The sequence below is a fragment of the Parasteatoda tepidariorum genome, chromosome 11, assembly GCF_982258835.1.
Source record: "Parasteatoda tepidariorum strain Cologne lab strain chromosome 11, Ptep-v5.0, whole genome shotgun sequence".
NCBI classification, from domain to species: Eukaryota; Metazoa; Arthropoda; class Arachnida; order Araneae; family Theridiidae; genus Parasteatoda; species Parasteatoda tepidariorum.
The window spans coordinates 61,802,744-61,863,612 of record NC_141765.1 but is presented as its reverse complement, the minus strand read 5'-3'; the positions used below and the strand labels follow the sequence as shown (position 1 = coordinate 61,863,612).

At 28.0% G+C, this 60,869-nt stretch overlaps 2 protein-coding genes and 1 long non-coding RNA gene across 4 annotated transcripts in view; 2 read left to right on the top strand and 1 right to left on the bottom strand.

The window, feature by feature from the left end:
- Positions 1-14,639, top strand: part of LOC107446670 (uncharacterized) — an 18,569-nt gene extending 3,930 nt beyond the window's left edge. For both annotated transcript variants that reach the window (XM_016061381.4, XM_016061380.4), the window contains exons 2-4: positions 4,712-4,812; positions 5,154-5,254; positions 12,942-14,639. In XM_016061381.4, the coding sequence (XP_015916867.3) occupies positions 4,712-4,812; positions 5,154-5,254; positions 12,942-13,099 (360 nt within the window). In that variant the 3' untranslated portion in view covers positions 13,100-14,639. The remainder of the gene's footprint in view (positions 1-4,711; positions 4,813-5,153; positions 5,255-12,941) is intronic.
- A 7,846-nt stretch (positions 14,640-22,485) lies between these two features.
- Positions 22,486-45,659, top strand: LOC107446659 (pituitary tumor-transforming gene 1 protein-interacting protein). Its single transcript, XM_016061356.4, has 7 exons — positions 22,486-22,886; positions 25,043-25,092; positions 29,350-29,452; positions 38,463-38,634; positions 41,524-41,570; positions 42,541-42,587; positions 44,073-45,659. The coding sequence occupies exons 1-6, from the start codon at positions 22,736-22,738 to the stop codon at positions 42,582-42,584; spliced, it is 567 nt and encodes a 188-aa protein (XP_015916842.3). The 5' UTR covers positions 22,486-22,735; the 3' UTR covers positions 42,585-42,587; positions 44,073-45,659.
- Positions 45,660-47,652: 1,993 nt separating this feature from the next.
- Positions 47,653-47,994, bottom strand: LOC147801817 (uncharacterized). Its single transcript, XR_015430450.1, has 2 exons — positions 47,855-47,994; positions 47,653-47,797 (listed from the first exon to the last, which is right to left on the bottom strand). It is a non-coding gene; the product is annotated as an uncharacterized LOC147801817 (long non-coding RNA).
- Between the last annotated feature and the right edge of the window lie 12,875 nt (positions 47,995-60,869).

Sequence of the window (60,869 nt, the reverse complement as noted above, 5' to 3'; positions counted from 1 at the left end):
GAAATAAGTTAATTTTGTCTAGGAGTATTATGAAATTCTATTCTAAAACCCTCATAAGTTGACCAGAAAAAAAAAATTCAGAAAATTTTCTGTCATTTTGCAATGTATGTTAATATTTCACTTGTTCGGTGAAATAGTGTAAAAAGCTAATCTAAACCCTTTTGTGAGTTGACCATCTGGGGAAACTGTAGGGAGTCAGCTTTTGACCATTTCGTTCATTCATTCTTTGAAAACAGGTGTGTTAGTTGAAAAGTTGCTCTTCCAGTTGCAATAGTGAGCAAATAGGCTTATATGTGTAGTAATAACAGAATAAATTTTGAAGTATTAAAATTTTGTTTTGTTAAAGTTTTCAATGTTTTCGTGTTCTGATATTTTAAGAAATTATTTTTATTAAACACTTCACATGCATAACTAACAAAATAATTTTTTTTAAAAAGTTAGTTAAATATTAAAATTATTTCTGTGTAACAAATTGAAGTTCGTTTAGGTTTAAACACATTTCTTGAGATATTCATTTGGCCATTTGCTAAATCAAATTTTTAAGTCAAGTAAAAAAAAAATTTAAATGTATAGCAACATGTAGGAAACGAAAAAGTAAACAATGTCCCACCCCTTCTATAAGTTGACCACTTGTCTACGTTGGCCACTAAAACAATGCACGTGAAGTGCTCAACTAACACAAGTTTTACTGTAATTGTTTCATTGAACCAGAGTAGTTAATTGTTTTCGTAATAATCGGCCTTACAACTATTTAACTTAGATTCTTTGGACTAGGCGTCACTTCATGCATGTCTTTCGAGATTGAAATTTCAAAGATAAAATGTAAAAATTACAAGAATGCGTAAGCTGGTTTCAACAAACAAAAAAAAAGGGACAAAATCGTTGGCAAAAGAAGTTATCTCATGAAAAGAGTGTCAGAGTTGAAAAAGTATTGTAAAAACTGTAACAATTGTTACTCTTGTTTAATTAAGGGTATTATAAACCTAATTTTCTTTTAATCATGTTTTTTAAAGAACTAACGAAAGGAGTGTGTAAATAACATCAACTCGTAATTTTCTTCTTGTTTTTTTTTTGTTTTTATTTATATTTACAACTATTTAATTTCTATAAAATTTTGCGATTATGCATCAGAATAGCTATCTTTTTTCAGGTCCACCTTTGCTTGATCACTTTTTTTTTCCTTTCCTGAGAAGCTCTTCATAAATTTATGATAACTTATGAATTAAAGTAACTAAAGAACCATTTAGTTACTTGAACTAGATCTGAAAATAACCACTCGCCATGTGGAGAGTAAAAAAGAAGTGGCGGTTTAAATAAACAACTGGTCACTTTTTCCCATGTTTTTTTTTTTTTTTAAACTCGTTAATCGATAAAAGTACATTAACATAGAAAGATACTGGAAAGCAGAATTTTCATTAAAATGTCAGTCTCCATTCAAAATTTTGATCCTTCAGAATCCAGCAATTAGTGATGGAAAGATTCGTGTGGAAGAGTTTTTTAACAATTAATGCATTTCAAAGTTCTAATGTGTACATTAAATGTATTGCGTCCCAAACTATTTTTACATGAAGTTTTTTTTAAGTCAGTATGTTTAATAAATTATGTAACATATTTTTATTTTTGAATTAACTTTTTATAACTGTTGATTATTTCTAATATGAATTTTTTTTTTAATTTAATCCAAGCAGGAAAAATATTGGATATTAAATGAAAAATACCTATTAAATGGAAGAGACCTATCGGTATTGGTCACTGACTTTTTAAGTTTGAGTAAAAAGTGGCTACTAAGTTGTTAAAGTCTACCAGCTACTGGCAACAAACTGAAAATTTAAATTTTCAGGTTTAATTGAACATTTAAAAGATTTTTGGTGGCAGTGAAGTTAAAAAAGAGACTGACTGAATGCAATTGGTCGACAGTTTTGCCTACCAGATTCATTAGTTAAAATTTCATTATTTTTTAAAAATTGAATTTTTATTGTTAAAACTATCCTTATATAAAATGTGGTATTGTAAATTAAAGTGCCTTTTCTTGATTTTTTTTCTTCTGTTTTTCTTTTCAAATTCCCTTTGAAGCATTGATGCCTTTAGTTTTTGTGATTTGAAATTTATAGTCATTGTTATATACTTATATTTTTCAAAATAAATAAAGCTACTCTACAATTAATTTTAAAGCTCCAGATTAATGAAAAGTGATTTTATTTTTTCATGATTTTATAGGATCCTATGATGTAGAGGTATTTTGCAAAAGAGCTGATTCATGTAACTAATTATTTTTTTATTGTGTATAATCAAGCCCATTGTTATTGTTGTTAAGATTCAGATTGGGAAAAAGATAATGTTTTTTAATGTCTCTACAAAACTGTCCTTTATCAAGAAAATATGTCCTATATTAGAAATGTTCTATTAATGTAGGCAAGTTCTAATTCACCAGTCTGCCAGTGATTTCAAAGAAGTTAAAGCAAGTGTCATTCAACGATCACTATACTTTTTGCAAAGACAAGAAAACTACGTAGATTGAAGAAATAATATTCTGTAGTATTTGTTGCTGTTAAATATTAAAAAATGTTTGTAGACTGTTTTCTTGAGGCTTTTCGAAATGGAAAAACTTGACCAATGTTATTCAAATTTTGTCATTGATAGTTACATAATTTAAGAAGATATAAAAATTTTATTACGTAAGTAAATTAAATTTGTAGTGAAATTACATTTTGGTACTCAATTTTTATTAATGTATACAAAGAAAAAACTTTTGATGCATTTTTATTTCTAACGATGTCTAAAGCAAAAAAATAATATTAAGTCTCTAAAACTTACTGTCCCTTATCTTCTCAAAGCAGTAGCATGTTCCAAGATTTATTGGTTACTAGTATTTTACTCTCCAACCAAACTAATTTTAAAGTTTTTTTTACTTTTTAGGAACATTTGTTATATCTCTGGAACTAATAAGGTTAATGAAAATTATTTTTTTCCCCATTTATAAAATTCATTTCCTAGTGATTTGCAGAAAGTAATTTTATATAATTTTTTTGATTATTATTTTTGAGTATTTGTTTTTTTTATTTAATAGTATTTTTCAGTGATAAAATATATTGCAAAACGAAAAGTGCGAAAAAGCAAGATTATTTGAGTATAGAAAAATTAAAGTGATTCTTTTATATATATATATATACAGTACAGAACCCGTTATCCGGAAATCAGAAAACCAAAAAACCGGAACGAAATTCCATAAATTTTCCCGCCATTTTTTTTAAAAAGAAATTTTTTTTCCTTATAAGATTTCAAGATTTTTCTTTCTTTTTTGAAAGATGTTTACCTTACCATCATTTTGGAAACAATCATTAGTGCATTACTTCATCATTTTTTCTTTTTAAGATTATTTCCAAATATATTTTTTTTTAGTTGAGTTTGACAATAAAAAAACTGCTTTTTGTAGCGATTCAGAAAACCGGAAAAATCAGTTCCCTACAGTATATATATATTTATATATATATATATATGTACAGTATACAGTACAGAACCTGTTATCCTGAAACCAAAAAACCGGAATGAAATTCTATTAGTTTTCCCGCCATTTAAAAAAAAATAATTTTTTTTTTCCTCATGAGATTTTAGGATTTTTCGTTCTTTTTTGAAAGATGTTTACCTTACCATCATTTTAGTAATAATCATTAGTGTATTACTTAATCGTTTGTTCTTTTTAAGATTATTTCCAAAAAAAAACAATTTTTTTTTAGTTGGGTTTAACAATAAAAAAACGCCTTTTTGTAGCGATTCAGATAACCGGACAAATCAGTTATCCGGAATAGCAATGGTCCCTATCGTTCCGGATAATCGGTTCCCTACTGTATATATATATATATATATATATATAGTCCCTGCCCAAATTATTAGACACACTATAAGATTCTATGTAAATTCTTAATTATCTAGTGCTACTATACAGCTTTGTTTTTTCACGGCTGAAACCGTTTTGCACTTGTTTGCATTCGTGTATCAATTGGTTGACATTGTAATGCAATAAGTTAAAATTAAATACAAATAGGAAGTATATAAAAAATCTCCTATATAAAAACCCATTACATGTATGCCTAAATATGAAAGTATTGCATATTAACACATGCAAAACACGTAAAGCATAAAAGAAAACAGGGTATATCTATAACTCTTTTTATATCTTCATCCCTTCTAAATCTATGCTGATATGTATATAGTGTATATATATCTGTATAGTTTTTATAATTCAAATACCTTTAAAAGTTATTTTTGAACAAATTTTTAGCAACAGTAGATGGCAAGGAAAAAGTTTCAACTAGTCACTAAATTGCTTGCAGAAATTTATTTAATTGAGATTTTGTGATTGCTGAAAATTTTTCCTTTTATCTGAGTCTGGTGTGTATGTAGCATGCTTTCTGTTGATATGCTGCAATATCTTTAAGAGATATGTGATGTAGTGTATGTTTTTTGTTAAATCTTGACTATAAATCCTTAGCCATTAATTGATTTGCATTTAACATTATTTAAACGTAAAATTTGAATTTACAAACTTTACCATTTATGGAAATATATACTATGAAAAATTTTCTCTCTTAATTCAAACTTAAAAATAATTTATACTTATACTCTAATGCTAAAGATATGTTTTTTTTTTATGTATAAAAATAACTTTTCAAGTACTCTTTAATTATCTTTGTTGACTTTTCTTTAATTGTAGGAGGAAATAACTAAGATTGTTTTGCCTCTTCGCTTAGTAGAAGAAAATGGTAAATTAACTGTTCGTCATATTGAAGATGAGCAGATATTAACACAAAACAGGTAATTCTGAAGTACAAAGGAAATATATACAGTAGAACCCACTTATAACGAGCTCACTTTCAATAAGTTTTCGGATTTAATGAGTGAGATAGAATATCTTTATGTCTTCTAAAGAATCTGGGAGGAATTCACATACATTGTTTATTTGAAATGTTTTTTTACTAAATTTGGATTTATCAAGCATTTCTCTACTTCCTAAGTAACACGTTATGTACTGGTCCTTCTGTATATATATTTAGTATAATGCCAGTTAGAACTAAGCATTATTGTTAAATAACCATGTATTATTTAAGCAAGTATTCATTGAATTTATTTTAATAGAATGCTCTTCTTATATCTAGATTATACAAAGCATTTGTTCCTTGTGTTGTGTTTCTAGTCATGGAACTAATTTCATTTTTTGCTGGATTTTCTCTCTTTGTAAAAGCTCAGCAACAATTGTGTATCCTTTATTTTTGCTTCAATTTCTTTTCTTTCCAGGCAAATTTTTTTTTCCAGACTTCTCAACCATTAATTAATTTTTGATTATACCAAAATACTTGATATGATGCTTGATACACACCACACTACTTGATACTTGATACACACTACCCTACAATTATGGAGGACACACTTTCAGTTTGACATTTTTTTAAAAATTTCACTATAAATACTTAGAGGAATACTTAAAATTTTTGTAACTCTAGAGTTTAGTGCATGCGATTTTTCATAGTTAGCAAAAAGGTTTAAAGTTTTCGGAGGTGTGAGGAACCCAGGGGACCCACAATAGATTATGAAACAAAACAAGGATTTTTGAACACCCTATGCCAGAAAATCATGCAATAAGTTTGTAACTTGTATCGATTACTTTGGTTGTTAATTGCAATAACTTGTCGTGAATTCTGTAAAGGTAGCTTAAATATTTATGGATATGTTGACATTTTTATGGAAAAAAAAACTAATTTTATTGTCATACTTATTTTGCTGTAACTTTAAAAATATTGAATAGAATTAAACAAAATTTTTGGTACAATTTGAAATTGATTACAAAATTATTGTTTTGAAATTTTTTTCTTCTTAAAACTACATAACATTTGAGTATTTACAGTTGTTCTATCATACTGCACCTGTGCAAAAAGTATTTGAAAAACTTTTTTTCGTGATTTTGTAGTTAATTGTATTTGGAAACTAAGAAAAAAGGCTTGATTTGAATATGTTATTAATTTAAAAATTTCCAAGCAATTTTTTAAGTAGTTTTTGTACCATTTAAAAGAAAGCTTAAACTGATCAGGGGTTTTCCACGTATTTCACTTTGTAGTATTGCTAATTCCCTATAATAACTGGAAGCTATAGTCGTGAGATGTGATTGTATAAGGAAAGAAACCATTTGAAATATAATGTAATTTAGTAAAGAGTTAGTCTTCTATGTGCTGCAATGACACTATTAACTCTTCTAAGCATGTGTGTTGCAAGATTTTGATATATAGCTTAAGGTATTTGCATCTATTCCTGCTGCAAGAATGTGACCAGCTAGGCTGTAAATTTTGGATGCAATTCTTTGTCTTGTCAACAGCAATCGAATTCGTCCGACAAATGTTCTTTAAGGCTTAATTCAAGATTCCGAACAGACCAGAGAAATACATTTCACATATATATATCGGGATGCCACTCCTTGATAGAGGCTGTGACAAGGCACAAAGCATTGTTGTCTCGGAAGTAACTTTCCCCATTTCCGTAAAATTGCCAGGGTGAAGGTAGGATCTGATTGTCCAGAATATTCCTGTAGACCTCTGCATTCAGTCTGCCAGAAGCAACATGTAAAGGTCCGAGACCATACCATGAAAATATCCTCCAAATAAGTACATCACCGCCACCCAACTTGACAGTTGGAATAATACATGCAAGTAAGAGAGGTTCACTTGGCGCTTCGCCATATCCAAATTATTTCAGTTGACTGGTTGAGCATATTGCAAAACTCATCGCTCCATAAAAAGTTTTCCAGTAATCTACCGTTCAGTGTTGTATGCCCCAAGCAAGTCTAGCAGCTTTGTTGGATGGTGTTATATTGAATTTGCTTGTTGATAACGTGGAGTGGTTTCGTGAACTTCCCTGCTTCAGGACATGCCGATCTCTTTCACTAAGTTTACAGGGATGACCAACGTGCACATTTCCTATCCCAACTCCTGTAGTTTTCCGCAATTTTGCCAATATGCTTGCCACTAATGTGACAACAAATTATCATACCCCTTTCAAAGTCACTGAGTTCCTGTTACTGCAGCATATTGTCACAACTTCAAATAGAACTAATGACTTGACTATTTCACATATCGTATTTGTCTTTAATAGAGATAATGTGTGAACACTGGATCTGTATAAATATTGAAATGAAGACTGATTTTATGCATACCCAATTCAGTTTTCTTTTAACTTTTCCCCCCAGATGTGCAGTGCAAGAGCTACTTTTAATACTCATCTTGCACAGTTTTTAACAAATTTTTTTGAATTAGAAATTTTAAAAAAATATTTAAAACTGAAAGTGCCTCTTCCATTATTTTTGGTCAGTGTATCTTAATAATGCTTCAAATTTTATGCTTTTTATTTTTTGTTTGTTTTATTTTTATTGTTTCAATCAAAAAGTATTTAATCTTAAATTTTTATTCATATTATTAAAAGTGTTAAATTTTTGTTAATTAGAACTTTCTGAGGAACTGCAGTTTTTTTTTATTTTTACATAGTTTGACCGTATCTGCATTGAAAATGCCCCGTGGCAGAAACACGGCGACACAGCGACATTGTCGCAGAAAGCGACTGAGTTCTTGCAGAAAGATTTTTTTTATTTGGGAAATAAAAATTTTTGGTTTGCCACAAACAAAAGTTCTCAAAATAAATTCTGCAGAAACAGAAGCTGTTTTACCAACAAAAAAAAAAAACATTTTCTTCAGAAACAAAAAATTTCTGCAGAAGCAATAATGGTTCTGCAAAATTTTTTTCTTACAGAATTGTTTTAAATAATTTTTTTTCTAGCGTACCGCGGAAGGAGAAAGCGCTCGTAATTCTCCGTTAATCTCCAACACAAACAGTTACTGGATAAAAAGGGGAGAATTTTTTTCCCCTTTATTAAGCTATTTTTGGAAATTTGCCAACTTCGGCCTCTATCGCTGGCGCAGTAATTTGCTTTGTGTTTTTTTATGAGAACAGAGCATTTTATATTTTTTGCACTTATGTGGAAAATTTCATGCGTAAAAAGATTCTTTTTTAAAAAAAATCATGTCTAGCGAAAAGGTTATTTGTTGCAATTGTGAAGCCACAATAGTTAAAACAAATTTGAAAACTGATTTATCAAGGCGGCATTCCGAAAAAGAAATAAGATGGAAGTCGACAACATCTAAAAATGCCTATATGCTTTGAATTAAATCGTCGATAAAAAAAAAAACGCAATCTAACGATAAATGAAATAAAGCCTGAAAGATATTTCACAATCTACGATTTTTTAGCATGCGAATGAAAACCAGATTGGTGAAAAATATTTACTGGTCACTTTCAAACAGGTTTCCATACGCATGCGAAAAAAAATCGCATCCAATGAATATGGCTCTAATACCGATGTTTCAGTACTGATAAAGACTATTTCGTTTCGGGATGTTGAATAGACTTGAGCATATTGAGTCGGAAACTGCTTCTGCATACTTCGTGTGGAATCAGTGCTATATATTTACACAATACAGTGCGAAATCACAAGCGCTGTGTATTTTTTTCGTTCTGAACTTAATCTGATCACGAAAAAAGTTTTATTTACCTCCTTTTTTTAAAAAAAAAAATCTTTCAATAAGTCAGTACAATATTAATCGAATCTAATTAATTAGATAAAATTAATTAGATGTAGAAAAAATTGAAACAAACATTGCTTTAATTTTTTTGCTTTTAGAATTCGGTTATAGTCAATACTATTTTATTATTTTGATTACTCAACTTCAATATTAATTTTTTTACCTGATTTGTTTCTGTACCTGATATAACTACTATAGTGAAACATTAAATCATACTGTTTTAAACTGATACTTCAAATTCAGTTATCTTGTTTTATAAATTTAATCTTTTTGTCCATTCTTAGCTATTTCTATAAGTTCTATCTTATTACAGGTTCTGGGTAATCTTTATTTATGCTCTAGTAAGCATTTTTGTCTGCAGATCTATACATTTATAACTTTCCGTTATTATCGAAGATTATACAAATTTATACTTAAACAATTTAAACTTATTAAGAAATGTAAACTTATATTATGAAATTAAGAAAAAAAATCTACACAGTTTTATTCTATGCATGTAGACTTATTTTATAAACACGAATTTCATCTATTATTATAAATTCATTACACATACATTTATAACGATAAAAATATCTTGCAGAAAGATATTGGTTCTAATTAGGTTTGTTGCAGAAAGTCAGAAAAAATTCTGCCACAGGGTGAAAATGTTAAAAAGTTATGGGTTGAAATTTATACAAATGGGAAAGATGAGCAAATTTTGTAATGCCATGTGTATAAATGAAATAAGCTTTTGTTAACTTCAAATGGCTTTTTTTCTAAACAATAATTTTACTGTCAGAAACTCTCTAACTCATTCAATTTGCTAACTGAAACTTACTGAATAAACTAAAACATCTTGTATACAGCAAAAGCAACTTCTGAGATATATCGAATTTTTTTCATTAATTTTTTTTTTTAATGAATTGTTTTTCTCTGCTTTTTAATGTAATTCCAAAGATATAGTTTCTCTCTAGCTCCTCCAAAGACTGATTAAAAAATTATAAAAGTATTAAAAATTTTTAGTCGCATTAGAAGCAACAACATTATTTTAATCCATGCTATTAAATTTAAAATCAAATTTAATAAAAGTTAAAGAGTTTAAATGTCTGCATGTTTGAGAAATGTTATTTTAAGAAAAGGTAATTAGAAGTTAGTAAAAGTTTATTTATGCAAATATCCTCCGCATAATTTTAATAGTGTGGTATCTTTATTCATATGAGTTTCAAATTTTATTTTAAGAAAAAAGAAGCATTAGCATAATATACTTTGTGGGGCCCACTGTTTTAAATATAAAAATTAAATTACTTATTTTTCTGTTATTAATAATAGGAAGATCTCGAAAAGTGTCTGTTCCACCGTGATAATACCATTGCATTGGCACATCTAGAATTTTTTGCATTAAGGGGAGGGGACACTATATTAAATTTTCCATAGTAAAATGCACAAAGCTTAAAAATTTTACATTATATATATATATATATATAATCTTTATCTCTAAAATTGCAAATCATCCATCTGAAAAAAAAACTGCACAGTTTTGCGGGTTTATAAACGTTATTTAGCAGGAGCTGTAGCCTCTAATATGATTAGAATGAAGTTAAAAAATATTAAATCTATGATAGTAAACAAGACCATGTTGAAAAGAGCAAATGAAGCTTTCTCTGATCTTCAAGCGATATCTGAAGTGAACAAGACTGAATGAACGTAAGCAGTTCCAGAAGTTTGCTAGTGATACCAAGCAGATCAGAGTCCCTGATTTAAAACAGCGTAAATCCATATATTATATATATTACATTTTTTTGGAAATTACATTATTAACAGTAAAATCAAATCAATATATTACTAAAGTTATTTTCATCATTTATTTTTATTCTATTACATTTTCATTAATTTATGCAAATTTTAATTATTTTATTATTTTTATACAAAATTTTTGATGGAATTTTAAATAAAAAATATTGTGATTGTGTTAATGTAATACGGTCAAAAGTGAGTGGTGGATACTCAGGGAAAGAAGTGTAAAGGGCGAGCGTAACAAGTTCAGATCACAGAACGATCTAATAAGAACAGGGGTTAGGATGCAATAACAAGCTGAAGTGGATTTTCTTAGTAAGCGCAGGGCTGCTTGACCGAAATTGATGGTTGTCTACTTTTATTGGCGAATCTAAAACAATCATATATTAACTTAGGTAAATATCTGGAATATATGCTAGATCTGATTTGATAATTACACTTGCCCCGTATTTCATACACTAATGTTTTTTTTTTTAAGATCAAGTGGCACTGTACACATTTGCTTGGTATTCTGAGCACTGATGTTTTACCTAATTGAATACTAAATATCGAATATTTATTAAAATATTAACAAATATATTAATGTCAAATTGGACGTAATAAATATTTCGGACATTCACCAAGTGACTGTGATTGTTGACATTCAATAGTGCAAGTCAATGTTCTTCAGATTTCGAGCATCAGTAATAGATATAAAGATAAAAAACCTATATAAAAAGATTGTGGAGTGCAGCGCTTATGTTGTATTAATATCAAATGGCACATCATTTATGGCTGCTGGCACAAATACGGTAGCACATCCAATTTGCTTATACAGAAATGGAAACCAGGACCTTTGCAGTTCAACAATTGTGTACAATGGATGGTGGGGCTGTTGAAGAATTGTATGATAAAAGGAATCTCTTAGATACAAATTTATGCCATAAAATGCATAGACCACTGGAACAGAGCAAATATATGTTAAAAAAAAAAGTCGGGGTACATTGTAAAAAGCAACTGGCCCTCTATCGGATTGTGACTGGCTTTTTACCTATTAACACAGCAAACTTTCGTATGATTTCATCATATAGAGACTCTTATTCTTTCTTTTTTTCTCTTCTTACTCTAAGAGGTATTCTTTTACAGCCAAGTTTTATCGTGCCTTATTTAAAAAAAAGACTTTATAAATTTTTACGAGATATGTGATATACCCAGAATGTGTGGTTCTTACAAAATAATTTTTTCTCTCCAATTGACGTGGATGTGTCTATTCACTTGCAAGTGCCAATTTGAAAATTGCACTGGAACATGAAAAGAGAGGGAGAAGTATTCTACGAATTGGAATGCAAGTGCGCATTCCACTTGTCTTGCTTTAGGAGTTTTCTTTTTTTTGTACAAAGTTCGATTACTACATCATCTCAAAACTCGATGAAGAAATTCCAGACTAATCTGGTTGAAAATGGACTAAGGAAGACTGTTATAAAGGTTTTGAAAATAAACAGAAATTCGAGAGATTGTTAATATTTCCTATATTGTAAAATATTTTATTTAATTTTTATTTGTAACATTGTATATTTATTTTGTAATAAATTTTTGAATACAATTTTTCACCTTGATTTAAATTGCACAAATAAAAAAATGGGACAGATCCTATTTGAGACCATTTTTAATGACATACTGGGTGCTAAGTTTGGAAAATTGCTCTCTCAGCAGATGGAGAAAATATTGAAAAAAATTACTGTTTAAATTTGTGTGGGAGAGTGAATTGCTTATTCAGCGATATCCAATAATTTACATGTGTCAATATTTCTTTTAAAAAGTGTATTTTAAATTAGACCGATGTTGAGTTTCTTACTCGTGAATTATGTCAAAATAATCAAAAAAGAGTTTTATTTATTTTTTATTTCTGTACAGTCCAAAAAAAGTAATTAATTTGCCTTGAATGGTCAAATTCTTTGCTGTGTTATTGTTTTTCAGACAAGACTCATATCCTGAAATAAATCGTTGACATTAAAAATGTATATTTCCAATAAGACTGAACAGGAGAAGTGGAATGAAGTAAAAATTTTATGAATTGTATAAATACTGTTTGCTAAAGCCGAGGTTTGCTTGTCAAAAGCAAGCTATGCTTTAATAGACTCTGTAGCAACCAAATATTTCCGATTTATTCTTTAAATTCGATATCTCGTAAAATCAGAGCTATTATAAAGCTAGTTTACCTCTACTTATGTAACTTAAAAAAATTACAAAAATTTGTTATTTTTTTAAACATATGGGCTTATTTTCAGGAGCATGTTTTTTTTTTTTACGCATTAAATGCTTGCTTAAGAAGAATTACTGCTTAGGTAGTGAGGTGTACCTTAAGCTGCTTATTTGAAAAATAATTTGGTCGTGAGTCAACCAATAGTTACCTGTTACGCAGAAGGCGTGTAATTGTTCAAATACCTTGCTAAATTGGAACAATTCATATTTCTGGTGTGATTCTCAAACAATGAGGATTGCACAGCAGTTTTCATGCTATACAATAAATATACTATTAGTTGTTTTTGTATATTTCTTAACAATTGCTAGCTTTATTTTGTCACATTGTTGGAATATTACTCTTATATGGTTTCATTTACCATGCATATGTCAAAAGTTTTCTTCTTCTTGTTGTTTTGAGCCCAGCAGTATTGCCTTTTATATCAGAACTTGTTATCATCATCAAACATTATTTCATTATGTTTTAATTTTGATTAATGTCACAATCATAATTTTTTACTTATCATGTTATAACATATTTAATTGCATTCTTCGTGCATTTTTATCATTGTATAGTTTTCATTAAGTTATCATAAAGAAACTTTTTTTTTTATTCACATTAAGTTTTAACCTAGTTTGACAAGTTAGCTGAACATACTGCGCGATAAATGTATTGAAGTATAAAAATTTCGTTTATTAAAAAAATTATGTATGTTTTTGTATAAATTGAAAAAGTAATATAAGATTTCCAAATTATTCACTTTACCTACAGATTTCTTAAATTAAAAATGTTTTTCATCGATTCTCAATTATTATGCATACACTATAATATACATTCACTGCACTGCATCCCACAATCAAATTAAACATACTTCATTAAAAGCTCGAAACTCATTGCCGGATCTAAACTGACAAAGGTAATACCAAATTATTGCAAGGTCCCGCAGTAGATGGATCATTAAGACACCATTATTGGCAGATCACCTAAGTCACACATCACTAGCTGTGGTCATTTTCATCAGCCTGCGAAGGGATTGAGGGTGTGAGGTATTGGTCTCCATTTAACTGTTTATCATAAGTGCTCGATTTTCCTCACAGGTTGTCCAGGTACCAAAGCAGGGGTGCCATCCCTTCTGCAGATGATCAAAATTGTGCTGGCATGTCTTCAAATCATCCTCAGGGATATTTCCCAGACTGTCGCCAATAACCCATTGTGCAGCTCTAGTGCAAAGTAAATAAATTATTTCTACGACAATTGTGACACTAAATCTGCACCAAATTTGTATAATTTTGATGACCTGCTGAAATCATTGAAATTTATCTATTTTTCACTAACCTGCAACGAGAATGTTTGTAAGCCAAAAATTTCATTTTTGAAAAGTCACTAAAAGTGCGCTTATAATAGGTTAAGTATTACTAGGTTTGCCAGATGTGTATTTTGCGTTGTGACAACCTACTCAATGCATGATAGAGTTTGGTAATTGTAAACTTTTTCAATATTGGGTACAAATGGGTGTGAATGGGTACTCCTAACTGTTTAGATTTAACTGTTTGTTGGCCTCATAAGTGAGGGGATCTCTGAAGCAGGGAAAGGTATTCAACGTAACAATATTTGCTTTGTGTATTTATGAGGAAGGGAGAACCACTTTGCATGCTTCAGAACAGGTCTTTGTTTATATTTAGTGCGAAAGACTAGCTTTTATGCGAAAAATATCAACGAGCTGGGTCGAAGCTCAGGTATTATCGTTGTAACTTCGTCACAAAATGAAAATTTGACCAGTTATCCATTGCATGAATCTGATACTTTTTTATTAAATATCTGTCCACAAAAATTCCAACATATCTTATTTTTATGTTTTTTTGAGCATTGTGTTTGAGATTAAAGCTATTTGAAATTGTATATAACTCCATGCTGCATACTTATAAAGTTTTATTTTTATTTATGCATTTATCTAGAAAATGGGACATATAATTAATAAGGAATGAAAGAAAATTAAACATATCATAAAAAAGAAACTTATAAGAAAATAATACAGAATATAAATCCTTTTTAAACAACATTTTACAAAAGGAATTGTATTACTAAAATTAGAAAAAACAGATAAAATGAGATTTTGCAAAGCCTTTAAATTTTATTGTTCCTATGTTCCCGATTTCAAAATAAAACTTTTACATAAATCATGAAAAGTTTATTTTACATATCATATGAAAAAATAAATAAAAACATGAAAAAAAAACTGATATAATTGTAATTTAATTACTGTATTCTCATTTGAAATAAATGCTTCTAATGAAAAATCTGTTTTCACTTGCTTTGTTTAATAGTATTGATCAAAAGTATAAAAATGCTGCTAACATTTGAAACTCCTTCTATGAAGTCTCAACTCTTCCAGTTTTCATTTTTTCACATAAATTTATCTTCCCCCGATTCAATAAGGCCTGGTTTGGGGCCTTAGCATAACACTATACAGTAGGTATCTTACACTTACTGTATAGTGTTATGCTTCTTTTGCTATATGATAGTTCATTATTTTTTAAATCACTTTTTGTTAAATATATATTTGAAGAATGAATGCTCACAAAATTTCAGTACAGTCCGCAAAAAAAAAAAAGATATCACCCTGAATAACTTTCGTTCTAATGATCGGATTTTCACGAACTAAGTATCAATCTTAATGGTTCCTGGGGGTGACCTCAAATATGCTAATTAATTAGTGCTAACTATTAATTAAGTTACGAAATCAGACACAAAAACGTACTTTTTCTGAATAAACATATAATTTTTTTTACATATTTGGAATCTAGACACTTGAATTAGGGGGGGTAGACAAAATTTTAAAAAAATTGGGTGGTAAATTGGGCCGCAATAAAGGTTTATATATTTGGCGATAGTCCAGAAAACCGCCAAAAAAAGTCGCCTGCGCAAATAAATATTTTAAGATAACCCATTGACTAATTCAAAAGAGGAGTGCTTAATTTTACTAGGTTGCCACGCAACCAATCTCTGATTGTAAAAAAATTGAAATAATGTTTTGTGATTGCTCAGCGAGATTTAATTAATAGTTAATAGAAAACATTTCGAAGTTTCTAGGCAGTAGACAATTTTTAAGTTGATTTATGTTCAAAAAACAAAAAAATTATTTTAATCTTCTTTGAAAAGAAAATTTGAATCGATTTACAAATTATTTATGATTTTCTAAGTTTTTAAAATTTAAATACATGAACTTTTTATCTGCTATTATTTAGATTATGTTATTTTTGCTATTGGCGATCGAAATGGGCTGCAGGTGGCGTAGAGCAGAACTCTTTTCCTATGGCAACACTTCACATGCTTTCCCCATTAGCGTGTGGAAAGTCATAGGGGAAGGAAGCACGTTAGTTTCTCTCTTGATTTTCATATAGATTGAAATCTCTTAACTTGAAAAACTATATGGAACTGAAAACTACATTAAACATAGTTCTAAAGAAAACTATTATGGAAATTTTAAAAAATATTCTTATTAAGTAAAAAGGAGAAATATTAAGAAAAGGGAAAATATCGTAGTACATTCCTATACAACTGAAAAGAGGAGGAGAGGGAAGGGAGAAGGGCTAAAGGCATGAAACCGGTCTCTCCCCAGATGGCGTATTCGAGTGTTGCGATCGCGAATGTTTATTCGACGATTTCATACTAAAATCAAATTAACATAAGGCATTAAAGTTTGAAGAAAAAAAAAAGTGCTTGAAAAATAAAATGTAGATTGTATAGTAATTCTAATGCACGTTCACAAGGTTTTCTATAATTTGCGATATTTCTTTTTTCTATAACTCAAGGAATTGCTGAATGTTTAGTGGCATTTTAAAAACATTGAAATATGTTACGTTTAAGAATAAGATATTGAAATAATATGTTGCATATTGTAGTATTCATTGTTTAAAAAATCGCTTCATTATGCTAGATATTTACGTTACATGGTTTTCTTTGGATAAAGACGATTAGCAAATAGTATCCTCATGTTTCGATACATTCTGAATCTTACGTTCGCAAATTCATAATAAAATGTCGCACAGCATATTCTTCAATTACGATAAGCTACATTTACCATCAAATACTGCTACTCTGATTATTTTTGTTTTCTTAAATATACATATCTGATATAATACTTTCTTTTTAAACAGAGCTCGTAAAGCCCTTAAGATACTGAAATGGGGGCACGAAAACTTAAAAGATTTTTTTTTCCTAATGCCCGCCTGTGTTAACATCCGTCAATTCAGGTATCTACAGGGCGACAGACATCTGTGTGGCCTAAGGATTCCTAACGAGCATCAAACATTCTCAAAATTAAGTGTTCATTCACTGTTTATTCAATGTAAGAACTGTTCCTTCACTTGGTTATCTTACTACTTATTATTTAAACCACCAAAAGCTTGAAACAATATAATGTAAGTTATCTAATTTTTTTTTACATAATTTGCATTTAATAACAAATATGTCGGCACCATCATTTAGCTGAAATTACAAAATTTGAAATTTTTATGATTTTTTTTAAAGGCAAGCTAAGCTTAAGTATTCCTTCACTAGTTAGTTTACCCTATAAGATGTTGAGAAAGATGCTTAAAAATGTTATTTTTATTAATATTTATGAAATATATATCCAAGAAATTGATGAATATTTTATTCCAAATTTATTCATACATATGTATATTATTGAAATTGTATCAGTTATTGAGGGAAAAAAAAATAATCACATTAAAGAAGCACAATCTGTTGTATAATCATATTCTATAAGAAGCATGCTTTTATAAAACTCCACATTCGCTGAATAAAATGTTTTTTATTCAATGAAATGTTTTATTCAAATTTCTTTACTAAATTGCAAATAGATTTTTAGACGTCTAAAAAGGAAACATCGTATTTTATAGCTTAAAAAAAATAAAAATGAAAAGATTAGCAAACGATTATTAGCGAAAAAAATATGAATGAAATTTTACGCTACGTGCGCGAAGTCAAGTTCCTCGCACGTTTATCACATTTTAATCTTCTCTACACATCAGCTTCTAATAAATAAAAACAGTTGAAACTTTGGATTTTTCAATTGAAAAATATGTAGATTAATATGGTATAAAAAAATTCATACCTTATAATTCAAAAATTTTTCATCCTCAATTTAATTAAATGATATAAATTTATTAACAATTATTAAAAATTATTTTTTTCATGAAATTATCTTTGGGTAAATAAGTTTTATGACTGGGGGAAATTTTCTTTGAATTGCTTTATTAGTTTTAAAAATATGACTAGAAACGTAAAATTAACATTAAGGGGTACGAACTTTGGATCGCTCTCCTGACCAAACTATGGGGACCATATTTCCTAGATTGCGGCTACCCCCTATATTTTGAAGGTTAAAAATCCAAATATGTAAAAAAAAATATATGTTTATTCGGAGAAAGTACGTTTTTGTGTCTGATTTCGTAACTTAATTAATAGTTAGCACTAATTAATTAGCATATTCGAGGTCACCCCCAGGAACAATTAAGATGGACACTTAGATCGTAGTTCGTGATCATTAGAACGAAAGTTATTCAGGGTGATATCTTTTTTTTTTTTGCGGACTGTACATGGAATTATTTTATGTGAATGATGATGTTTTGAAATCTATGCTAAATGAAATTTGTTTGTTTCAAAGACATTCTGCTGTTTAATTTCCAAAGTCTGGAATAAACAACTGTTTTCTTCATATTCCCAAAAAGATGATGCAGCAATTATTAGTTAAACTGGAAATGAAGAATAGGTGACTGACGATGACATTACTCATGTGACCAAAAAGTTAGTATGTTCCCACAAGTAAGCAGCAGTCAACAACTTCTACATCAAAATTTGGTTCAGAATTCTGAACATGAGTAATTATTTGATTAAAAAAAAATATCCTCATATCAGTAAAAAGATTACTATCTTCTAGATCTGTATGTGAAAGCTTTTTAACATTATTCTGTAGTAGAAAATGAGGCAATCTTAATCCAGGTTACCTGCTGCAGTATTTCTACATGAAAGACTTATTAGGAGATCCTTTGATTCCTCTGGGCTAAAGAGATTAGAAGGGCTGGTTCACTCCTTTGAAGTATCTCTCGCCACGCCGATCCTGCGACGTCACTCTAGTGACGTCACTTTGGCGCAAAGCTCGCACTTTTACTTCAAGAACGGAGCGTTTGGCCTTACTAGCTCTAACTAATATTGGATCATTTCTTTTTGCGAGATATTCTAAGACATTTGTTATTTTCTATAATGACTTTCCTCAGTTTTTGCAGTGAATTTACAAGAATTTAAAACTATTATCGAAATGCCAGTTTGCGCGATTGCAACTTGCAAAAATTCTGATATAAAAACAAAAGGAAAAAGTATTTTCGCGTGTTCCCTAAAGTAAATGAACAACTATGTAAAGAATGGATTCCGAAATGACACAGTTAATATAAAACAGCAATACGTTTATTCTGTCGTAAAGAACTTTTATAAAAATTCATTATCTAAATAGAAACCGCCTCGTTACTTCATAAAGAAAGGCAGGTGAAAAGAATTAAAAAATAGATAAAGTCAAAGAAAATTAAAATGTAAGTAAAAAGTATAAATAAAATATATAGTATATAGTTGAAATTCTCCTAATTTCATAACATATTTTTTAATGTAGTTATTCTAAATATTTATGATTTTTTTTAAAAATTATATTCTCTTCAATTTAACTATCTATAAATTATATCATCGTAAATTTAAATGTCTATAAGCAATTGTAAAATTTCTAATGTCATAATGAACCTAAATTATTATTTTGTTTCAGTAATTAGCGTTTAAGGTTGATGTTTCCTAATGATTAAGTATGAACAAATTGCGATTAACGACATATTTTAAAATCAGGGATTCTAAATTTAACTTATCTTTATAAAAGAATATGTAGATAAAAAAAGTGTCGATATATGCTTTCATTTTTCTTAATAGTTAAAGTTAAAACTGAACTTTTTAAAATAAAGTATTTATCGTGTCATTTTCACCAACTAGCAAAACATTTTTATAAGTTTACAATGGTATTTTTTTAATATAATAACCAAGAAAGTTTTTTTTGAACTATGTTTATGAACGGAAATAATGTGTTAATTACGTAAAGTTTGAAGGCTAATAACCAGAAGAAGTCTAACTTATTTTTACAAAGAGAAAGATGCAAAGTTATCATATCTTTGCTTGCGATCTCCGAGATCTGTGGACACAGTGTCGTCATGAGGAGGGAAATCGTAGCTTCAGCTCTAAGAGCGGAGTGAACTAGCCCTTGTATTCTCTTTAGCCCTGTTGATTCCTGCAGTGAATGAAACTGGATGTTTCCCAGACCGTTACCAATAGCCCATTTTGCAACTGTAGTAAGACGTAAATAAAATACTACTACGGCTTTTGATAGAAAAAGTTAAATTAGTATACCTACATTGGAAAAAAACAAGCTATAATAGTGTTAAATAAACAATAATAAAGCTCTTTTTAAATTGAGAGTGAGTTTCATTTTAAAATTTATAAACAAACTATACTAATAATTAAGATATACAAGTAAATATAACTCCTAGTACTAAACTGAAATGTGTTTTCAGTATGGAAAGCATAAATCCCCCCCCCCAAAAAAAAATATAACTCGTTTAAAAGATAAAGCGCAATGTAATCTACATTGCATAACGCGTATTTGAAAAGTTTGCAAATTTTGTATTTTTCAAACTCGATTATTGAATTTTCATTCGATTTGATTACGTGGGTTTGATTTCGTTTAATTCAATTAACATAGTTTACGGTGTTTGTGTGATATTTTTCAGTTTATACTTGTACTTATTTAAATAATATTTTAAAGATATTTTGTATTTAATGTGTCGCCATTTTGTTAATTATTTAAGCAAAATTGTCAACTGTCTCAGCGCAATTTAGTGGTTTTATAAACAGCTTTATGCATTAATAAACTAATTCACTGATTCGGCCATTCGCTAAAATGATTAAAGATTTAGATTGCTTGTAATCAAGATAACAATTAATTGATTACTATGTACAATAATTAATGTCTGCAATTAATTACATTTGTAATTGGTGAGCAATTTTCATTTAAAATGACGTAACATTTGCCTTTTGCACCCGTTATTTAAAAAATTATTAAAGATGCATGAATTTTTCATCAATTATTATTATTCAAAAATTTGCATAATGAAAGATAAATAACGACAAAATTTACATATGAATAATCTTCGAATAAATTTATTCTGACTAAAATTTCCGGGAATGATGCCCTGCATTGTGAGTTTCGTATGTATGGCTATAATTTAATATTTCATAGCTGAAAGATCGGATATAGCATTTTTACATGCACCACCTCTAAATTGTAAAAGTGTTTTCAAATAAAATATTTTTAAGCAATAAAAGTTTTCCAAACTTTAAAGAAACGCATTTCAATTAATTTCCAATAGAAAAGGATATTTTATGAATCAAATAAAAATTAAAGTAGACATGTACTTCTTTACATCCTTGAGCCATAAAGCAGCTTGAAAAGATAAATTATTTAACGACATATTCATGATTACAGCAAAATAATGCCCATTAAACTTTTTAAAAAATCAAAAAATTTTCCGGATTGAAAAAATATACATTTAGGCGGGATTCGAACTAGCTACGTAGCGGACTGTACTGATTGGGCGGAGAGGCCCCAATTGGTGTGACTAATTCACTGTTGAGCGTATGCAAAAAGCCGCTAGCCTGCATGTTCACCTGCTGATTGGTGAAATATTTCCCCCCCGCGAAATGGACTGCTCACTCTGTATGAGATAAATCGCGTATGCGAATTCGGAGATGCGACCTTGAATTTGATTGGTGAAATGTATTCATTCAAGTAAAACTCGCCAATCAGGTTCTCGTCCGCATCTCCGAATTCGCAAATGTGACTTTTTCACTTATAGTGAGAATTACTGCCTCCCTGTAAAGCGAGATGTGACGTAAGTATGTCGTCTCTGGTTATTCCCCAATAGATATAATTGATTCCCCGTTCTGTTTTCTTTGCTGCCAATTTACGTACTTCCGATCATTACAGAGATGGTTGTTGTAGTTCATTTACGTCGCACTAGAACTGCACAATGGGCTATTGGCGACGGTTTGGGAAACATCCCTGAGGATGATCCGAAGACATTCCATCACAATTTTGATCCTCTGCAGAGGGGATTGGACCCCCGCTTCGGTAGCCCGATGACCTGCACGCGAAGTCGGGCACTTTACGGTAGAACAGTTTAACGAGGACCAATACCGCACACCCTCGGTCCTACTCAGACTGATCCAAGTGGTCACCCACCCGCACACTGACCGCAGCCAATGATGCTTGACTTCGGTGATCTGCTGGGAACCGTGTCTTAACTATCAGTCCACTGCGGAACCGTTAATAACAATAATAAATGTCGTAAATAATAAAAAATTCTTCATGAGATAGAGAGTCTGATTTGGAAAGTTTTTCTAGTCTGAATATTAGCAATCGCAATGTTCGAATATGCCCAGGAGAGACCAATTTAATGCTTTTGGCCCTTCTCCCTTCCCTCTCCTCCTCTTTTCAGTTATACAGGAATGCTCTACGATATTTTCTATTTTCTTTATATATTTCCTTTTATTTAATAAAAATATTTTTTAACATTTCCATGATGCTTTTCTTTAGATCTATGTTTAATGAAGTTTTCAGTTCCATATATCTTTCCAACGTAAAAGATTTTAATCTATATGAAAATCAAGAGAGAAACTAGCGTACTTCCTTTGCGCATGCCACGCTAATGGGGAAAGCTTGGCCACCACTAAGCCAAGGGGGAAAGCATGAGAAGTGTTGCCATAGGTAGAGAGTTCTGCTTTACGCCACCTGCAGCCCATTTCGATCGCCAATTTCAGTGATCGTCGTCACTCGCCTACTTTTAATGCTGGAAATAATCGTTGTACGGAAGTGAATGCAACTGCTTAAACAATCATATGATTGCATTGCATATTTTGTTTTTATTTGTGTTCTGTTTTTGTTTTGTTTCTTGCGAAAGTGGAGCACATTGAGAACAGTGTTTGGCCTAGACATTTCATAATTTTTTTTCCAGATACATAACATATTTTCAAAATGAATAAGTATCCTCAAATTTTCTCTCTTATTTGTAACATTTGCCTTCTTGCATCCTTTGCTTATGGTGAAACGACTGAACCTGAAGTAAACGCTACTTCTGTCACAGAAGAACCATTTCCGTCTACAACAACAATAGCGAGCAATATTAGTAAGTGTGTCATTTTTAACACAGAAATATTCTACTACACTAGTCCAGGGGCAAGAATTTTAATCAGTGGTGTAAAGTACCAGAGATGACTAATAAAAACGTTTCACTTGTCCGTGAAAATTTTTTATTAGTTCATTCACCTGTCTATTAGCCTTTTCAAAAATAAATTAATAAACTCAATTATTATGATAAATACAATATTTAAATCGTAGTCCATTTGTGTAGCTCTAGTGTGGCGTTAACAACCTAACTAGGACAGTTTAGGCTGAGTACACCCCACTATTACAACAATTCTTTCATTATAACGACCAGCTTGTGAATTCTAGTTAACTGTTCAAAATACGCAATGTTATTTTACCGTCTATAAGAATGTCTTAACTTCCCCCCATTTTGATATTCTGACAGAAATTTTGTTAATATTTTTAATTCCAAGATAAAAACTCAGTAGTTAAGTCTTGCATTTTTTTTCTATTTATAATGAATAAGTGGACAGCATAAGTATCCAGGATTCTAGATCATACTCTGTAATCCTAAAGATGATGAAGCATTGTTTACTTTTCTGTGGATAATTAGAAAGTGTGCATTGCATCCTCATGTAGAAATCGGAGTAATCAGTATGCATTTGTAACCTTTTTTTTTTTTTTTTTTTTTTTTTTTTACAAAGGGTTCAATAAATTCGTCAATTATATTTTTCTTCATTGAAAACTATTTATTCTTCTTGATTGTATTTGTACCTTGACACTGTTCTCTGAATATATATAGTCCAGTAAAATGGCTGTTTGTTAACCAGCATAATGCCATATCCTTAGAGTAGAAATCAAACTTTTGGAAAGATGTTGATTGACGAATAATGTCTTTGTCAAAGCAATACAGTCTTTATGAGTTGTGAATAAATATTTGGTATAATTTTATGCACTCACGACATAGCAACTTCGTGTAATAATATCCATTTTTGTTTAGACTACAAGGATCCTTATATTGAGCATTGACTGTATTTAAATTTTTGAAAACTAATTAAAAATGCAAATGTTAATCGAAATCTTATCAATGTGTTTAAAGATTGGGGTTAAATCTGACATGATTAGATCAATATATAAATATTAAATGTTAAAACAAAATGTTATTAAAGTAAATTACAGAATATGCAATACTTGTACAGACAACAATATTACAGAAAATGCAAAATTGTCACAATTATGATGAAGTATGCTATTTTGTGATCAGCAAAATGTAAAACCAAATTAGACTTATGCAATCAACAGTGATCAGTTACTGGTCTGGGAGAAGCACTGTTAATTATTTCATGATTGTCCTATTCAAATTTTAGTGTCACTGGACCTTTTGGCCACCAATAATCAAGAACTGTTAGTCAGATTGGATTATTCTACGAAAATCGATTATTGTTGTGTTTGATTACTAACTTCATTTGACTTCTTATGGATCTTTTTGAGAGTGTTCAGCAAAATAATTGTTTAACTAACCGATAAAGTCATTATGTTGTTTTTTATGTAAGATTTAAGTTTAATTTTGAAGAAATAAATGATGGTTGAAGCTTTATTAGGAAATTTGGCATTTGTGAATAGGCAAAATTGTAAATCAAAGTCCTGTTTATATATTAAATTCTGCTGAACTGAAAAGTCCTATATTGTTTAAATATCAGTAATTTAATTTAATATAATGAATAACTCTTAAATGTGACCGGAGTTTTACTTTTGCTTAAATCTGTTTTATCATATTTTTAAAAAAAAAATGTTTGAAAGAATTTTCATGGAAATATAATATTTTTGAAAATGAATGTATCTATAGCTGAATAAGCAATAGTTAGTATTCAGCATTGAAATAGTTAGCTGGTCAATTATTCAGTATTCAGCTGAAACGACTATTCAGTGCAATTTTAATTAATGTGTTTAACTTCAGCAATCCTAAAACAAGTTTATTAAAGTTATCTATGTATACCTATGTAAATCTTTAATTTTCAGACCAACAAGTAATTTAATTTATTAAAAGGATATTTAAAAGTAGGATTTATAAAAAATTTTAGTAATAAAAATAATTATTGCCAATATCTTAGTTAACTGTTTTTGCAGTACATCGTATATGCTCTATATAAACTATGTTTATTGTTGAAGATTATTAACTGACTTTAAATTTTTCAGCTTGTGAAAACCATAACAATGACTGTAAAGCATGTGTAGCTTACTCTGAGGTAATGTTTTTTTGTTTTTCTTATTGTATCTACTTTCTGTGCTAAGCTTATTATGTATATATATAAAAAAAATCAAATTTCATGCTTTTATGGTTATGGTTTGTGCTTAGTTTTTCATTGCTATATGTATGTATAAATGATCTCTGTCATTAAATAACTTCACTTTCAAAAAATAAATTTTGGAATGATGTTGCTGCTGAAATGCTTTTAATGGTTAAAAGTTCGTATGTTTCTTTTATAGAATTTTATAAACTATGTAACTAAAATTGGGAGAGAAACATTTGTATTGTGGTGAAATTTTTTTGAAGGATGAGCATTTCTAACGTGAATTACTGTAGACTGTGTTTATTGCATGTTTTGATTTTGGCTATTTAACTGTTCATTAAAAGAAACTTATTACTGTATAATACTTCTAACTTTCCACAAAAGCAAAACTAAGCAGCAAAACAAAATGTGAATATTTTGTAGGTATGAATTTTAGACAACCAATGCTCTGACATTGCTGAATTTCATTAAGATTTGAACCAAATGTTGACTAACGCCCGTATTCACCATTGACCCTAACCCTCAGTCAGAGTTCAAAACAGGTTTTATGAGAGCAACTCCAGGTCAGAGTCCAAAATTTCATTTCACCGTGTACGTAACTGCGAGTTACTCTAACCCAGAGTTAAGCAACTTTAACCTGAAAATATTCCCGGTTAGAGTAACCGCACATGCGCAGTAAACGAGTGTTTGTTCATAGACTTCGTTTTCTTCGTCGGTATTTTTTATATTTCTGCTCTTTTTCGTTTGATAATTTTAATTGTTTTGAATTTCGATTCTTTTTTTGTATTTTTAACCTGCAGATTTCTCCTGTTTGAGCAAACGCGGATATGAAGAAGGAGATTTTTTATTTATTTATGTTTTCAAAAATAACACTTTTGATGTTCGGTTGCTTATGTTCAATGAGGTCAATTTTTTCACTTGATGCAACTATAATTAATTTATATCTTTGCCCTGCCTTCAAAAAAATATAGCATACCATAATATTAATAAAATTAAAATATATTAATAAAATGAAAATTAAATAACACTTTATTTTGATGTTCGGTTGCTTTTTTTATGTTTAATAAGATCATTTTTTTACTGGATGTAACTATAATTAATTTATATCAAATAAATGCTTATTAATAAAATGAAAATTAAATTTTCTTGAGTTAATATCTTCTACAGAAGATACTATATATATTTCTCAAATTATTATTAGCAGTCGTTGCAGCACTTAAATAATTTTTCACTCGAAAAAAAAAGTCGTGAATAATAAAGATTGCGGATTAAATAATTCAAATCAATAGTGTGAGTAAGAAGATTGTAAATAATTAAACTACCTTTTACTTATTTTTTTAAAAGAAAGAAAACAATCGATACTTGAAAGAAATATAAAATTTAAAAAGGAATATAATTCATTAAATGTTTTTAGATTTCGATAATATCTATCGAGATGATAGATCTTGCCCAAAAATAAAAATAGTTTAGAGTTGAATTTCCAAAATAATGTGCAATATTTAGATATGAAAATAACGAAAAGAATTTAAAATTTTTTTTAATCCATAAAATAAAGCTATTAATTAAATTTAAAAACATATACATTATTTTAAATATATATTAGAAATTATGCTGAAATAAATATTACTTAATCAATGTAAATTTTGATCCGAGGTAACATTTTAACTACACAATAATTTGCATCAAATAACTTTGCAAATCAGGAAATTTAGAACTTTATGAGCATAAAATAATGTGCTGAATATTTCGAAAAAATAGGATCATTTGGAAGAGATTTATTGATTAAAACTATACGAAATTAAAATGCCCGTCTTTAGTTATAACTTTTAATATATAGCCTGACTACTTTAGGATATATGGGGCATTTATACAACTGATATATTTCCATGTACAATTATCTAAATAATTAAATTTTTAAAGGCATAATTTTTTTTAAATTTTGGAATATTTGTTCCGATTATGACATTTTCCTTTAAAATTTTTTTTATCTTATTCACCATATCACCGACGTCAATTCTCTCTTATCATCAGCAGATGGCAGCACAATAGTAGTCATTTATAACTTCTGAATAATATGAATGTGTTGATTTATGCTTATCTGTACTAAGTTTATTATATACAATTTCATTTAAAATTTAAGAACAAAAATTCTTCTCAATGGTTTAAGTTATCGATAATATGTTATGAAGGGGAAGAAGAAAAAAAGATTAAAAATATGCGGATAAGGATGATAATAATGTTAGCATAATCCCCTTGATTATATAGTAAAATAAAAGTATTAAATAATTGTGTGAAATAAAAATATTTTTAATTGAATTTCAGTTACATTTCTATGGTTGCTTGCGGCTTTATGATATCCATAATAATAAAATATCTAAATTCATAATAATAAAGCTCGGATCCTTTTGCTCATCAATACAGGTCAGTTAGAATAACGAAACTAAACATATTTTTTATTTGACCAGTAAAAGAGAGATTCAAATTTAATTACTCGATGCAATCTTTTTTTCTTCTTTTAATATAAATTTTTTTTAAAAAATAGCAACGAAAATTGAAAACAAACGCTGTTAATACGGCTATAAATCTACCGCCGGGATGCAATCTACCGCCTGTAACTGCCGGTCAAGTAACCCGCAGTTAAGAAACCGATGGTCAAAAAATAATGGTGGAATCGCTTTTGAACCGTCGGTCAAAGTTCCCAAACCGGGGGTTTCGGAACTGGGAGTTACGCGCTAGGTCAGAGTCAACGGTGAATACGGGGGTAAGAGATATTAAAAATGATGTAGCTTTCGCACGTTTTGTATTTTGCACTTTTAATAAATTTTACAAACTTAATATCTTGGAAATTATTTTCTGAAGTAGGATTAGAAAACTATGTCATACAATTGTTACTGTTTCTTTTGTATTGCATACATGATGCAGAATAATTGATAAAATGGCTACTCTAATGTTAGGGAAATTTTTCTGATACCTTTTTATTTTGCAACGTTATTTAATTATATACCAGGAGTAAGTACAACTGAATTGGGTATTGATTCCTGTTGCTTTTAAAAAATTACAAAGTTACTGCACTGAGATAAGTTTACTGATACTGTTAAATTAATGAATTATATTGAGTAAAAGTGCATAATTAATCACTCAGGCTAAGGTATGAATTATTAAGAAAGAAAAATATAATATACATTTTTTAATAGAAGAAGTTGGAAAATCTATAAAATTTTTAAATATAAGGCCAAAAACAATAGGTGAAATTCCAAGAAAAAAATTTTTTGTTAAATTTATTTTATCTGCTGAAGAAGATAAATTTATTGCTAAGTAATTAAACAATCTTAACTTTTTCTTTTTGACATTATGGAACCTATATTCAAATTAAGCTGAAAAATTAAAAAAGTTATATTATACACCAGATGGCTACATGTTACTGTCTTTCATAAAATTTATGAATTTGATTCTTCTCAGCTAGGCTTTAAGCTCATATAGATAAACATGAAGACTTAGTAATATGATACTATACAAGGACCAAGCTGGTAAGCTCTTCCAATTTGAAGACTTACCAATGACTAGGGCTCTACTTACAGTTGATATGCTAACGAGACAACTTAAAACAGTTAATTATTGTACCTTGGATCACATGGTGCTCCTTGGATAATGTGACAGATCTTTAACCTTCCGGGACAAGTGTTTTTATTAAATCGAAAAAAGTGACTGGTTTTAAAATTTTTTAAAAAAAATATTTTATGCAAGCTTACAGTGCATTTTTAGAACAACCCTAAAAAAAGACACTATGCATGAATGAAAAATTGGCAAAAAATGTAAATGTATTTAAAGATTTGTTCTGTAATGCTAAAATTTTTTTGTTTGTGTTTTTTAATTTACAAAAAATATCAGAGTAAAATAACTTATAAACAAATAATTAATGTTAACTAAAGTTTGTAATTGACATGGATACTGTTGAAAGGTATTAGACCGTCATTGACTAGGTATGCAAAGTTAAATTTTATTTGTTATGAGCATCATATTCGAATTTTTTACTTACTTCTTAACTTTGAACTGCATACTTTGATCTTTAGTTAAAGTAATTCTTTATTTGATGTAAACTTTCAGTGTGTGTTTAGGGAAATTTTTACAGGTATCTTAAATTATCTTAAGCGTTTAATAACTTTTTTTTAAAATTTGTTTCATTACAATTTCGTAATTTATTATACTTTTCAGTGTTTTTATTGTGGAACCGATAATATATGTCGAAGAAAGATAACAGATGCTTTTACTGGTGATGAATGTAGTTTAAAAGAAATCCACTATTTAACATGCAGAGGTAAATATAATATTTGTTAATTTTTTAATATTAATTTTATTTTTATTTTCTACAAGTTGTTAAAGCTAGTATAAGAATTGAATTTCTGACTTATTTGATGTTTAAGAACGCTAGTTTACACAAGAGTTCAGGAATTGTTAATAATTTTAGGTTATAAAAGTAAGACATATAATGAAACAAATTAAAGCTTTTCTTTTGAAATGTATTTTAAAACTGAAAAAAATGAAAAATGAAAAATCTCTGAACTTGTAAGGAGGAGAGGAGAGTTTGCGGTCGTGAAATTTCTTGGGAAAAAATACTTTGATTAATTTCTTTTTTACCCTGTACGAGGAATGGTTTATAAAGCAAATATTATTAATTCTTAAAGAAATTGATCTTCATCTTTCAAGTGAAATATTTATTGATTGATTGCATAACTTGCATAGATTCTAATTTATACAATTGCCAGACTTTCATTTATATAGTAGATAGGCTTACTATATATGTGTATATATATATATATATATATATATATATATATATATGTGTGTGTATATGTATATATATATTTATGTGTATATATATATATATATATACAGTGAAACCCCGATTTTACGTTTCTCAGGGGACAGGGTAAAAAAAACGTAAAATCCGGGAAAACATAAAATACGGGAAATACTTAGATCAGGGTTGGGTTTTTGACGTCAAAAAGTGGTTTTTGACATGACAAGGGTATAATACTGGTTTAAACCGTCAAAAACCCGTCGAAAATGTCAAAAACTAAAGTTTGCCAAGAAAATATATAAACTTCAAAACTACCAACAGTTGCCATGCATTAAATTGAAATTTAATTATACTATAGGTAATCAGCAGGTTTTAAAATATTTTTTATATAAAATTAAGGTAAAATAACAGATTTAAAATCTCAGAAATTTATATTCAAATGCATGTGCAAAAAAATTTTGCACAAAATTTGTTTAAAAATTTATATTTTGAAAAAAAAAATTTTTTTTTTTTGATACTTAAGAAAATTAAAAGTTTATTACTATGCATTTTTGGCCTATAAAGAACATATAACTAATATTTATAAGGAACTTACAAGTTATGTTGTATAAATACAAACTTGATACAAGTGTATGAAAAAAAATTTTAATGTTATACCGAATATCTTTATTATCCAGTATGTTAATTTGAATTTAAAAGTAGTTATATTTGGGAATAATGATAAATATAATTCATATTGTTTATTATATTTATTTATGATTATTACACTTATCATTTTAAAACAAATTTTACCTCTTAATTTTTTCCCCCACTTGTATTTAGAATACAAATAATGCATATCTTGAAAGCAAGAAGTAATTATTCAACAGCTGAATATTTGGATATTCAACAAAACTATGTATATAGTATTCAGCAAAATGAAATTCACAAGTATTTGGATAAACTAAATTTTCAGCATAGTAAATGAATAGGCTGAATATACTGTAAATCGACACTAACTACTCTGTGTATTTAACAGAAAGCACTTAAATTTGTATTGTCTTATGTTAAAAAGATTATTAAGAAGATTTAAAAGAATATTAAAAAGATTTTTCTTTAAAAGATGTCTAATGTACAAAACTGCTAATGTTTATCTTTAAAAATATCTAATTTTTAGTATAATCTATACTATACACTAAATTTGATTATAAATAAATTCTTAATAATATCACTGCAGATTTTCAATAACACATGAAAATGAATACATAATATTACAAAAGATGTGAGCTTTCAAAAGTACAAGATTTTGGTTACTATTCAAAATATAAGTGTTTCTTCAAAATTTTAAATTTATTTTTTCTAGAACATATTTAGAAACACTATCCTTTATAAAAAATATATAAATTTTATGTATTAATTAAATTTCACATATGAATATAGGTTTTTGACATTTTCGAAATTTTTGACAGTGAGGTTTTTGACGTGACGGTTTAAACCATGGTTTAAACTGTCAAAAACTGTCACGTGTCAAAAACCTGCCAACCCTGACTTAGATAGCAAAAAATCATATAATAATAATGGGAAAATAAAACAAACTAAAGGTAGTAAAGATGACTCTTTCAAAAGGTACTATTAAAATCTATATTTTACGAAAAGAATATTAGTATTTAAAGAAAAAAACATACCAGTTCAAGATCACTTTTACAATTTTTGTTAATAATCATGTAATTTAGGTGCAAAATAGTGCGTAATAGTAGATTGTTTTTTAGACATTGAGTTCAAAGTAAATGCCTCATCTTCCAGGACTGAAATCTTTTGCAAATTTTTTTCCTGGTCTTTGTATGATAGAAAATAGTCTTTCACTATTAGCAAACTTCTCAATGCTGTGTTGAAAGAAGGAACGGGCTGTGCTTCTGTTTCTTCTTGTTCATCTTCATCGGCGGATGAAAAGTCCATAACATCGTCCACGGATGGAGCAGTGGTTCTCTCAGCTTCGCATGTTGCTAAGTTTTCTCGGATGTACTCGTCAAAGTCATAGCTAACTGTTTCATTGTCATTCTCCGAGTCTAGTCTATCTAATCCTGCATCTGTTAACGGTTCATTAGAAGCTACGATTCCGCTTTCTTCAAAACAGTAGGAAATGCACTTTTGTGTAACGCTTCTCCAAGCAGCAGAAATAAAATGCATAGCCTCCAAAACACTTAACTTTAGTTTGCAGGCGTCATTTAGGTTTCCGTTCTCTAGTTCAGCTACAGCTTTCCGGACAAGTTGCTTTCTGTAAAAAACCTTAAATGATCGAATAATGCCGAGATCACAAGGCTGTAATTTGCTTGTACAGTTTGCATGAAAAAACTCAACACGCACACTAGATAGCTGCAAATCCTGATGTGCACTGCATTGATCGATGAACAAAATTATTTTGCGGTTCTGAAATTTCATCTTTTTATTCAGTTTCTGCAAAAAGTCTTCGAAAAGGGCTTTTGTTATCCACGCTTTTTTGTTTGCTTCGTAATTTGTTGGGAAACTTTTCACGTTTTTAAAGCATCGTGGTTTGCGTGATTTTCCAACAACGAGTGGAGTCACCTTCTCACTTCCATCAGAATTAATAAGTCATAGTAAAACCGTTAGACGCAATTTTGACATCTTCCCTCCATGGCAGGAATCTCCCTTAGAAACGTAACTTTTATCCGGCAGAAGGTTAAAGAAAAGTCCGGTCTCGTCCGCATTGAATACGTCCTTTGGCTTGTATCCTTTGGTCAAATTTGGTAAATTTTTCTTCCATTCTTCTATTGTAGCTTCATCCACGCTTGATGATTCTCCGGAGAGCGATCTATACACAAGATTATGTCTTTTTTTCATCCGGTCAATCCAGCCATTGGAAGCTGTAAAGTCTTTTAAACCAAGTCGATCGGCGATTTCTAGAGCTTTTTCTCTTAATATGGTGCCATTTACAGGTACATTAGCGTCACGAGCCTCTTTAAACAATTTTACTAAAATCCCTTCCATCTCGTCGTACGGGGATTTTTTCATTGTTCTCCGTTTCTTGGCATTTTTTTCACTAACTTTTTCAAAGTTTTTATCAATGCATTCTTTTTTCTGTAGTATGGATTGCAGGATTGTTACGGGAATTCCTTGCAACTAAGCGAATGCTACTTTTGTTCCATGAAATTCATTAAACTGCTTAACAATTTCGGCTTTCTCAGCAACAGAAAAGTTTTTGCGTTTTTTGCTCACCATTTTCGTATGAAAGGGTTTGAAATGCGACCACCTTGTGCTAAACAACAACAGAGTCTGAAATGCTGTAGAAACGTAAAGATCCCCTTTGCTTTCCAAGGAAGAAAATAAGTCCCTACATCTGATTGGTAACTGGAGTGTCTCTTCTCCTATCTGTCTCATTCCTGCACCAATGAAATGTGTTGTTTCTGTACTTTGTTTCTTCGCCCGCTGCCTTGTCCGAGACAGGCAGCAGGTGTTCAACAAAGGAAGGGGGAGAGAGGACTAAAGTTCTAGAAAACAGTAGTCTGTGGATTGCGTTTCTGCTTTCATAGATTTACTTTCAACAACGTGGATGAGCTTTAAAAAAACAAACATAGAAAAAATATTGCTTATTAAAACATTTTTTTCTTTTTTTTCTTTCTACAAAAAACGTAAAATGCGGGAAATTCCGTAAATTAAAAACTTACAATCCGGGTAAAATTAACATTGGAGGTATACGGAAAAACTGGGTCCTGATGAAAAAAACGTAAAATGCGGGGAAAACGTAAATTCGGGGGACGTAAAATCGAGGTTTCACTGTATATATATATATATATATATATATATATATATATATATGTATTTATATATATGTATATATATATATGTATATATATATATATATGTATATATATGTATATATATATATGTATATATATATGTATATATATATATGTATATATATATATATATGTATATATATATATGTATATATATATATGTGTATATATATTTGTATGTATATATATATATATGTATATATATATATATGTGTGTGTTTATATATATATATATATATATATATATATATATATATATATATATATATATATATATATATATATATATATATATATATATATATATATATATATGTATGTATATGTATATATATATATATATATATATATATATATATATATGTATGTATATGTATATATATATATATAAATAAATAAAACTCTTTCAGCTCTGTCTGTGAAAAATTGCGTATTTAATTAAGCTTGTTAAATGCTTTTCACTAACTATTTTGACAAATATCAAATTCAGAAGCTTATTTTAAGTAATAAACCAGGGTAATATCTTCAGTTTCATAAGCATTAACCTACTTATATTTTTTTTCATTATTTGTACTTTTATCTTGTGTACTTTTTTGAATACTTTCTTATAAATTATGTACTTAATCTTTACACCAAATTTAATTTTCAAAACCGACACATATTGGCAAAAATTTTTTACAGTCGTAATAATAAGAAATGTGTAAGCAGAGTGCTTTATGTGGTGCAATTTACTTATGATCATTCTTCCAGCTTGTTCTTATTATACTAAAAGTAATGTGTAAAATTCTTTTATGTTTATCTAAAGAAATTACTTTTACTTGACTGTAATTCCAAAATATTCTCCTGTGTTTCAGACTATGAGTAACAATTGCTCCGTTTCTAAATGTTATAACAACTACACAACTGCTCCTAAGATATTCCTATTTCAATTTCTGAAGCAAGACAATATGTATAAAAAATAATAGGGATAGTTATTAGAAATTTGGTGAAATATGATTGAAAATCTTAGGAAATGTTAATTGATAGTTTTACATGCCACTTCTGAATTTTGTCTTTGTCTAAATTTTTTCAATGGATTTTATTAGAATAATACTTTGACATAAATTATTTTATTTATTCTGTTGTAGTGATGTCTAAAAGGTAGTTATTTAGAATATTTAGATAGCTTCTGATGAGAGACAGGGTGCTCAGAATTGTTTCTCAATCAATTTTTTGGTAGTTATTGCCATGGTTATCCGTACAGTTTTTGGTCCAACAGTGGACTGATTATAAAGACCCAGTAGAAAACCGAAGTAAATTAGGGGGACAAGTAATTCTCCATCACATTAGGGGGACAAGTAATTTTCCATCACGAAAAATTAGAAAAATAGCTTACTAGAAGATTTATGCAGGTCAAAGTTTGAACAGAAGTGTTTCTGTGTTTATAACAGAAGATAAAATTAAAATAATTTTGAGCTGAATTAATAAATAAATTAAGTTTTTATTCTTTGGTGAATATTGCAAAGTTCTTATCTTTATTGAATAAATTTATAATCACATTTTTTCCTAATCATAAAATATTTGATTTTTTAATGTATATCTTTAAAGTAAAGATTTATATTTTAAATAGGGATCTGATTTTACTAGAAAATGGCTCAGAAATTGAAAGTGTTGGGTCATGAATCTAGTGGAATCACTGTGTTGAAAAGGAAAATAATTATTCAATACAAAACATCTTTTTCTTTCCCCCTTTAAATTTTATGAACATTGTTTTAATGTATAAAAATGGTGTATTATGCAATATTTTTCATTTAATTTAATGGAAATATTTATGAACAAAAAATTAGTTTTAAAAGAGCTGCCATAGGTAATGAAATTTTAATTCACAGGCAAATCTATCTAACCATTGAGTTTCTAAAAGTTTTCAGATAAATTCATGTTTCAGAATTTATGTTCGACACAATCGGGCTGTTCAGACTGTTTCATGAGGTGTTTATTAAATGGAATGAAATTCTAATTACATGAAATGAACTAAATAAAAAATAAATCATTATAAAAAGCTGAAACTGTCTAACAAAAAAAAAAGTGTTGCCCAATTTTTATTATTATTCTGTCTTTGGTTTTTTAGAGAAAAGATGTAATGACTGCTGATTTTTGTTTTCTAAGTAATGAGTTCCAGACTCTTTACAACTATATTCAATTCTTAAGTCTTTGTTTTTTCTTCAGATTTTATAGTCTTGACATCCATTAGCATGCCATAAGCTTGCTTCATTTTTTTCAAATCGCATTTTCGGAGGCATTGATCTGAAGCATTTTCATGACGTTTCTTTGAATTCATTGTATTTCTGTTTCTTCAATTCAATACCTTCCATCAAAAATTGCCTTTTTTTAATTTTTTTATTTTTTGTAATTCCTCTTCCAGGTCTCTTACCTGTTTTTCTGCCTCACTTATTCTTTTCTAGTATCTCTATTATCTCATCTTCTATTAGCATTCTTCCAATTAGGCTGCATAATTTTGGTGAGCTGTAATCCATATTTAATCTATTAATCAATCATTGGCACAGGATAAAGAAAGTTAAAGTACTTTTAAAATTTTTTTATGGTCATAACTGCATTTAAATATCATTCTGTTATTGCAGTTTCATCTTCACTTAAAGGCCAGTTTCAAACTGAAAATATTTACTCTATATCCACATTGTTATGTGGGAGACTAAGAACTGCTTTGACAATTTTTTCCAGCATTCAAAACTTTTTAATCTCTAGAATTGCCTCTCTTGGAAATATACAAGCATGAGAGGGGGACAGAAGCAAAAAGTCTGAAAATACCTATCAACTCAAATAAAAAATAGTGTGAAAATATTTTGCACAAAAAGAAAATATTTACATACTTAATTTAAGTTTTTTTCCTCTTTAACTTTATGTGTACTCAACTGACTCAAAAGATAGATTTTCAGTTACTCATTCATTTCTACCAATATCACATATTCAGCAAGATTCTGTGTTAGCCTTTGCTGCTATAAAGTATTCTAACATGATGGCAAAGTGTAAACCCACATGAAAAAAAATTAAAGAAGCAAAACCTTTAGTGCTAAAAATCTGCAAAAGGATAAAAAATTTTAAGTAAGGTGACCAATTTTAAAGAAATTGTAATAAAAGGTGGGAAATTGGACTCACTCCTCACCCTAAAACCTTTTAGAGGAGTTCTCAAACAGACATGTAAGCTGAAATATATAGTTTTACTAGGTTTTCATCACCATCCTATTTAAAAATGTGTAAAACATTTAAGGTCATTGATAGCATGCATAGGAAAAAAAAAATGTTGTCAGTTATGGATGATAAATATGCATTTATTTTAAACAATGTGAGAATGTTTCTGTGCTTTCTGTTTTAAGCAAAACAAATTAGACTATTTAACTTTAGAACTATTGTTAAATCTTGTAGTTAAATTAAAAATGTATTTGGACAAATAAAGCTGATTAATGATGAAAAAGTCATCATTTAAATATTAAAAAATATATATTTTTAAAGTTAATTTTAACACATTTTAGAATTACTTTTGCTATTATCAACATACTGCCTAAGAAGAATATTTTCTTTTTTTGTCAAATGTAACACAAGTAACTTATATATCAAATTGTTTATTCAATTATTTGAATTCCTTAAATTCATGAATGGGGCTTTAAATTTAGTTTTATAAATTATTACTATTTCAATATATTTTGATTTCTACTATTTTTAACATGAATGCTAGTTTAGCCAAGAATTGTGTGAAATCAAATAAATGTTTTTCTTTGTTAAAAAATTATAGAAAGATTATAACAATATAAAAACTTTTCTTTCTAAAACATATTGTAAAAGATAATGTAACTGAATAAAACACCATAATTTTGGGGTAAATTTCAAATGAAAAAACTGCATTCTGGGGAACTTTTCTGTACTCCTGAGCCTGGGTCCTTATGACCTATACTAATCAAAAGTCTAGCGAATCACTGCATGGGTAAATTATAATTCATGGATAAGATTTATTAATCATAATTTCATGTGTGTTAGCCAAGGGTAAAAATAATCCCATCCTTATGTAAGTCATGTTCAAAAGTGAAAAAAAAGTAACTTTATAAACGAAAGAAAGAGTACAATTTTGTATGTAAAGAGAATATAAGTTCTAATTCTATAAATATGAAAAGTAATGAAGCAAGCCTCTTAATTTCAAGCTAATGGCAGATAATGAATTTTTTGAACTTATACGTAACTCAGATTTTGACAAAGGAGAATGGTGGGAAAAGAAACTAACGACCAAGGAAGCTAAAATGGATAATTAGCCTTACCGAGCTAAGTTCAAGACACTCAGCTTTTTTTTTTTTATCTGGCCAGCAAAGTACGCAATTATCATATATTATCATTCATTAACAACATCTTATACTAGCTGTATATGCCGTTGATGCAGCATCCTTATAAACAGATAAATGAGGCACATATCTGTTTACATTATTATTTTTGTGTACTAACTAATTATACTACTCTGTTATTACTGGTCTGCATTTCAATACTTTTCTGTTAGCTGCACAGTCTGTATCTAAGCTGACCTTCCCACTTACTTGAAAAAACTTAAAAAAATTTCAGAAATTCATTGTGTATACACAAAAAGGCTGTATCCCAAATTCAAAGTGTGCATATACTTTCTTGCTTTAGAGTATGCATGTTTATAAAGTATGCTTATAATTCTTTACTTTTATTCATCTGATTTATTTTTGCAGTGAATTTCCAGTATATGTTGATTGGAATTGGCATTTTGATTCTGGTAGCCTTTTTAATTATTACAATATTTTGTTGCATTTGCTGCTGTAGAAGAAAAGGCTTAAAAATATCTAAGGCTGATTTGAAATGGGCTCGCCAGCGAGAAGAGCGTAAACAAATACAAATGGAAAGGTATTATATAATTTCTTTATATTGGTATATGTTGTTGAATTTTATGTTTTTGTAATTTTTGTCATGCCAATATAGAATCAGTTTTTCGTTCTTTGAGCATTATACCATCTTTAAGTTTAAAAACTATAGTTTTGTTAACTTGGTTTTACTTTTTTTGTTACTTCATTCTTTTTTTTATAACTTGCAGAAGTTGTGAATAGGATTTAGTTTGACTAACAATTAGCGTGTTAAATGAGGGGGCTTTTTAAATCCAAATCTACGAAAATTTTCAAAAATAAATTGCACTGTGTTGAATATGAGCTAAAGAATGTTTATAAACAGCTTTATAGAAATTTTTTTTTAATTATGCTGATTAGAATAATGTTTGATTTTATGTTTGAATTAAATCTGTGTTATTATTTGACATACGCGTGGCATGAAATACCATCACTAACTCCTATTGATTGTAGAAAAGTTTACAGTTCCTTGAGAAACTTCATGTTTTTGAATGTTGAAAGGGTATTTTCTTTTTTTTTTCCTTTTGAATAATTGAATTTTGTGTTTAATGTACATTTGTCTAGAACTTGCACCCAGACATGAGCAATTGTATGTATATAAACTTTTCAATTGTTTGCATAGCAACATCACCTATTAAGTTCATTTTTATTATGCTATTGGGGGATTCATAGTAGGATTAATTCTATGTAGATAAACAGAAAATATAAGCAAGTGAAACTTTCCTTCCCTTACATACATAACTTTGCGATTTGTCTAAATAAAGTTTTCAAGTAAATTGAATGAAAGGGCTATTTTAAAACCTTTTCACTGTGTAATAACTTAAAAAATTTCTAATCTGTGCTCCATAGTTTTATTGAGCAACAAGCAAGTGCTATTTTGTGTGGCATGATGCAATGCAAATTCTTTACTCATGTTAAAATCTGACCAGGATTGATTTAAATTTTCTCTCCAATTTTCAGTTTTTAACTAGGAGACTGTCTGCCATTTGTAATTTTATCAATTTATTAATATATTTATGCTTCTCATCCTTCTCTGATTAGTATCCAAGTTTTAATGTTGAATTTTTTTTTTAAATTCTCACAATTGAATATGTAATAATTATTTTATATCTTGGTGTATAAGTTGACCTCCAATTTTTTTATTACAAGATAGCAAATTTCTGGTGTGTTGGGTGTTTAAGTCAACCTCTGTTGGCAAGTCTATTATTATTCCTATGTGTCAAACGTCATGTGTCAAATGACAATAGATGCATGAAAAAATGTGGTTTCAATTGTTGTTGTAAAATATTTTAAAAAATATGGAATCTTGAATTCCTTGGATGGAGTTGAAGATAATTTTTTGTGGGACTCAGCAGATGAGGACGAAGTAAAATCCATTGTAGAGAGGGATCCCTATGACAACAATGTTAATGTTAATGAATCTGACACAAATGGTGATCTGGAATCTTTAAATTTGTAGCTTTTTGGTATGTTTTAAAAGTTTTCATTGTGTTATATTTTTTGAAATACTCTTGAATTAATTATCTTAACTTTTTTTTATTCTTAATTTTTATGAACACAATTTAATGTACTGTTTCTAAAAAAGAAAAAAAGCCTTTTTTAGAAAAAAAAATATGAGAGAAAATGTAAAATTATTTACATATATCATATTAAAATAGTTTTTTAAATGGGTAATTTTTAAAGGTATTTTGATACAAAGTTATTTATATCTATCTCATTGTTTATGATGCATCAATATTTCCTGTTCAATGAATGTCTAATTTTATTACTGGTGTATAAGTTGACCCCTTGTTTTACATAAAACTGAACTGAAAACTTCGTAAAACTTTCGGGTTTAAAAAATTGATACAACACTAAGCAAAAAAGTAGTAAAGCACATTTATTGTTCTACATCTAAAGGGTAATTAGGGCAACTGCCCTACTACAATAGGCTCTTGTGTTTCCTCATTCTGCAATATGCTTATTCTCTGTACCTAGTACAATAAACCTTATGATCAGAGTAAGTTGTAGCTTTGAGGGTTGATAGTCTTTTTGTATGTGATTTCAAAGGAATTTTGAGTATGATTAAGTTTTCAAAAGTGTCCATACTAGTAGCCTGTGTACACAGAAGTTGAATCGATGTCTCAGTATTTCCTTCATTAAACCTGTAATGACTGGAATAAAGGCTTAAGACAGAAATCTTATCCTCAACTATTACAAGCTTGCTGTTTCTTTGGATTATCACCTTTTGAGCCACTGTCTTTTAAAGTGTTTGTGATTCTTTACTGTTTACTCATTTATTTCTGGAGATCTTGCTACATGTGTTTTGTTTGTAATACTGATGCAACCAATTAGGCAGCAGCATCAAACTTGCAGCCTTTTGTCTGATCTGCATTGATAATCTTCCACTGATCTTAAAATCTTTAAATTTTACTCATACATTCTTATTGCTCTGGAAGCAGCTACAAATTCTTTAACTTTTTCACTAATACATGCCTACTGGTCAGGTAGCAGTCACAAACTCAAAACTCTTTTCATTGATTCACAAACTTTGTTAATGATTTCTCATTTTACTTGTTCTCTTCTCATTAATATTTCGGATTTAACCAAGTTTAAGTATTTGTGTGGGCTTGGAAGAGTTTGTTAAATACTGATATTTCTTTATTAGTTACAACCTAATACTGATACAATTGATTGTCACTGGAAATTTATTTAAAATAATAAAAAAGAACAATAATTATGTTAAAAAATAGCAAAACGTTTCAATTTATCATTTTTAATAACTCCAGTTTTATTTTTAAGTGATAAAGCACTTATGGGAAAATTTTTCTTAATTTTTTTGAAATCTCTGAAATATTGCTGAATGCTTATAATGTTTTTCCACATTGCTCATTAGTTTTTTTGTACTTTTTAGGAGACAAGAGAGGGCAGAACGCACTGAAGAAATCCGTAAAAAATATGGTATGGTTGATATTGCTTCTATATCTTTTTTTTTCTCCCATGACCATGGAATTTTTACATGAAATTTTATGTTCATAATTTTATTATATTTTTTTTGAATTCATTGCCCCACTTTTTGCTGAATTTTTATTATGATAACTTTCATTAGGCATGTCTTATTATTACAATAACAATTGGGGGTTGCTGCTGTTGTTTTTCTTTGTTTCTTAATATAAATAAATAAAACTAGCTCTACTTCTACTAAATTTTAATAATTGTCATTTTCATCATTTATATATTTTTTTCTCTTAAGGTATAAAATCTTTTGCTTACCTTATTCATTTCCAATAAAATACTATTGTGATTTTTATATGATTCTTATTTAATTTATTCTGTTATTTTATTCTAATCCTTTCCAATTATTATCCCTGATGAGGACATGACTAAGTTGACCCATACAGGCTATGTAGAAATGAAGCTGATCTTTCAAGAGAGTAGTTGAAATAAGATATAGAGAGCAGTTATATTAATTCATCCGGCTAGATCCATCTTGCCAGTTAATGAAAATTGCAAAATTTGCAAATTATTGTAATTTTAATATAAAGAATAATGAGTAGTCCAAATGTGAAGCCTGATCGCTCTATATTTTTGAAAGAAAAAAGTTTAATTTATTTATATGGTTTTTGTCTAGTTTGAATATGAATAATTTCCCTTTTTCTGAATTTTTTTTTATTGGTTGATTATTTCACATTTTAAAAATCTTAGCCAATATGTTTCTTTAAACATTTATTTAAAATCATTTTTCCAAATTTCATTAATAAAGCATTAAGTTTTATGATTCAAGTATTCGTATTTATTTTTGTGAATTTTTTTGATATTTTAATTTTTTTCAAAGTGTACACATAATAAACGTTTTTATTTGATCAGCATATTTGTAGATTTTTTTTAATCTTCAAATTTCTCATTAGGTTAATCTTTTTTTTAAATCTAGGTCTAGTAAAAGGATCAAACCCGTACCAAAAATTTGATGCCTAAGTGGTATGTTTTAATTTTCTATTCAGAATTTTTGCTTATTATTTAATCATTCTATTTTTGTCTTTGAATGAATTTAAAATATATTTTAAAATCATTCTATTTTATCTTGTTAAGGTTTTTTCTTAAATTGTTTTAAATGTTTTTAATTTATGGATTTTTTATTATATACTTTCTTTATTCTATGTATTTCTTGTTTTTTTTTGCTACTTTTTTATTAATGCTAATGAAAAACATCAATCTATTGTATCGTTTATACTGAGTAGTTCTTGATATTTTTGAATTCTTTGGTCGAAAATTTATATCAATTATGGGTTTAAAATAAAAAATAAAATTTTAAATAGCATTTTGAAAGTTATATGGATTTTTCTTATCATAAATGGATTTTTTAAAAGTGTATGAAATCAATATTTCTGAATATTATCTATGAAAACTAGTTAAACAAAAAAGTAACAAATAATTTTAACAAGTTCTTTTTGCATATTTCTGTTGTTGAATGAAATAGTTTAATTTATTTTTTATTACAGGTTATTTATATAAAAGTTTTTTATAAAAAGATATGTTCTTAATATCATTTGATTTTAGAATAATTTATTCTCAAAAATATACATCTGAGGGTTGTATATTAGACATGTAAACAAAGTTTTCTGTTTATAAGGTTATATGTTCCTTCTGGGATAATCTCATCTTTTAATTTTTTACTTGCAAAATCATAGAAATTCTCATTAATGTAAAAGACTTTTACTGTGCATTTCAGATTTCCTATAGTAAGCAAGATGACCCACAAATTGGAAAGAAAAGAAAAAAATCTATAAAAATAAAATTCTGGCTAATGCGGGACTTGAATATAACAAATTTATGCACTTTTCTACTGTGTCACTGGAATATCACAGTTGATGCTATCTTTTTCCTTTGCAACATTAAAAGTTTTTTAATTATTTCTTTATCTCAAAATCTAAAAAAAGACTTCGTTCTGTATAAAAATTTTAAGTTACAGGTGGTGACGCTTTCTGGTATGTTTGGCTTCAATTTAAAAATAATATTTTGCTTTATAAATCAATTAAGCAAGTTTATGCTGATATTAAGCAGTTCCATTAGTGATCTTAAGGGTTGCTTCACAAATTAAAATATGCTTTGTTTGTATATTGGGTGCAAAACAGTTAAAAAATGTAATTTCCTTGGGATGTAACTCTTTTCAAGTAATTGAAAGCTTCTTATTTTGGACCACCCTTGTAATCTTTTTTCTTTTTGTTGTGTTTTTTCCGTTTTTCTTTAAAAGTTTAATTTTTTTTAGTTAATAATGTTTCAGTTTGTCACAGTTTAGCCACTACTTGCTCATACATATACTCAATTATTAAGCTGTTTTATCTTTTTAAACTTGAGTTCAAATGCAAAGTAATACCTGGTTTTCTTAAAATTTATGCTATTATAGAATTATGTAATTTTTTAAATTTAATTTATAGTTAGCAATTCATAACTTTTTTATTTCAGGTTCTTGTATTTTTAAAGTTTCTTACTGTGAAATGCAAATGTGATGACTAAGAATTCTTTGAAGTATTTATCTTCCAGTTCACTATGCTATTTCTTCCATATACTCTCTAGCGTAAAATATTAACAGTATTAATGATGGTATATGCTTGTAAAACATCACATCTCTCGTATTTACCATCAAAATATGTATTTTTTAATATGATATACAGTATTTTTTAGACTGTTTTAATATATTACTCAAGATATGTTTATTACAACTAGTTAGTTTTTGTAATTTTTGCTACATACACATGTGATAACTATATTATAGAGGGACAAATTAGGCGTTGCTTGCAAATATATTTATTTACTGTAATGTATCTTTAATTATTATGTGACTTTTTTAAGTTGCAAATGTTTTCAAATTATGTATGAAGTCTCATCCTAATTATCTTAATTATTTACTTGAACAATCTTAATTATTTACATAAACATATCAAGATTGTGTAGTAATTTCGAAAGATATCTTACTTTGATGCTTAGTTATGTACATGATTCTTAACTGTTTATAAAAAAATTATGTTGGTTATTATTTTGTTATTTTAATTACAAGTAGGAAATTTTCTCTTTAATATTAATTAAAAAAATATTTCAAGATCATAAAGTTTTTTAAAATAAAAGTTACACTTGTTAATTATTTCTTTATAGTTAAAAAAATATATTTTGATTTTAAATTAAGTTAGCTTAATAGTTTTTGAACTTTAAAATTGAGCTTTTCATCATATCAGAGCAGTTTGTTGGAGTTAGTGCATAAAATATGAATAGCTACATTTCATTGTTTCGCTTATACAAAACAATAATGCAAAAAAAAAATTTGATTTCTTCCAAAATACATCAAATGTGAATAATTTTAACATGTTTCAGTCAAGTGATTGATTTGTTTTTATTTAATTTTAAAATCATTAAATGTATAATTATTAACAAAATATATATTATTCTAAAATTAAACTATTGGGATGTCTTAGGGGTCAAAGTGAATTTATGCTAAGAAATAGTAGTTAAGAACAAATTATTTTGGTTTTCTTTATCATTCTTTCCTTAAACATTTTAATTTGATTATAATGTTAATATATTTATGACAGATATATAAACTGATAATAATGTTGATAGATCCGTATTTAACAGAAAATTCTGATAATTTTTATAAACTACTTGTCAATTTTCAATAGCTTTCATAGGTAGTATTTCTTTGAATTTTCTATATGCATCAAATGAACAAATTTTTCTGTGATATTTTTCATTGAAAACATGTTTTAGATAGTTAATTAATATAAATGTAAACTGTGCAACTTGATAACAATATATTTATTATGTAAAATGATATTATTTTGGTAACGACTGCATATACACCAAACTTTTTAAGGCTGTGTTTCTTTTATTTTCAGGTTTTAAGAATGATGTGTCATTATTTTTTAATTATTGAAAAAAGTTAAAAACAGTATCTGTAATGATTGAAAAATGGATTGATATCTAAACATAAGTATTAATTAAAATTAATCGTATTTTTAATATTCTGAAATACTTTTAATGCAATTAAAATAATAAAAATGCAAATTTATTATTAATGTAGAGCTTAGTTGATGGTGACCTTTAAAATTGATATTCGAAATTAGTATTGAAAGCTGACTTTTTGCTTTTAATTCTGCTTTTTCTTTGCCTGATTCATTCCACTGTGAATAAAATATATATGGAGAGATTATAAATATGTTCATGTCGCTGAAATCTTATTGTTCAGTAAGTTGTAGAGAATTGCCCTAAATATGTATGTGTGTATATTTGATTGTGTGTATGTATATTTGTGTGTGTGTGTATATATATATATATATATATATATTTATAAATCAATCATCCTTTGAAGTATTTTTTTTTGGAAAATAAATTCTGTAACAAAAAGAGCTATTCTTTTTTAAAATATAAAATCAAAACAAAATTTGAATTTTTATACTTATAAATTTTTAAAAAATCTGAAATTAATTGAACTCTAGTTAACATGTTTAGCCATAATTTTTTTTTCTTTTTATACTTGTGTGTTGTTTTTTTAATTCCTTTGTAATGCACAATATATTTTCTCTCACATTAGATATTTAGCTACAAAATCGGCTGAATTTTTTTTGGTGATAATACTTCTAAGCCTAACTTATTTGAAAATTACCCATTGCAACAGAATTTAGCGTGCCCCTATTTGTTGTTGTAAGTTGTATCAAATGCTGAAAACATAATAAGTTTCTGCTGAAAACTTTTTATGCATTACAGTTTCAGAGATAACTCTGATGCATAAAAAGGTTTTAACAAATGAAGAAATAAACTGTCAAAATTTAAATTGTGTAGCAGATAATAATCAAATTAAAATTATTCTTACACCCAAGACTTCATTGGATCACACCAGGAAACAACTGATATATGTAAAAAGAAGTAAAATATATTTTCTTTCTCCCTTTTTTTTCTCAAAGTTAATTTTTTATGTGTAATCTTAAATTGTATTGGGTATGAATTTGGTTTGATGTAAGATAAGTGCAATTCATTTAAAGTGAACAAATGTTTTATTTTTCAGTTTAATGCAAAATTTTGGTTTTAAGTTCTTAAGTAATTTTTTAAAGTATTGATTTTAAAATATTTTAAGTGTTTTAGGTGTTTAAATTTTCTGTAGTAAACATAATTCTTTTAAGTGTACTTTGTCTCAGCAAATCGATTTAAAATCAATTAATTTATGTGCAGTTTGATTAAAGTTTCTTGAAGTTAAATTTTTTTTGTTTAATATCTATTTAGAATGATTAAATTATGTAGATTGCGTTATATTTATATGAATACATTATTTTTTTGATTGATTTGACTAGAATAATATTAGCTTTCTGAATCAGGCTCTAAGTAAGCCTACATTAATTATATGTATTGTAAATATTGTATAATTTCTATTCTCTAATAATACCATTGCACATTGATGTGTAAATATTCATACTTGTCTTGTGTTTCTAATTTTCTGTTTTCATTTGAGAGGTTAAAAGTGAGGTATGTTCTAAATCATTGTTATTATAAATTTTTTTTTGTAATTAAATAAAATATTTTGCTTTCTTTACTTAATTTTTTGTGTCAATAATGCATATATTATTTAGTAATGTGTCATGTAGTTGAAAGGTATGACATGTTGTTTTTAGAAATAACATGAAGTGTATTTTTCCACAAATGTGTAAAAATAAATAAAATATATGTGGGCATGGTTTAGCTTCGTACTTTAACATTTAAAATGATAAAACTGTTTTAGCACTGAAGGATTTTGGTAGTTTGAAACAGTTGTAAATATTTTTTTTTTTTTTTAGATTGAACAAGTCATTTGTCATCTGTCATGCTGCTTCAGCATTCATATAAATTTTTATTTCTTTGAAAAGACGGAAAAAGTATTTTATATTTGTCATATTTCAAATTCTTTTTTAATACTTTGATATCAATCTAAAACAGATACATAAATCAAATAAATTTCTCTTTCTCTTAAAAGTTAAAAAAATGTTCAAAATTTTTTTCATTTGATTGTTTAATACCTAGTTCATGATCAGTGATTTCTTAGTAATGTTTTGCTATGTCTGCTTTAGTTTGAAGCAAATCAAATAAAATATTGTACAAGGGTTTTCACTCTCCTATACTAAGAAAGTGGTTACTACAGTATTTCTCATTAAAACCAGAATGAAATGAGACTAAAATATTGTGAGCCGAAACTTATTTGTACATTTTTAATTTCTCTGCTTTATGACCTTTTTTTTTATAACACTTATTTAAATTAGAACAAATTCAAAATCGGGTACTTTTTAATAAATTTTTATTCTAGAAATATTTTTCTAAGTCGTAATTTATCATCCAAAAATACTTCATTGGAAAAAGAAAAAAATTCGTATTCTAGAAAAGAAACATGCCTTCATGAATGTTAATTTCCGAAGTTGAAATACTTCATTATTGTAGAACAAGAATTTTCATTTTGAAAAGAATTTCTACAATACTTAAAACATAAAAGCTGTTTTTTTATATTTAAGGAAAATAATTTTCGTGTCAGAAAATTTATATGTACCCTAAAATTAATAAATTGAATTGTCAACTTTATCGCAAGCTCGATGAAAGATGTTTAATACACGTAAATAGAAATGATTGAATATTCTTTTAAGTTCCAAAAAATACTTACTTCTATTCCTAGTACTTAACATCAAGTAGTGCTAAGTTGAGCCATTGGTATTTTTTGTAATGAAGATTACTGTAATTAAATTGCTTTTGATGAAATGAACACAAAAGCTCTGAAAACACTTTCTTCAAGATTGATTTATCTATATTCAATGTTGAACCTTACCTTTGAATTGTTTCTATGTTAATATGAAAGTGAGATTAATGTTAAGTTGAAAAACTAAAATATAAAGATTAGTCTACATTTCATTATTTTTTGAACACTATAGTCTAAATAAAATTTGCTTTTAAATTTCTAAAGAATGTTGTGCTCATATGTTGTTGTAAATGAAGAAAATTTTGATGTGTATTTAAAATGTATATTTAATGTATTGGTATGCATTTTGTATAAATATATATATTTAGTGTACACGTGGTTAAACTATTGATACATTTTTATAGACTAGAATTTATGATCATCGAATGTTCTAAAACATTTTTATAAATAATGGTTTTGGAACATTTCTACTATTATCTTCCTCTGTGACAAGTTTGTAAAATTTCTTGTACTTTTAATGATTGTTTTTTCTGTGAAATTGTATTGATTATGTTTAATAAATATCCATTTCAATTAAATTATGCAGTTTATTTTTTAACTTCTTTTTATACCTGATTATCAATTATGTCTTTTAAGAGGCTTAACTATCAATTTAATACCATGAAATAAGATTAAATATGAGGCAATTCGTAAAGTAACTCCCTTTTTTTTGTGTTAATGAAATCAGTCAGTCATTTCAATATAAAACTCAAGTACATTTTACTCCTAGTTACTTTATCTTACATAGTTCGAGAGTTGCCATCAAAGGATATAAGGATATTGTTTTGATTGAGGTAACAAAAAGGAAATATCAGAAGTTTGAGTATCTTTGCAATCTCTTAGTGAAGTTTCTCTCAAACTTCACTTTATTAGTCCGTGTCAAAATCATACAAAATTTAAATCCAATGATTGTTTAAAAATAATTCAAAATATATAAAGCTTTTCCGGTATCTGTATAATACAAGCTGTCCAGAAATATATATAATATTAACATCTAGTGTGATGCGATTATTGCATTAATAAGTTGAAGTACTTATACAATTATTATGCTTTTCTTATAATTTTAAAACATAAAATTGCCAGAAATATTTATGATCATAATAGGGGCTTTTGTAATATATTTAAGAGAAAAATAGTTAAAAAGGGTCGCATTCATGTCGCCGGCATTCTCCTTACCGACAGATCTTATCGTCGACGCTACTTGCGTTGTACAATCACTTCGCCGAAAACTCACATCACCGACTTTACATTACGATTATTTTGGCGATTGTACATTACGATTACATTCGATTATTCACCGTTTTGATTATTTTGGCAATTGTTCATTTCGCCGACATGATCGATTTTGATTTAGATTTTCTGCTTCACTTTCTTTATTAGTTGTTGAAGTTTTTTATGTTGAGAAACTTTTTGATTTTTTTTAAATATTTAATATGCATTATTTTGTGGTAATCAAAAATATACTATTAATAATTTATTTACTTAAAAGTTAAGTTATTGATGAGACCTAGGGAAGCAATTATTAAATATTAGCTCTGTAGAGAATTCCTAAGTTTAAAAATGAAGTACATGTCAACTTAAAATTTTATTTGTAAAACATTTGTTTTTGGAAATCAATTCGAAAGTGCTTATTTAAAGATTCATTTAGCAAAATTAAATAATTTTTATTACTTAAACTTTTTCTTAAATTGAAAGTAATTGTTCTAACAGTTTAGGGTTTATTGTATGTCATGCAGCAAAACAAAAAGCTCGTACTAGTATGGGTTTTTATGCGGGTTATCAACAGGCATATATCTCTATCGATTCTAAAGGCATGAATAGCAATAATTATGAACAAGTTATTAAATAGCTCTGTTATTTCTTTTTTTAAATTTTTTTTTTAATCACAAGTTGCAATTTTTATTCTTAGGAAAATATAGAAATATAAGGATATTGTTAATAAGGAGAATACTTTTTAACAGGAAACATATTCAACAGATTTTTCTGGGAGAGATTATATATTCTTTAAGGGTAATATATTTCTACGACAGTTAATTATATCTTTAGCGACAGCGCCCTTTGTGCAAGTTATAAAAATGGCATAGTTTGTGAAAGTAAAAAGCGTTTGTTATGCATTTTTTACATATTTGAAAAGATGCTTTGCTGCATTTTTTGTACTGTTAAAAATTTGTAAGAAATGAGAATTATTAATTGATCGTAATGATTTTTATCTAGATGGAAAAATCTTGCCGGATCGGCAACTTTTTAAATATAATTTTAAATTTTTTAATCATTTAAGTTGTTTTAGGTTCCTAAGTTCAAACAATTCAGTAAGTTAGTATATATTAATTTAATTTTAAAATTTTGTTTTGAGCTTACAGGCTTCAATTTGTAGCTTTTTCATGTTTCTTGGTAGAAGAGCATTAAAGATCACCTTTAGGCTTTGTCTATGACTGCTTATATATATATATATATATATATATATATATATATATATATATATATATATATATATATATATATATATATATATAACATAAAAAGCTTCAACTAATATTTTTATGTTATTCCTTTTCTGTAAATCTTTTTCTTAATTTATTATTCAAAACGAAACTCAACTATTATTCAAACTCTCTTACACTTTCAAATTCCCATCCTGTCTTTTAATCTATTTTTAGTTCAAGTATGCATTATAATTAACAGTTTGACATTTTCCCCATTTCTAACTTGTGAGAACCCCACGACCTATTTAATAGACCAATTACAATTACTAAGATTTCCCTTATTCCCTAAAACGAGGCATTTTACGGATTTATTTTGGCAACATTTTCCCTGACTTTTATTGAGGAGCACAACGATTTTGTGCCACTTGAATATTCATTCTCTCATAATGATGGTAAATAAAATTTGCTCTTTAAAATCCTGCTCCAATTTATCCTGCTCGCATGACTGTCACTTGTATATATATGGGCCATTCTCACGAAAACTCATTTTTCAGTTCATAAAATCCCAAAAAAGTAAAGTGAATAAAAAGCTCTGAAACTTTTTATATTAATAGAAATATGTAATGGCATTATAAAGAAAGCATATGTCCTATAAAATATACTTAATATTTAAATAAATTAATTAATTTCACTGTTTAAAAAGTGAGGGAATGATATTTTATTTTAATACATGTTTTCCTCTAAGTTACAGCTACCTCAAGTTTGAAAATGATAACATACTAAGTATATCTAATATTTCTTATAATTTAGTTTTATATTTTTAATATTTTTTACAGGTTTGGGAAATAAAATTGGCTGGTACGATTGAACAAAAAAAAAAGTTTAATAATATGCTCATCTTGAATCATTCCCTCACTTCAGCGTCATTCCCTCACTTCAGCGTCATTCCCTTACTTCAGCATCATTCCCTCACTTTATACACTAGTGAGGGAATGACAAATTTAATAAAATTTAAAAACAACTGTTAGGCCTAATTAATTTCTGAAATCAATCACATACAATTATATTCATACAAGAAAGCAACATATAATTATCCACTTTCTCGATGAAGTTGTATTTTATTTTACTTTAAAAAACGACGTGAGGTGACAAATGTAAAAATTTTTACCTGGTTTGATTCATTCAAATTTATTCCACAGCAGAGCTTCTTTAAGTTGAAGATGGAAACATACTGCAATTTTGTTCTACGATGCCAGTTGTTAACTGCTAAAGTTTTTATTAAAATATTTTTATTCTAAGAAGATTGCAGGTGTTAAGAACATTGTTGTGAGGGAATGACGCAAAACACTGGGGACAAAGTTTAAAATAGTGCTGTGTTAATATTTTTATCAGAAATTAAATTTAAAATTGATTTTCTGAATTCTATATTTCAATATTCTGAAATAAAAAACACGAATTTGTAAATTTTTCTATTTTTATTTCAGAAACAATTTTCTCTTTTTTTAAATCAACAGTGGGGACAAGTGAGGGAATGACATATTGGTATATATTATAATTACCTAAAATAAATAAAAAATAAAAATTGATAATTTTATTTTTATTCTTTTGTTAACCTGCATTCTGAAAGACACTTTCCCTGAAATTTTTTTTTTCATAAGTTGTAAAACAAACATAAAATATACTGGGGACATGAAAATGACTGTTTTTGTGAGAATGACCCATATATATATATAAAACTAACTCAGTGGCGCGACAGCCCATTAAGAGGGCCAAGGCCGACTGTGCCCATCTCAGTTTTCTTGACCTTGGGCTCTGGGGTGCAGGAGCATATGTTCCGGTTAGGTGGTCAGCCGAACGCGGAACCCCCAGTGTTAGTTCCCAAGCATGCTTGGTACTCATTTTATCGACCCACTGAAGGGATGAAAGGCTGAGTCGGCCTTGCCCGGCCCAAGGATCGAACCAAGGACCTGTGGCACGACTGCGCGAAGCGCTACCGCTCAGCCACCGGGCGTCACACATATATATATATATATATATATATATATATATATATATATATATATATATATATATATATATATATATATATATATATATATATATATATATATATATATATATATATATATATATATATATATATATATATATATATATATATATATATATATATATATATATATATATATATATATATATATATATATATATATATATATATATATATATATATATATATATATATATATATATATATATATATATATATATATATATATATATATATATATATATATATATATATATATATATATATATATATATATATATATAAGTATCAAATCAAAATCTATTAAAGAAAGCTAAAATAAAAACAATCGAAGATGAAATTAAAAAACGAAGATGGAGCTGGCTCGGACATATCCTTAGAATGCCCAAAGAAAAAATTTCATCTGTTGCGCTTACATGGGCCCCTGATGGTAAGAGAACAAGAGGAAGACCCAGACTTACCATCCAGCGCATGTTTTTGGGCGAATTAAAAGAATGTGGAATATCTGGCTGGGAGGAAGCAAGATCTATTGCTAAAGACAGGAGGCGTTGGAGGGATATGCTGGAGGCCTTAAGTGCCCAAGGCACGTAGAGGATAAGTAAGTAAGTAAGTAAGTATATATATATATATATATATATATATATATATATATATATATATATATATATATATATATATATATATATATATATATATATATATATATATATATATATAATATATGTATGGAACAAGTTATTCAGCAAGAGACATGCGAAAACAATCGTTCTCGCATTAAATACTTACAGATTTTGATGTAAACAGGTTCCAGTCGTACATACCTTTGTAACTCTACGCATTATGGAAAATCATTTAATGCTTTCTAATATGGAAGTGAAAGAGAGACAAGATTCTAAAAATAACTCCTCCTTTGAAATATAAATCTAATTATAATTCTAATCTAATCTATAAATCTAATTATTGGTATGTTTTCAGCCTTTTGAAGTCAGAAAATATAATTTCTACACCTATTCTTTACCAAAGACATTTAATGAAAACGAAAGAGTTAATGTTTTTTTATATTTTATATATATATATATATATATATATATATATATATATATATATATATATATATATATATATATATATATATATATATATACAGCACAATAAAGGCAAAAAAGATAAAGAGAAAAGCAAGAAAAACGAAGAAAATTTAAATAAATTATAAGTTTTATTTACTGTGCATAAACTGCAAGTATATAGAACTCATAAAATAAGTTAAAAATATAGATAAAACATAGAAAATAATTAAGATTAATGAAAAGAAAAATTATTAGAATAAAATAAAAAAAATATTAAATTTTATTTTATTATACTTAACTTTATATACATATATAACGTTTCTTATAAAAGAATATTTTTAAGCGTGCTTTATAAATGATATTTATTCAAAGCTATTAGAAAAAAACAAACAAATAATCATTAGAATTCTTTCTTAGTTTGGTAACATTTTTTTGAATAATGTGCAACTTATCCTTTCAACATTATCGATATCATAGTTTGATTTATTAAGAATGTTCTGAAGGAATAACAATAATGGCCTGAAACAAAATCAATAGCGAGTAGCTCTTAGTTCTAAGTGTTGTAATATGTATCTATCGCAAAAGGTATATTTTGTTTCGATTGTCGTTATTTCTCTGACGTCAAAGTAGTCAGAATGTGATTTATAGAGAATATTCCTCTAACTTTTCATCGTATCTATATAGATACGATAAAAGGTTATGAGCCCTTGACATTTGAGTTAATCTTACTTTTAACACCCTTTTCCCTAACCTGTCTAGCCATTTCAAAAACTAATCATTTTGATCTCGTTGCCAATTCAGGTATTCATTGGAAATGTGATAATGAGTGGCCTATTGAACAATTTATTTTATCGTGCTTTTCTTTTTTCCCCCCCTTCTCCTTTTAACCACAGAGAATGAAACAAGAATTCGTTTTTTATTCTATAAAAAGTTTTATGTTTTTTAATGACAATGATTTGATTCGTTCAAAGTTGTTTATTATGAACTCTGATTTAACGAGATTCTAGGTTTAGCGAGGAAATTTTTTAACTCTTTAAGGTTAAAAATTCTTTTTAAAACCCCATTATTACGGGCATAACTCGAATTTACGAGGAGTTTTTGAAAAAATTTCTTGAAAAATCGTCTATTGAATCTGCCAGAAAAAAGCAAGTTCGTTGAAATTTTATTTCCTTTGAGAGGTTAAAAGTTCAATTTGTTTTAAAATTGTAAGTTGGTAAGTTGTAGGACAGTAAAGAGAAACAAAGGGAAATGTATGTGTCTTGCTATAATTGCAATAACTAATAACAGATTCTACTATACAAACCTTTGAATATGTGTAATATCTATCGTTGCGCATGTTTCTGATCAAATGTTTGTAAAACATAGAATGAGATAGGGATAAGGAATAGAATAATAAAACTACAGCATTCTACATCCGAAGACGAAAAAAAAAGGAGATATCTAAAATAATAATAATAACAAAATTCCTCCAATTTAAATTCAGTCAGTGTAAATAAAATTTTTTAAAATGTGTATTTTATTTTTTTATAAGGTTTTTTGTTGATTATTGTAGAGTGCGTAAAAAAAAGAAATAAATAAACGAAACACGCCGAATCTTTCACTTTTAATTCCCCTAATCATCGGATTTTCTCGTTGTAGGACTCAATCTTAATGATTTGAGGGGTTGACATCAAATAAGGTAATTAATTTGTGTAAACGATAATTTAAGTTACAAAATTAGACACAACATGTTTCTCGCAATAAACAGACCTTCAAAGTATAGGGGGTAGCCGCAATCTGGGTAATTAAGTCCCAATAATTCGGCCAGAAAAGCGGTCCTAAGTTCGGACCCCTTAATTTTACTTTTTGCGTATTTCGCTATATATCGACAACTTTTTAAGCGGATTAAAATAATTTTGTACACAATTGTAAAATTCGTTTTTTCAAAGATAATTCAAAACCTAAAAAAAAAATGAATTCAATAATATTTTTTATTGTTTTATTTAATAATGGTCGAAAAATTTTGAACTGCAAGGTATACATTTTTTAACATGATTTAAAAAAAACGTAACTTTAAATGGCAAAATACAAAGGTTGTACGAAATTGATCGAATAAAAAGTATATTTAAAATTCGATTTCTCAGGAACTATTTGACCGACTTCACTGAAGTTTTGCATTTTGCCATTTAAATTTACGTTCTTTAAAATTATTTAAAAAATTGTATAATAAATGTAAAATAATTATTGAAAATTATTTTTTTTGTTGAATTATTTTTGGATAAACGAATTTCACAATTAAGTGCAGAATACAATTCGCTTAAAAAGTTCTCGAGATATGGTGAAATACGCAAAATGTACAATTAACATTAAAAGGACCAAGTCTTCTTTCCTGACCAAATTATTGGGACCATATTTTCTCAATTGCGCTACCCCTATATTTTGGTGGTCAGGAATCATAATTATTATTAGCATATTTGAGATCACCCTCTCGTACCTTAAAGATTGATTCCTAGTACGTGTTCATCCGATAATTAGATTAAAAGTTATTCAGGGTGTTTAATTTATATTTTAGCGCGCTATACATTATAGCTTTTATATTTGATAATTTCTGCTGCCCCGGTTTTCTTGGTTCCTACGTTCTTGTTATAACTGAGTTCGAATGTACACTACCCTACAATAATGGAAGAAACACTTACAATTTATAAAATGTTTTTTAAATTTCTCAAGAAATGCTTGGATATTATTTACAATGGCTACTTAAACATTTTATGAAGATATGGACATTTTTATAAATAACTAATTGCTAAAACTAATAACAAATGATAATATCTTACAATAATCTTCCGGACACCAAATTGTGATAGTATACGGTACGAAAATAGGGGAAAGAAAGTATTCTTTCATGGGCGATAATCCTCCACAATGCTGGCGTCATTTTTAATAAATCTTGTTTAATAGCACAAAATAAAATTCGTGAAAAACCCTTTGTAATTGTGAGCTTTCTTTTAAAAAGTAAAAAAACTACTTAGAAAATTGCATGAAACTCTTTAAATTTTTATGATATTCAAATCATACTTTTTTTCATTAGTTGCCACATAGGATAGAGCTTACAAAATTATAAAAAAATAATTTTTAAATTTTTTCCGCGCATGCGCAGTACTAAAGAACTACTTTAAATAGTCATAGTTTGAGAATTTTTTAACAATTTTTTTTCAAGTTTTAAAACAAAAATTCAATAATTATTTTTAAATTGCTCAAAAAGTTCTGTTTAATTTTATTGAATATTTTTGAAATTATAGCAAAAAAACGCTAAAAATTTTTTATTTTTAAAAAATGTTCATATGTCCATAAATATTTAAGCTAGTTTTATGATTTTATGCAGTTATTACAAACAATAACCAAAGCAATCGGTATAAGTTACAAGCTTATTGCCTGATTTTCTGGCACAGGGTGTTCAAAAATACTTGCTTCCTTTCTTATTTTATTGTCGGTCTCTGAAACCTCTGAAAGTTTTAAAACCTTAATGTTAAGTATGAAAAATGGCATGAACTAACTATCTCGAAAGTTACAAAATAATCCTCTAAGTATTTATTGAGAAATTTAAAAAAATTTCAAAAACTGAAAGTGTCTCTTCCATTATTGTAGGGTAGTGTATGTAATTCCTTATGGATATGCTTTAGAATAGCTTATTATACAAAAAGTGACCTTATTTATCATATTTTGTAAAAATTTATTATAAATATTAAATAAAATTGATTGTAATTGTTTTATTTAAAAATTAATCAATTCAGAGTCAGGGAAATTATTTATATTTCTTGAGCTAGCGATTTCAAAAATGAAGCATTTTTGGTATTGTTTTCTAATACTCTATATTAAGACTTTATTTAGTATAAAATAAAACTTATTTAGTAGGTTTCGGTGTAACAAGTTATAACTTGTTCGTAACACGTTAGTTATAGTTTAAAAATATTGCAAAATTTGAAAGTTAGTTATACCTTTATTGAGGCGCTCTGAATAAAGATTGTAGATCCTGATCGACCTCGAATTTTAAGATAAATCAATGAATACAGTTCGTTTTCACTTCGGTATATTTTGAAGATGAGATATAAGAGTTTTAATCTATCCCAATTCATTTGATTATTCAGCATATGAAGTATGAACAGCAAGAGTATACTTTCATACACTTATCTCATAATTTGGGTTATCTATCATTAGTTGTTATCTACCATTTTTTCTGCAATTATTATGCGACGTGGTTTTAAATTAATATTAGTTTCAATTGAGGGTTTAGGACAAAATAGTGATTAGTCATATTTTTTTTAACATCAAATTTGTTCAATTCTGGTTTATAAACAAGTATTTTACAAGTTTACGGACTTTTCTCTATAAGAGTTCAATACACATTAACATCGTATTGCTTACATGAGTATTTTATTGCCGTTGTTAAACAGCCGACCCAATTTTTGAGTTTACGACTAATGCTCATTTCCGTAGCCCTTTAATAAAGCCATTCCAGAAGACAAGGGAACTCCTGGATCAAGTATTGGGTGAAATTCGCCTTCATGAAGGATTTTTTGATGAAACTAACTCGCATTTGCGTTACATATAAGGAAAATCACGAAAACCTCGCACGGTAAGCCTGATGGCGAGGGAACTCTATCCCGTGATCCGTCTACCACTGAGGATATTTTATGTCATTGATGCGATTGGTGCAAACCGGGTGGGGAGTTCGCATCGACCAACCACTGCTGGAAATCGAACCCGGGTCTATGTTTCTATCCCTTGCGCCACCACGTTCGCGCAGTGTAGTGATAGTAAAGATACGGTTCCCAGTAGAAAACCAAAGTCAAGCATCACTGACTACGGTCTGTAAGCGGGTGGGTGACCACTATGATCAGCCTGCGTAGGGACCGAGGGTGTGCTGCATCGGTCCTCCTTAAACTGTTCTATCATAAATTGTTCAACTTCGCTCGCAGATCATCGGGTTATCCAAGTGGAGTAGCCATCCTTTCCTCAGAGTATCAAAACTGTGATGACAAGTCTTAGGATCATTCTCAGGGATGTTTCTCCATCGCCAATAGCTCATTGTGCAGCGCACTAGTGCCACGCATATAAATTACCTGCATTTACTTTTAAAGTTTTATTCTACATATGTTGGTGAAAGTAATTTTTAATTTAGTGTTTAAAGATTCCGATTTACTGAACCTAGAGGTAATAAATTAGTTTCGAATGTCTATTCAGAATAATTATATCGCTAACAAATTTCCTAAACCTTTTATAAATTACGTTTTAAAATTAGAATATTGAAATTCAGAAGTTCAAAAGAGGCATTTGATTAATAATGTTACGATTAAGCAGCAAAATTTATAGCTAAATATTTTTCACATGTTGTTATCTGATTGAACAAGTTAAAGCTCAATTTTTCAGTTGGAAAATTTTATTTTATGTGTTGTATGTGTGTTAATATTGAATACAGTCAAACTTATTTATAGTTTCGATTTTTTTTATGGATTATTTGTTTTAAAGTTCCGAAAGCTTTGTTTCATAGCATTCAGTTTTAGGGAAACATTTTAAGACGGAGTGCTTTATTATACGGAAACATTTAAATTGATGCCAAAATTCTAATATTATCTAACCTTAGGTAGTGAAACTTAAGTCAGTTAAATAAAGATTGATCACTCTTGAATTTGAGAGAGAGTCTGAAGGTCAAAGGAATGTAACTAAATGTAATTACTTGAAATACTTCTGACCTAATAATCAGATTTTCATGTTCTACGACTCAATCTTAATGGTTTGAGGGGGTGACCTCAAATATGTTAATTAGTTAGTGCAGGCTACATTTTAAATTACGAAATCAGTCACGAAAACGTACTTTCTCTGAATAACTCTTTGACGCAGAATAATGTTAACATATTTGTTATATTTTGTTTGTTAGAATAATGTTAACATATGACTTAGAATAACTAAACATATTTTTCATAATTTTTTCTTTATTTTGTATGAATTTAGGTCAAAACAAGTGAAAAATATATTTTGAATTTTAATAATTTATGATTACGAAATACAGTATGAAACACCGGTTTCTTTTTCTTCGTTAAAGGTAAAATCTTCCAAGCACGGCTCATTTTCAAACAATAATTTTTAAATTTGTTGTTATTTGTAGCTATTTAGCTCTAACAGAAACAGTAATTGATCACTGAAGTTTCTTTAATTTACAAAATCAATTATTGATAATTTATGAAGAAAAAAAAATTCAAACTATTCTTTTGGATTTTATATTTTAGTACAAATATAAATCCGATAATCTAACAGACTTTTAGTAACTATTAGACTGTTTTTTTTTAAATTAAAAAAAAAAAATACCAAAATCTATTTTGCTTGTAATCAGAGAGTCAGGAAAAAATGCACAAAAGTGACACCGATCTAGTATCAAAAATATCATCATCGTCGAAGGATTAAACATGCCTTTTTTACGACGGATTTGGATTTCTTACCGACGGATTTGGAAATTATAAGTGATAGGCGTAATCTGGAAAATATTGTCCTAATAAAGTTGATATCCATATCCTCGTCGTAAGGAAAGTGGTCGAGAGTTTGAACCCTTTCATGTTAATTTTTCTTTTTTTCTTTTTACTCCATATTTCGAGAAAAAGTTTTGCATACAATTATAATTATGCTTATAATTAATTAAAGTAAGTAAAAAAATTTTAAGTCTGGCAGCAATGCCACCATATACGCGGTATTGGATTCAGTAAGTAGAAGTGCCATGTTGCTGATATGGCAGCATTAATCCACTAAGGGTTAGTTCAAGTATATATTGCATGTGAATGTTTCATGTAAGCGATATATTGTAAAGCGATTAGCTCTTTAATTTTCATAATTTTAATAAAATAGTTTTTTAAGTTCTTATTTCTGTATCTTTTATTTAAAAAAAATTAAACATGATTTTGAGAATAGAAAAATAGGAAATTATTCACCAAATGATTATAGGATGCATTCCGT

Bases quoted from the DNA above. Each gene is read 5' to 3' on its own strand.
- LOC107446659 (XM_016061356.4), top strand. From the start codon at position 22,736: ATGAATAAGTATCCTCAAATTTTCTCTCTTATTTGTAACATTTGCCTT. The intron at 22,887-25,042 runs GTAAGTGTGTCA...TAAATTTTTCAG, and splicing joins AACAATAGCGAGCAATATTA to CTTGTGAAAACCATAACAAT. The intron at 25,093-29,349 runs GTAATGTTTTTT...TATACTTTTCAG, and splicing joins CATGTGTAGCTTACTCTGAG to TGTTTTTATTGTGGAACCGA.